Source organism: Lissotriton helveticus, chromosome 2_1 (assembly GCF_964261635.1).
Source record: "Lissotriton helveticus chromosome 2_1, aLisHel1.1, whole genome shotgun sequence".
Lineage (NCBI taxonomy): Eukaryota > Metazoa > Chordata > Amphibia > Caudata > Salamandridae > Lissotriton > Lissotriton helveticus.
In genome coordinates this window covers 1,559,828,452-1,559,900,540 of record NC_136059.1, presented here as the reverse complement: position 1 = coordinate 1,559,900,540, position 72,089 = coordinate 1,559,828,452, and positions in this window count along the sequence as shown.

The window sequence follows — 72,089 nt, the reverse complement described above, 5'->3', positions numbered from 1 at the left end:
CTTGCTTCTTTCTGCACCTCTGTTGTTTCTTTCAGCACTTCTCTTGCCTCTTTCTGCACTTCTTTTGTCTGTTTCTGTAACTCTCTTGTCTGTTTCATCACTTCTCTTGCTTCTTTCTGCACCTCTGTTGCCACTTTCTGTACCATTTTTGCCCCTTTCTGCACGTCTCTTGCCTCTTTCTACATTTCTGTTGCTTCTTTCTGCACTTCTATTTCCTCTTTCTGCACCTCTTATTACCTCTTTCTGCACCCGTCTTGCTTCTTTCTGCATCTCACTTGCCTCTTTCTGCACTATTCTTCCTTTTTTTCTGCACCGTTCTTGTTTCTGTCTGCAACTCTCTTGTCTGTTTTATCACTTCTCTTCTCTTTTTCTGCACTTCTCACTCTTTCTGCACCCCTCTTCCCTCTGTCTGCACCTCACTTGCCTCTTTATGTACCTCTCATACCTCTTTTGCCACCTGTCTTGCCTCTTTCTGCATTTTTCTTCCTCTTTTTGCACCTCTCATGGCTCTTTTTGCACCTGTCTTGCCTCTTTCTGCACTTCTCTTCCTTTTTCTGCACCTTTCTGGTTTCTTTCTGAAACTCTCTTGTCTGTTTCATCACTTCGCTTGCTTATTTCTGCACCTCTATTGCGTCTTTCAGCACTTCTCTTGCCTCTTTCTGCACTTCGTTTGCCTGTTTCTGCAACTCTCTTGTATCTTTCATCACTTCCCTTTCTTCTTTCTGCATCTCTGTTGCTTCTTTCTGTACCCCTCTTACCTCTTTCTACATCCCTCTTCGCTCTTTCTGCACCTCTATTGCCTGTTTCTGTACCTCTCTTGCCTCTGTGGGTACATTTCTTTCCTCTTTCTGCACCTCTTTTGGTTCTTTCTGCACTTCTGTTGCCTCTTTCTTCACTCTCTTGTCTCTTACTGCACCTCTGTTGCTTCTTTCTGTACTTCTCTTGCTTCTTTCTACACCTCTTGTGCTTCTTTCTGCACCCCTCTTGCCTCTTTCTGCATCGCTCTTCCCTCTTTCTGCACCTCTAGTGCCTGTTTCTGTAGCTCTCTTGCCTCTTTCTGCACCTCTCTTTCCTCTTTCTGCATCTCTGTTGGTTCTTTCTGTACTTCTCTTGCCTCTGTTTGAACCCCCTTCCCTCTTTCTGCAGCTCTGTTTCTTTTTTCTGTACTTTTCTTGCTTCGTTATACACATCTTGTGCTTCTTTCTACACACCCCTTGCCTCTATCTTCACCCCTCTTGCTTCCTTCTGCACCTCTCTTTCTTCTTTCTGCACCTCTCTTTCTTCTTTCTGCACCCCTGTTCCCTCTTTCTGCAGTTCTCTTGCCTATTTCTGCACCTCTGTTGCTTCAGTCTGCACTTCTCTTGCCTTTTCTGTACTCTTCTTGCCTCTTTCTACAACTCTGTTGGTTCTTTCTGCACCTCTGTTTGTTCTTTCTGCACTTCTCTGGCCTCTTTATGCACCCCTCGTGCCTCTTTCTGTACCTCTTTTGCTTCTTTTTGCACTTTTCTTGCCTCTTTCAGCACCCCTCTTGCCTCTGACTGCACCTCTGTTGTTTTCTTCTGAAGTTGTATTGCCTCTTTATGCACTTCTCTTGCCTTTTTTTTGCACTTCTATTGCCTCTTTCTGCACTTCTCTTGCCTCTTTCTGCACTTCTTTTGCCTCTTTCTACACTTCTCTTGCCTCTCTCTACATTTCTCTTGCTTCTTTCTGGAATTCTCTTGCCTCTTTCTGCAACCCTCTTGCCTCTTTCTGGATCTCTTTTGCTTCTTTCTGCACTTCTCTTGCTTCTTTCTGTACCCCTGTTGCCACTCATCTTCCCTCTTTCGGCACCTGTCTTGTATCTTTGTGCACCTCTGTTGTCATTTTGAGTACCTCTTTGCCTCTTTCTGCATTTCTCTTGCCTCTTTCTGTACCTCTGTTGCTTCTTTCTATGCATCTCTTGCCTCTTTCTGCATTTCTGTTCCTTCTTTCAGCACTTCTCTTGCCTTTCTGCACGTCTGTTACTTCTTTCTGTACCCTGTTCCCTTTTTTCTGTACCCTGTTCCCTCTTTCTATACCTCTCTTGTCTGTTTCTGCACCTGTCACATCTTTCTGCACCCCTGTTCCCTCTTTCTGCACCTCTTTTGCCTGTTTCTGTAACTCTCTTGCCACTTTCTGCAGTTCTCTTTCCTGTTTCTGCACCTCTCTTGCCTCTTCCTGCTCCTCTCTTGCCTATTTCTGCACTTCTCTTGTCTCTTGCTACACTTCTCTTGCCTCTTTCTGCACTTCTCTTGCTTCTTTCTGCACATTGCTTACTCTTTCTGCACCTCTCTTGTTTTTTCCTGTAATGGTCTTGCTTCTTTCTGTACTTCTCTCGCCTGTTTCTGTATTGAAATGGGAAGTGCAAGCTGTTAAGTTTAAAGGTATGCGTGCTCTCGTGACTGAGGTATATGTCTATTTGTACATGTATTCTCACGTGTTATGGATCTGAAGATGGCAGCTTAAAAAGCGGGTAGCTCCTCTTAGAGGTGGTCAAATCTTGTTAGTTCTGCTCTGTCATTGGGTTACACAGGCAGACATGTGTTATGTATTTAGGTTTTATAAAGCCCCTCAAATTAACTATTGAATATGCATGTCCCTGTATTAGTGGCAGAAATAAATACATGCACCTTCTTGTACACAAATTTACAGAGTATGCTGTTTGAAGCACGGATATTCAAGTTTTTGTATGGTTTTTTTAATGTAACATGTCACCAGGTAAAAGCAGAGACACTCATGCATAACATCACAAACTTGGTCAGACTTACAACAGTGATATGGTTAGGATTGCTGTTTTACATTTGGTAGGCCTAACATTCTGAACAGTCGATGAATAGTGAATCTTCAAGAAAAAAAGTGAGGTTTAAGACATCTTGGGAGAAGGATTAGTGATTAGGTTACTTTGTATAAGTCTGTGGAAAGGTACAGTCGAAGTAGCCCCATTTCAGCACCTCTGTTGCTTCTTTCTGCACTTCTCTTGCTTCTTTTTGCACCTTTCTACCCTTTTCTGCAATTGTCCACCTACGAAGGCATCTTTAGAAATTAGCATTTAAAAGCCTTAGAAATTCACTGAAAAAAACGAGGTTTCAGGGACATTATAGTTAGGAATTAGCAGATAAAAGACCTTTGAATTCACTGAAAAAAACATAGGTTTCAGGGACGTTATAGTTAGAAATTTGCATTTCAAAAACCTTAGAAATTCACTGAAAAAACCTCAGGTTTCAGGGACATTATAGTTAAGTGAGTGAGTGATTAAACGTGTCTTAGTGAATGCATGGGTGAATGACTAATCTATGTGAATATCTGTATCAGTCTGTCAGTTGGGATGTAAGTGGCTGTGTGAGTTGGTGAACAGCCATGTGAGTGTCTACATGGGTTAATGATTGGTTGTCTTAGTACCTGTATGATTGCCTGAGTGTCTGTGTGAGTTGGTGGGGGGTGTGAGACAACCTGCATGGATGTGTGAGTGGGTGATTCACTGGGTGTATAGGTTCATGAGTGCATGTGCAAAGGGCTGTATCGGTGAGTGAGTGTGCATATGACTGTGTTCTTGAGTGAGTGGATATCTCAGTGGTAACTACATATGTGAAAGGCAGTATATGTAAGTATTGGATTATATAAGTGACTATATGTGAGAGTAAGGATTGTGGGAGTGGTTGTATGGATGTGTGTATACTTGTGTCAGTGATTGTATAAGAGAGTAAGTATGTATTAGTATCTGCATGAATAATTGAGGTGGTGTGTGTATAACTCTATAGGTGAGTAAATGGCAATGGGTTTAGTTCTTTGCGTGATTGACTAGGTGTGTGAGTAATTCTATGGGTGAGTGGCAGTGTGTGAGTGTCTGTTTGGCTATATGATTGCATATATTAGTGGCTGTATAGATGAGTGACTACGTGAATGAGTGACTGTATGGGTGAATGAGTAGATGTGTGTACACATATGAATCAGTGAATGGGTACGTACTAACTGGTATTGGTGTGTCTATGGTTTCAAGAATGCTACTCTATATTTTATAGTGAATGCATCAAAGGTTATGTTATGGTGTGAAAAGGTGCATCAGATATTAAGTGGATGGTGTCATCAGGGATGTCATTTAAGATGTCATCAGTGATGTCATGAGTGATGTCAATGACCATGTCATGAGTGAAGTAATATGTGACGTCATCAGCAGTGCATTGAAGGGGCGCGATTTATAGTCAGCTCAACTAACTATAACAGCCAAATTTCTCTGGTTTTATACGAGTGAAATGTCCAACTAACTATAATGTCCCTGAAACCTGTGATTTTTCAGTGAATATATATATATATTCACTGAAAAAACCATAGGTTATAGACCATATATAGTTAGGAATTAGCATTTAAAAAACCTTATTTTACTCACACAAAACCATTGAAATTCCATATATAGTTAGTTGCACTAACTATATATCGCGCACCCGCAATCCACTGCTGATGATGTCACATATTACATCATTCATGACATGGTCAGTGACATCACTGATGACATCACTGATGACATCTCAAATGACATCACTGATGACATCATCCAGTGACTGTGTGTTTCTGAAAAGTTTAAATATGTTTTACATATTGAAGAATGAGTAGATGTAGAAGTGTCTGGATGAAGGATTTATTAGGTGAGTGACTGACTGTATGAGTGAGTGATTAAATGTGTCTCACTGAGTGCATGGGTTAGTAACTAAACTGCCTTAATTTGTGCATCATTATGTCTGTTGTTCTGTAAACTGCTGCATGTGTTGGTCAGTAGCTATATGAGTAACTATATGGGTTATTGATTGATTGCCCAAGTATTTGTATGGGAGACTGAGTGTGTGTGTGGCTGGCTGGGAGGTGTGTGACTCTGTGCAGATCAATGTGTACTTGTATCAATGATTGTATAAGAGAGTAAGAATGTGTTAGTATATGTTTCAAAATGTAAGGTGCTCTATGTTTAACTGTATAGATTAGAAAATGGAAGTGTGAATGATTATTTACAGGACTGACTAGGTGTGTGAATAACTCCATGGATGAGTGACAGAGTGTGAGAGTCTGTATAGGTGTATGAGTGCATATGATAGTGTTGTAAAGATGAGTGATTGTATGTATGAATGATTGTATGGGTAAATGAGTGAATGTGTGTGTAAACATAGGAATCACTGAGTGCGTATGTAGTAACTAGTATTGGTGTGTCAATGGTTTCAAAAATTATACTCTGTATTTAACACTGGGTGTAACAGAGGTTATATTAAAGTGTGAGGAGATGCATTGTATTGTCACATGAATGATATCATTAGTGATGTGGTCATTGATGTCAAATGAGATGTCATCAGTGATGTCATCAATGATGTCATTTGAGATGTCATCAGTGATGTCATTTGAGATGTTATCAGTGATGTCATTTGAGATGTCATCAGTGATGTCATCAGTGATGTCATTTGAGATGTCATCAGTGATGTCATCAGTGATGTCACTGACCATGTCATGAATGATGTAATATGTGACATCATCAGCAGTGGATTGCGGGTGCGCGATATATAGTTAGTGCAACTAACTATATATGGAATTTCAATGGTTTTGTGTGAGTAAAATAAGGTTTTTTAAATGCTAATTCCTAACTATATATGGTCTATAACCTATGGTTTTTTCAGTGAATATATTATATATATATATATATATATATATATATATATATATATATATATAACATTTCTATGGCAAAATGAAACCCCTTACTTTGTTCCTTTTCAAATTAAATGTATTAAGTGTTACCACTTTATTCCAATCAAGATGACTTCAGGTGTGCCATACTTTTGTCATAAGTAAGACTGTTAGCGTTCTAGTTGTTCTTTAAAACACTCTGGGACATTCTGTCACTGGGCTATAGTTGGGCTACATCTGGCTGATATTTGGGCTACATTTGTTTTTTTTGTCTCTGGCGGCCATCTTTGGGCTACATTGGGCTTCATTGGGCTTCATTGGGCTACATTGGGCTACATTTGGGCTCCAACATATATATATAGCCCAATGTAGCCCAATATATATTTTTCAAAGTTAATTTTCGTAAAAACCACTGGAGCATATATCTTGAGACATAGCAAAGGCACATCTGGCTACCAGTCCCTACAATTTTGCCAAGTTTCGTGGAAATCCATTCAGCCGTTCGAGCTAAAAGTGAGTCCAACCGCCCTATGGAAAACTCAATGTTAAAAACACGTTTTGGGACCCCCCTTTTTTCTCCGCCCCCGCTTGACGAAACCCCCCCAATTTTTCAGGGGCTGCTCAGAAACAAAATGTTCCATTTTCCAGAAAATTTCAGCCAATTCCGTCCTCAAACCCCAAAGTTATTCAACATAGAATTTTCAAAAATCCCATAGGAAAAAAATCCTAACTATATATACCTACTGGCGACCGCCAGTAGGTAATATATATATATATATTATATATATATATATATATATATATATATAACATTTCTATGGCAAAATGAAACCCCTTACTTTGTTCCTTTTCAAATTAAATGTATTAAGTGTTACCACTTTATTCCAATCAAGATGACTTCAGGTGTGCCATACTTTTGTCATAAGTAAGACTGTTAGCGTTCTAGTTGTTCTTTAAAACACTCTGGGACATTCTGTCACTGGGCTATAGTTGGGCTACATCTGGCTGATATTTGGGCTACATTTGTTTTTTTTGTCTCTGGCGGCCATCTTTGGGCTACATTGGGCTTCATTGGGCTTCATTGGGCTACATTGGGCTACATTTGGGCTCCAACATATATATATAGCCCAATGTAGCCCAATATATATTTTTCAAAGTTAATTTTCGTAAAAACCACTGGAGCATATATCTTGAGACATAGCAAAGGCACATCTGGCTACCAGTCCCTACAATTTTGCCAAGTTTCGTGGAAATCCATTCAGCCGTTCGAGCTAAAAGTGAGTCCAACCGCCCTATGGAAAACTCAATGTTAAAAACACGTTTTGGGACCCCCCTTTTTTCTCCGCCCCCGCTTGACGAAACCCCCCCAATTTTTCAGGGGCTGCTCAGAAACAAAATGTTCCATTTTCCAGAAAATTTCAGCCAATTCCGTCCTCAAACCCCAAAGTTATTCAACATAGAATTTTCAAAAATCCCATAGGAAAAAAATCCTAACTATATATACCTACTGGCGACCGCCAGTAGGTAATATATATATATATATTATATATATATATATATATATATATATAACATTTCTATGGCAAAATGAAACCCCTTACTTTGTTCCTTTTCAAATTAAATGTATTAAGTGTTACCACTTTATTCCAATCAAGATGACTTCAGGTGTGCCATACTTTTGTCATAAGTAAGACTGTTAGCGTTCTAGTTGTTCTTTAAAACACTCTGGGACATTCTGTCACTGGGCTATAGTTGGGCTACATCTGGCTGATATTTGGGCTACATTTGTTTTTTTTGTCTCTGGCGGCCATCTTTGGGCTACATTGGGCTTCATTGGGCTTCATTGGGCTACATTGGGCTACATTTGGGCTCCAACATATATATAGCCCAATGTAGCCCAATATATATTTTTCAAAGTTAATTTTCGTAAAAACCACTGGAGCATATATCTTGAGACATAGCAAAGGCACATCTGGCTACCAGTCCCTACAATTTTGCCAAGTTTCGTGGAAATCCATTCAGCCGTTCGAGCTAAAAGTGAGTCCAACCGCCCTATGGAAAACTCAATGTTAAAAACACGTTTTGGGACCCCCCTTTTTTCTCGGCCCCCGCTTGACGAAACCCCCCCAAATTTTCAGGGGCTGCTCAGAAACAAAATGTTCCATTTTCCAGAAAATTTCAGCCAATTCCGTCCTCAAACGCCAAAGTTATTCAACATAGAATTTTCAAAAATCCCATAGGAAAAAAATCCTAACTATATATACCTACTGGCGACCGCCAGTAGGTAATATATATATATATATATATATATATATATATATATATATATATATATATATATATATATACATATATATATATATACATATATATCAACCTTAGTGTTGTAATGCATATACTCTATTGATTTGTTTATATCTAACACATGTTAATAAAGCTAAATCACACATTGAATATAAATGTCGTATATAAGTACATATTCAGTATGTTTAAAGGGTGGAGCCTAAATTATGCTGTTCCACTGGGGGGATGTAAAATAACTGCATCTCCTGTGCCACTGCACCGGCTGCATCACTGATAGCTTGTGCCCCTCGTCTGGCCCAAAATGACATGGAAAATTGAGCTCATTTATGGAATTAGCAGAATGATATGCAAAATGTGTGCATTCCATCACTCTAACAGCACTATTAAGTAGCTAGTTGTTCAAGACAGTGCCATTCATGTAGTAAGCTATTCAAGAAGACTTTAAATGGTTGAAAAGTCTATCTTTCATGCACTAATTTTGAAGTCCTTTTCAGTGAAGGGAAAGTATGGTATGATAGTAGAGGCAGGCTTACACAGACTGAGGTTCTGTTGTCACAAATGGGTAAAAGAGTGTAAGCTGCTGCTTTTACATCAAGAATTGTGAGTGAAGCTGACATTTGGTTGCAGGAATATACAATACAATATTTTGCTTCACCTCTAGAATATCCCATTTCTTTTACATTATTGGAAAGCTTACAGACAAGCTTTTAAGAGTCCAACCATCGATGTATACTGCAGTTTTTCTCTTTGTTTCCGAAGACTGTAGCACACTGTCAGAATCATCGCTTGATCTCATTAGTAATTTCAACAAAGTTGTTATTTAAATCTAATCAATTAGGGAATAGCCTTTCATTAGTTCCCTTACTCCCAGGGCAGGTTAACGTTCTTGAATGTGCTGGGGACAGTGCAAAAACTGTCATAGGGAGCAGACCAAGTAAAAGGTGTGCTAGGGCGTAGACTGGAGCAGTGTGCTGTGTACATAATGCAGGCCCAGATGCATAAAAGAATGGTAGGACTCTTTATAAATGACATATAGGCCCAGCTCTATGAAGCCTTTGAACTTTCTTCACGTTGCCCAAGGAGATGCAAGGACAATGCAATGGCTTCAGTAATATTTACAAAGCCAAGCAAGGGATGATTTGTGCTGCCTCGTGTGGCTTTGTAAAGAATTGTAACGCAACTTAGCTGCTTGCGATGCTTTATGTTACATTTCAACTTGGGAGACATTTCTTGGGTGGAGCATAGGTGTTCCCATGCATCCACTCATGGATTTTGGCATATTCTCAGATGTACTAAAGCTAGTAAACTTGGGCTTGATTCAAAATGCTACGCCTTCCACAGTGAGGCATAATGAAGAGAAATATCTTTATGTATCTTTGTTATTTCCTCTTTCCACGTGTCCTGCATTCTACAGCACGCATAGAAAAAGGAAAATGCCTTGAATTATTGGTTTTCTGCCAGAAGGTGCCCCTTCCTGCAAAAAACACAATTATAGCTGTAACATAGACACCCTTGCACTATGGTGAAGGGTGCCTGCATTGAGCTAGGTAGCATACAGTGCACCAGCTCAAGGAGATAGCAAAAATGCTCCACATCTTTATAAATATGGAGCATTTCTGCCCTCTCCCTTTCATGCAATGCAGCAACGTTGCTTGCTGCCCTTCATTGGGTGAAAGATTAGTAAATATACCCCAAAATGTTTTGGAAGACATACATTTTCACGTTTTTTCTCTGATTAAACACTATACAGGACTCTTTTTAAGAACTTTCATGAGAAATGCTATAAGCATTGTTTCTTCACCCCCCCAAGTGTGAAATATTTCCAAACTGTTACTGCTTATGAAATAATGTGTGTCTTAATTGTCACCTTGATTTTAATATTGCACTTAATAATGTAGTTTTTGTTATCCTGAAGCCCTGTAAATACCAATTATAACAAAATTTCATGGTACTCAATTTATATGCCTCACCAAGGCTGAGGTGACCCTGCCCTGAATTTATCTTGTGAACCAAAGGCAGCGCCCAAGGTCAACAGTGAGTACTTAACTTGCTGATTCATGTGGAGTTGGGGGTTAGATGTCCTAAGAATTCACACAATGCAGCCCAGCTCAGCAAGATAACTTGCTGCTCTGCATTGCATGACAGGGAGAGCACAGAAACTGCCATATCTTTGGCACATTCCTGTCCTCTCCCTTAGCGGCGCAGTGAGTGCAGCCAAGTGCCAAAGCAGGCTCTCTTTCACCATGGTGCAAGGGTGCCTGCATTACAAACAGTATGGAGTTTGTTCAAGAAGAGATACCTTCCTGCTCAAAAACAATCCTCTGAGGCTTTTTCCTCTTTTTTTGCGTGCTGCAAGACAAAGAGAAATGAACATACCCACACTCCACCCATGGCCTTCTTGTTGCAGAGTCGCGTAAGGAAGCAACTTGCGCTGCCTTGCGTTAATCCAGATTAACTATGCCAACGTGGTTTTGCGTATCATAGTAAATCTGATATAAGCCCTAGCAAATTCCTACGTCACCTTGTGTGACACACTGGCAATGCAAGGGATTAGGAAATCTGGTTTGAGTGTTTTGAACTGGCGTAGCCAAAAGCTGCTAGGTATTCTATGCTCGAACGAGCTCTTAAGTGTATCTTTACCCTCTAGTGTGAAAAAGGCTAAGCTGCAATAGATTCACTGCAGAAACTTTAAAGCTCATATTTACCTCATCCCTCGGCATGACATCAATTTGATCTGCTATGAATGTTCTGCAGGAATTCTAAAGTCTATTTCAATCCTCTGAGGTGAATTAAGTATAAACATCTATAGAAAGCATAATGGTGTGAGTTAAACCTCAGGTGTGCAATAAATCCAAACTATTATGGATTTTCTGCAGCAATTGGGCAAGAGGCTGTTCTCAAAGCACAGAGAGAATTTAGTCTGTGGCACTACTGATTTTTGCAAACATTAAATTAGGAATTACATTTTTAAAGTATCCTTTAGTATAATTTTAGAACAGACTGTTTCCTAATTAAAATGCTTGTGTATTTTCTAACACCTGTAAACATTTCCTCATGCTCACATGTGATTTCCCCGAATGTGGAGGCCTTGAACGTAGTTTCTGAGGGTTACATTCCGATCCCTGTGCAAGCACAAGTTAATGAGACTTCCAAATTGTTTGATATTATGCTGTCTTCACCTGACAGAAATAGCACATAAAAAAGCAAAACATGCAGAATTTGGATCTCAAATATCAATTCTGCATGTTATACCTTAATCCGAGGAAAATCTTGAAATAGGAGGTATATAACATAACTTGTAAATACCTCTCTCTGGGGTAATGGTATTTAAGGAGTGTGTTAAACACCTCACCACATTGGCCCATTTGTTGTTAGGGCCTTAAAGGTAATGTTTATTGACTGATCCATGATAGCATCCTGCTGACCAGGTCTCCACAGGATAAGCATACCTTTTTCCTCTACCAGAAGAATGTTTCTGACCCAATGTAGGTAGTTACTAGGGAGTGATTTTAAAACTCCAGTCAGTGTTGCTGCAACCACCACAAGCTTTCACTTAACAATCACATGACAGCTGCCTAGGAACGGGAGAACTATTCACAAACGCATTATGGAGTATTTAAAGCAGTACTCCTGAGGTACCGTTTTACATATTCTTGCATACTTTTGTATAATGGCCCCAACACATCTAAAATAGGAATCTTCATGGTGTATTGATGTACAGTTAATACAATTAGAAAGAGCTATTTCCGCTTTTCACTTTTTCTATAGGAAATTGGACATTTTTTAACTGGTTCAAATAGGCATGGGAGAGTACGTAAAAGAGTAATCCTCCAGTACTACTTCCCATGCTCATACTTTTGTGGTTTGGCCACACTGTATTGACAATGATGATGACGGTGCAGGAAGGAAATAAACAAGGATGTCGGTTGAATTGACTCAAGGTATATTGGGTTGGCCTGAAGAGTGAGAATCAGCACAACCTTTGCCATGTTTGTGCTAACTGATAACATTAGCTGAAGTACAGTAATGTGTTGTCCATGCCCCATTTTATGCCAACTTCCCAGGCTGATTGAAAGCCATGTTGTCTCACAATGTAAATGTAAAATGTAAATGTAGTGTATTTTGTAAAGCACACAGCTGCCCCAACGGGGCATCCCGGCGCTGTATAACACTGTGGAACCCTTCCTGGCTCTCCCTGTGAGATGCCCCTTGTGGGCACCCCCAAGGTGAAGCCAGGCATCCCAGTGTTGTAGGGGCCGTTGTGGAGATTAAGCAAGCTATTGCCCAGAGTTGCAGCGTGGGACCCATGATTAGAGTAGGCGCTGAGGCGAGAATTATCGAGTCTGCGGACATTGAGCTCAAGACCCTGCCACGTCGGGACTTGAACCCTGGTCCCAGGCCTGATCTCTGCTTCAGAGTCTGCCGCTCTAACCAGTGAGCCACACTTCTCCACTCAATGCACCCAAAGGTATCAATTTCATGCCTCACTACAAGCTGGTAGTGCTTGCACCTCACTACCATTACGCTATGTGGTGGGGGCGATACATAGGTTGAGCATGGGTCTTCCATGTATACACTTATGTATTCTGAGGCATTCCTATATTTACCTTCACTGGTAGCCCTGGGAATGGGTCAGAACTGTATGCCTTCCCAGGGGAGGCGGAAATGCAGCACACTTAGAAAGAGGAATATGCCTCTAAAGGTTGTTTTGTTCAGGAAGGTGTCCCTTCCTACACAAAAGCAATCCTGCCTGCAATGCAGGTACCTTTGCTCATTGGCGCAAGGTGCCTGCGTAGGCACTAGACTACTGATTATACTCCAGGGCAGACACAGGACAGGAAAGCATGATATCTTAATAGATATGGCGCATTCCATCTCGATCCATGTCACGCAGCTCAGCAAGCTGTGTTGATGCACTGCGCTGCATGAAAGAATGATATATCTGACCCCAGAAATCTACATCAGGTAGCAAGCAGTTCACAGTAACTGTGCAGTGGCTTTTCCTACTCCAAGACTGGGGGCTCTTGACTTCTCTGACCATTCAAAGGGGCTTCAGATCCTCACCAACATTGTTGCGGTCCTAGATTCTACTCATAAATTTGGGTGCCTGCACCCCTATTAAGGCTGTGGTGTACGGTTCACATCAGGAATCGTGTGACACGGATGATTAATAGCATGAAATGGAGACCTTTTTTCCCGTGTTAATTTTTTTGTATTATGGGCACAGGGATTGTGCAGGGGTTTCCTTCAGTTACATGTGGTGTGCCCCTGAAAGCACACACTTCCTTGTAAATGACTGAATGACACTGTCTTTCTATTGCAGTCTCACTGGTACCGCTGGCATGCACTTGATATTACAAGTTGTGGCCTTCAGAGACCCCTGACAGCAAGTGACCACAGGTTTCATAACACATGCCCAGGATCTCAGATTCAACCATCACTGGGGCGGCAGCTTCAGGTCTATCATCCTACCTATCGCACACACATACGCTTTCAGGATATCCACACAGAAAATGTTCTGTCTTCCGAAATGAACTAACAAAGAAATAAACCCACCGTTCAGATTGGTCATTATTTTTGTGCTCTCTAGGAGCATGTTGCATTGTTCTCTGCTAGCCATGGCCCGTGCAGGTAAGAGCGGTCGGCCTGGGTTGGGGGGGTGGCATTTCGACCAGCGACGATGAGGGGAAGTTAATTCTTTATTTCATTTTCCCTTGTCGTCGTCTGTCGAAAGCCCCACCATCCCACAGGTTTTACCTGCATGGATCGCTGCTGTTCTATATGATGCTAAGTGACACTATGCTGCGCTATGTCATGTCATGCCCAGAGTCGGACTAGGACAAAAAAAACAGTCTGATCCACCGAAATTAGAGTTGCCCCATTAGTAAACCTGATAGCTCATTAAGTGGCCCACGTTTGCAAACTGTTGTAGTATAAAATTCCATATGCAGACAAGTTGTAGGTTCCAAGTAGTTCATTTATTAAGTTTCAGTTGTAAATGTAGAAAGATGGTAGTAGGATGGTAAATAAGATGGAAGTAAGACAGTAGAGTAGCCCCACCAGGAGCAGGTCCCCCTGATCAGCCCCTCATCCTCAAATGACACTCTCACCAAGCCCTCACACCAACATTCCATGACATCAGACAACATTCTTCCAGTCAATAAGGCTGAACAGATGGGAGAATATTGATGCAAAGAAAGAAGAGAGAAATTCACCTTACAACACAAACCATGCGAGTTTTTAATTTGCAAAGACACGCTGCATGGGAACGTTGCAAGGTTTGGGAGAATGCATGAATTTGTGTTTTCTACACGTAATGTTTGTGGTAATATCTGTGAAATCAACAGTGTCCTTAAAACAGGCCCACAAATCGATAAAAAGGACCCACAAATTGATCTGTCAGATGAGCCCATCAGGCACCGTTTGATTGCCCGTTTGTTTGCCCTATAGGCCAGTCAGACTCTGGTCATGTCTCATAAGATTTTAAGTAGACATGGCATTCGGTCATTAATTGCCACAGTTAAAAAATACTTGGGACTAGTGCTTTAATTAAAATAGATACTGAAAGATGGTAAAAAGAAGATAGAGGGAAAAGGGAAAGACATTTTTTTACATTAACAGCTAATTTTTCCTGAAATAGACAACAGTGACAATGAGTGTGTAAGGGGGATCAACTAGCACAGAGTTTTGAATTCCCAACACCTGGGAGACATAATTTACTAAGCCAACATGAAGGTCTCAGACCTCTTTTTTTCAGAGAAGACCGCTTCAGTTTTAATTGGCTAACTAAACTGTTCTAGGTCATCCTGTTAAAGGTCCCAGGGAAATTAAAAGAGTGATTAAACAGGTAACTTAATGTTTTTTCTGGTGTTGGTTTTGGGCTTCTTGGTTGGGGCTTACTTCACTCCTCTGTTTAGAGGTATCAGCCCAGTCTTTCACTATGGCATTAGGATCAGACTGTATTTGATAAAACGTTTGAATTACAAAGGAACTCAATGCAATAGACTATTGCAGGAGTTTGGCCTTGAAGAACTGAACTTTGTACCAGATACACAAACCTATTTTTCAGATGCAAACACTCTAAATCAGAACTTGAGACCACAAAATAGACTTGTATCATGTATGAATCCCATTTTAGGAGTTGGGAAACTTTTACTGACTTCTAAAATGGAATTGTGACCAGAAACAGATTATGTATTTGAAAGAGTGCTGTTTGGGGCATCCCTTCCAAATACTGAATCGGTATCCAATGTATCAAGGGTCTGCAATCCCAGGTTGGGGTGATAACACATTCACAAAGGAAAGTGGACCACGGCCAACTCTCAATAAAACTTGAAAAATAAACCTTTTTGTAAATAATCAGCCCTATTCACTTTAAGGAAAATTGGCTGCCTTTAAAAAACAAAAAGGTTTACTTTATTGAAACACAATCAGGGACATGGTAGTCTGCTGACGCTTGCAGGCCACCATCACTGGGATTTTGTCCAATAGAAGTGAATCATCATTTTTAGACCTACCTCATGAGTATTAATGAGGTATGTCTGATTGTGACCTACTCAGATTCAGAATTTAGGGAACTGACTTATTAGTACATAGGAAGCTTTGCAAAATTCCACACTAGTCACAAAAGTCCAAATGGCGACCAGTTTTTGTGACCACTGCATTAGTACATTTGTTTAGTTAAGTGCTTTCGGTTAAGACTACTGCTGCAGCCGTTTTCAACTAATTATTTTCTCCTTTATAGCTTTTAGCACATTCTTAAAAAGCTGCAGACCTTCCGTGTTATCTCTGGAAACTGATTCCCTAAGAAGTAATCGTTCATGCCTGTGCTGGAAATGAACCATCCTCAGATTTTTTTCCTATCTTCTTAAACTTGATTTACAATGGACAGATGATAAGGATATTCTCAATATTGTCACCTGGTTTTGCATAGCAGACGAATTCCTGCCTGATTGAGCTTTTTCTAGGTACTTCCCTTTTCACTTATATCAAACCAGTGGTTGAAGTGGTCCTGAGGGGTGGGACGTGCTCATACTTTTTTGATTTTAGAAAAACAGTTCCCCTACTTTTTGTGAAAAGACGACTGTCCCTGGACGGTTGATTCCAAAAGTTGAAATGCTTCAGCTGAAGCGTAAGGCAGGGAGTCTCCTGTGCCGTGAAACAGAAGGAGGGGCAGACGGATAAAAAAATCTTCTTGCCACTGTGCCAGCTTCCCTGAAAGAAATGTGAATGTGTGCAACTGGTCAATCTGCAAACGTAAAAGCTACTTGGAAGCCGGTATTGTCTTTAATCAATGGAATCACTTGAATGTCTCTGATGATACACAATTATTCTTTTTGAGGCTTATTGTAAGGGAGATACCAGCTAAGCTGTGAAGTATGTGCTTTTAACATATAGTTAATAAAACAAATTTGGACTACGTACAGTCTGGGTATTACTAAAATCTATATTTTGGAAGCTCTCTATTATCCTAAACCTTTTTGCATTTTGTAGCAGCCTATCTTGTACTATGTGTAATGCAAGTTTCAAATAATGACTTACATGTTTACAGTGCTTTCTCTCACAGACTGGGGCCTTGTAGCCCTAAACATACACAAGTCTCTATTTCCCACTGCACCAACCAGGATTCAGTCTGTGGCTCTCTGTTTACAGAAACAGACCTCTGCTGTGCATTAACTAATAGAGGTTTCATGATGTACTATAGTGCATTTCCCACTGATTAACATAGCTTGCATTAAATTTTCATTTAAGCTGTTTGTCATTTTATATGTAGTTACTTGAACGTAAAGAATCGAAAAAAGTTACTGAATATTTTGGTTTTTTTAACCATGCCTTTGACCACACCCACATGCTCACTCACCCAGGTCCCATTGCATGCAGCATCACAGTTCCCATACTTTTTGTAATGCACTATGACCACTGTATCAAACAAATTAATTCTGAACAAAGAAAAATGTATTTCGTCTTTAATTTGTAAAGTAGAAAATTATTTTTATTTCTGTTGTTTGACATTAAAGATCTCATTCCATAGTGCCCTTGTCATGCACAACAGTTAAGAATGTATTTTAACATCTGCCCGAGAAGAAGTCTGCTGATGCCTTCTGTTTATGCTCAGCTTTGTTTTTTGGTTCATTTGCTATGCCAGTCATTTCAGCCTATGTTGTACAGAAATTAGATGAAATGTAAGGGACTACCATTTCAGGACACATAAATGTGAGCTTGAGATGGCCGAGTAGAAGATCACAAGGAGTATGCAACAACAGAAACTGGCAAGAAGGTCATGAAATGTAAGCCCTGAAGAAACCCTAAGATCATTTGAGACGAATGCTGAAACATGTTGACAAGCCCCATAATGGAAGAGGAAAAGTTTGACGAGTTTTGCAGTTTTGTGAAGGTATGTCTCATCTAAAGTAATGATTACAGTACTATCCTTGTGCAAGTATAATGTTTTCTACCTCACAACTTTCAGTTTGACTGTAAACTTGGCATAATTTATTCCAATAATTCAGCTTCACCAATCAACAGGTTCTATGGGCTAGATGTAGGTATCTCTAATTTACCGACTCATAAATACCGAATTTTACCGATTCGGTATTTATGAATCGGTAAATTAGAAGGAGGGAGATGTAGGTAATTTTTTATTTTGAATTACTGAATCTGTAACATTCGGTATTTACCGATTCGGTAAATACCGAATCGGTATTGCCCATTGATTCCTATGGGCCTTGAAGCCCATAGGAATCAATGGGCAATACCGAATCCTGCAAGGGTGCAGGGGGTGTCACTTTGACACCCTCTAGCACCCCAAGTACAGGTTTGTGTGACATGTGGCACACATACATGCCCTAAGGGCATGTCTGTGTGTCACATTGCACAGGTGTGCATGCACAGATGTGCATGCACACCGGAATTCGGTATTTTACCACCCAATAGGATTGGGTGGTAAAATACAGACTCTTAAGGGCCTGTGGCACTCTTAGGAGTGTCAGCTACATATGGATTTACCAAATCGGTAAATATACCGATTCGGTATTTTACCGATTCTGTAAATTTACCGATTCGGTAAATTTACAGAATCGGTAAAATATAGGCCCCCTACATCAGAAAACCCTAATACCGGTCGGCCGTTACCGACCGGTATTGGGCTCCTACATCTGGCCCTATGTCTTTGCTTTTCTAAACCAGCATAATAAGCGAAACCCCAGCAACTAATAAATATGATTGCTAAAAGTCAGATAAAATCTCCTTTACAGTACTGCTGAACAAAAACAAGAGCGGTGAAACACACGCAAGGGAATTGTGAAGTATCAATGTGTATGCAAGGTTGTATCGAATAACAACTGTAATCCCCAAAAAATACTTCAACATGGAGTTGTACTTTCACATGGCGAGCTGGGCCTAGGTCCTAGCCTAGCTAGAGGCCATGCTTGAGGTGTCTGTCCATGAGCTTTAGGTGCAGGGCCTGTAGTGTCCTGGGGCGCCGGGTAGCGGTTCAGTCTACCCGCGCCACCCGGGGCACATCAGCGCTGGCGTATGACATCACGCGCAAGAAGGATAAATAAAGGAGGCGTGGCTGACGACAGCAGTCAGAGGCACGCGAAGTAATAGAGAAGTATCCCGTGCTTTATTTATGCGGCGGCGCGCGTTAATTAGCGTGAGCGCAATTAGCCACATTACACTGGCGACGAGGGCAACAAAGAGCCCATGCTGTGCTGTGAAGGCCTCCCTCGGCTGCTGACACGCCCCCAGTGTCCCGACCCTCGTAAGGCCCACGCTGCCACCACGTGCTAGGCCTCTGCACAGGAGAATACCCCCGGATCCACAAGGCTGGACAAAGGTGTCTCTCCACAATCCCAGCTGGTGCCTTTCAGGAGAGATGGAAGGGTGAAAATAAGCTCAAGCCCCCTGCCACGTAGAGCAGTGCCTCCACGTACTGAAGCCCCGTGGACCTGCACCACCAACTGGTCAGAGAGACCGGACCGACGTCCTGCAAGGAGGAGGGTGAGTGGGCACACGCCCAGGTGCCACGTGGCTCTGCAACTGAGCACAAATCTGTGCAGCCAGATAAGCAAACCGGGAGGAAGAAGGGGAAGAAATCCAGCCAGAGGGGAGCCCCCATGTCATTCTGGCGCTTGAAGCAGCATAAAATAGCACATCAGAGAGGCAGCAACGCACGTGCTGCGGTGAGGAGTTTTCAGCACACCCCAAAATGGCGTCAATTTCCGCCATCGAGCCATTTATAGTGGACGGGTCCCCGTCATCGCTAGCCCCACGATGGAAAGACTGGACAGATCGCCTCCAAATCTACTTCGAAGGGGCGGGCACCGCCAGAGAAAGATGCAGGGCCCTGCTTCTCCACCTGGGAGGTAAAGATATCCACAGAATCTACAAAACCCTTGTGGAAGCCACGCCAAAAACGTATTTCACACTCCTCAATGCTCTGAATGCGCACTTTGAGCCTATGGCGAGCAAAGACTACGAGAGATTCATATTTCGCCAAGCTAAGCAGGATGCGGAGGAGTCACTAGATGCATTCCACAGGAGGTTGAAAGAGCTAGCCAGCACGTGTGGATTCCGCGACGAACAAGAAGAAATCAGAGGCCAAATCATTCATGGGTGCTACTCTTCCAAACTCAGGGTTGCCATACTCCAAGAAGATGGCAAGCCACTAGCAGACATCCTCAAGCTTGGGCACTCAAAAGAACTGTCACAGGCCAGAGCCTCCCACATGGATTTAGCCCTTCACCAGCCCATCAAGACGGAACAGGTCAATGTGGCAGAGAAGGCGAACGTCGTAAAGCCAAAAACGCGCCAATACGCGAACAAGAAACCGCCGGACAAGCGAAAAGAGTGCGAGTACTGTGGAGGCCAGTCACACCGCATGCAAGACTGCCCAGCGAAAGGAAAAAAGTGCAGCGCATGTAGGTGGATGAACCACTTTGCGGTGGTCTGCAGATCCACGAAGGCCAAGAGGGAAGCGGCACATGTGGTGCAGGAAGATCGAGACAGCGAAGATATGGATGACGACACGGGTGATTACCCGGTTCATTACGTGTTCGCAATCGACCAACCACAAAGACAAAAGCGATGTCTCCCGAAGTGCCGCATCAAGATCCATCAACAAGAAGTAAGAGCCACTATAGATACAGGCGCATCCAATGAGTTGATGGCCGCCAATGTATACAACCAGCTAAGTATCCGGCCTCCCCTACGTGAAGCCCGCATCAGAGTGTTCGCGTACGGGCAGATAACACCTATTCCCCTAATAGGGTGTTTCAAGACAGAACTACAACACCAAGATCTGAAAGTACCCACCACAGTGTATGTCACCAAGGAGGGCAGTGGTATGCTAATCAGCGGGCAATCCGCGGAGGAACTGAGGCTGATATCATTCGCCATGGCCGTGCTAGAAGAGGAATTGGACTCAATAATGGAAGAATTTGGGGAAGTCTTCAAAGGCATCAGATGCCTGAAAGGGAAATAAGTCTCCCTCCGCATCGACCCATCGGTCCAACCAGTGGCACTGAGGCACAGGCGCATAGCATTCCATCTACGGAAAATAGTAGAGGAAGAGTTGGAGGCGTTGGAGAGACAAGGCATCATTGAAAAGGTCAGCGGGCCCACCCCTTGGGTGTCTCCGATCGTGGTAGCACGCAAGCCGAAGCAGGCCGGGCAAGTCCGCATCTGTGTGGATATGTGCCTCCCGAATGCAGCGGTGAAGAGAGAACGACATCTAACTCCCACCATAGATGACATCCTGGGGAAGCTGACCGGGGCCCGATGGTTTTCGAAGGTAGACCTCCGCTCCGGGTATCATCAACTACCACTCCACCCGGATTCCCGCTACATAACCACTTTCTTCACGCACGTAGGCCTCCGGCGATACTGACGCCTAAACTTCGGAATCTCTAGTGCCGCGGAGGTATTCCAAAATACCATCCGATAGGTGCTCAGCGGACTACCAGGAGTCCTAAATGTGAGCGATGATCTGTTAATTTATGCATCTTCAGTAGAAGAACATCACCAGAGACTGAGAGGAGTCCTTCAGAGAATCAAGCACTCGGGTCTAACCCTACACCGCGAAAAATGTCAGTTCTTGCAAAACAAGATCAGCTTCTTTGGATACACCTTCTCTGATCAAGGAATAGCACCAGATCCCGATAAGGTGAAGGACGTCCAAGAAGCCCCAGCCCCCTCTAACATCTCGGAGGTGAGAAGCTTCCTGGGTATGGTGAACTTTTGTGGCCGTTTCGTACCCGATTTATCGAACATCACCAAGCCCCTGAGAGAACTGACAAAATCCACCACCACGTGGCAATGGGGCCAGGAGCAGGAGCAGGCGTTCAAAGCCACGAAAGCCGCCCTGTCAGCAGACACTACACTGTCATACTTTGACCCCTTCAAGCCCACCAACGTCGCTGTGGATGCTAGCCCCTACGGGCTGGGAGCCGTACTTACCCAACTTCAAGGAAACGGAGAATGGGCACCCATCGCCTATGCCAGCCGCTCCCTAACGGACACCGAGCAGAGGTATTCTCAAATAGAGCGGGAGGCAATCGCAATTCACTGGGCTTGCCGGCACTTTCATGTCTATGTGTATGGCCATGCCTTCACGGTATCTACAGACCACAAGCCTCTCATACCCCTGTTCCAAGGATCAGTATCAAAACCGCCACCGAGAATTGAGAAGTGGATCCTTCAACTGCAAGGGTATGACTACAGGGTGGAGTACAAACCTGGATCGACGAATCCAGCAGACTACCTTTCAAGACACCCCCGAGCGGCAACCAGGGCACAGAAAGAAGATGCGGAGGATACCAAGGAATATGTTCGGATGGTGCTAGAAAGGTCCAGACCCCTACCGATAAGCCTGAAGACAATCATAGAAGCCACCCACAATGACGAGTGCCTCCAGCTGGCGGCCGACGCCGTCAGATCAAACAACTGGCACCCCATTCAAGCCACTTTGGGCAGAAGGACACAACAAGCCAGACTAACACTCGAGTCCCTCATGAGAGTGAAGGAAGAACTGTCCGTGGACAGTCAAGGATGCTTTCTACGGGGACCAAGACTAGTCATGCCAGCCAGCCTAACACAACGGGCAGTAGAACTGGCTCACAGAGGACACCAGGGGATGGTGAAGACCAAGAGACGGTTAAGAGCCAAGCTATGGTTTCCTGGAATGGACGCGATGGTAGAGCAGACAGTCAGGATGTGCTCCTGGTGCCAGGCTGCAGGACAGCCAGATCGGCCTCATCCAGTCATTACAGAAGACAACCCTCAGAGGCCGTGGGAGTGCGTGAGCGCAGACTTCGGGCACCTTCCTGATGGACGCTACGCGTTGGTGATAATCAACGACTTCACGAAATATCCTGAAGTAGAGATCATTGAAAATCAGACGGCCACGGAGGTGATCACCAAATTCGAGAAGACAATAGCCACACATGGTATCTTTGAGGTTGTCAAGACAGATAATGGCCCCCCTTTTCAAGGACAGGAATTTGCTGACTACATGAAGAGCTGGGGGATCCATCACCGAAAGGTGACCCCGCGCTGGCCCCAAGACAATGGGGAAGTAGAGAGATTCATGCGCACGCTAAACAAAGCGATACGCATTGCACATGCGGACGGATCGCCGATAGAGAGGGCCATTTATTTTTTTCTGCGAGAATACCAGTTGACCCCGCACCTCACTACGGAAGCAGCGCCTGGACCGGCGACAATGGGCCGAGTGATCAGCGACACCATCCCGAGTCACCCCACCTAGACCCCAGCCCAAAACGATGCAGAGAAGACACTAGCCAATCGGACTCACTCCAACGACCAAGCCAGTCGCAAGCGGGGAGCCAAAGAATCTGAAATACAAGCAAGAGACCAAGTCTACGTTAAGGACCGATATCCCGGGAGCAAGTTCCGGCTTCCGTTCGAACACAAGCCGTGGACTGTCCTCCGCTGAACCGGCACTATGGTGACGGCTCAAAGAGGCACTAAAACTGTCACTCGCAATATCTCCTTCTTCAAAAAGGTACACCCAGGTACGCCACCTCCCCACGGATCTGACCTCATCGGAGCGACGGACAGTCCTCACAGGAGTGATGATAGACTGGCGTCACCCGAACCGTACATCCACGAAGAAGAGGACCTGATGGACCAAAACCATTCATTGCCACCCCCGACTCCAGAGAGGAGCCTCTCAGACTCTCCGGCCGCGGGCCTGGAGAGTGGTCCATCTCAGGGGGCCACTCCGCCGATGCCTCTGTTCCGCGGGGAGCAGTCCAGGTACAGTTTGCGGAGAAATCCTGCCCCATCCTCCCAGCTGGCGGACTTCCTGGTATGATGATCCATGGGCACTGAACGAGAGACTGGTAATAGATCCACAGTTTTCCATTCTGTTTAAATGAACGTTTTGTTTAATAAAGGTTAGAAGGAATGTAGTGTCCTGGGGCGCCGGGTAGCGGTTCAGTCTACCCGTGCCGCCTGGGGCACGTCAGCGCTGGCGTATGACGTCACGCGCAAGAAGGATAAATAAAGGAGGCGTGGCTGACGACGGCAGTCAGAGGCACGCGAACTAATAGAGAAGTGTCCCGTGCTTTATTTATGCGGCGGCGCCGCGTTAATTAGCGCGAGCGCAATTAGCCACATTACAGGGACTGACCGTAGACCATCCCTTGTGCCCACCTCCTGCTGTGCACAGCTGAAGGCCATGTCTGGCTAGGGCTTGGGGCACATGAGCTGAATGCGGTATATAAAGAAACAACATTCATTGAAAAAAAGATTTTATTAGGAGAGGGTTTTTGGTTTATTCTGCTCATATGAAATCAACATATGCTAAAAAAAACACCTCATGGGAATATCTGAGGAATTTTTTACATAGTTTGATGCCTTATGAGCAGAAGAAACGATATATTTGCTTTACAAATATTTTTCTGTGATATGTTTGTTTATGTGGCTCTCTGCTTCTTTGTTTCCATACTTGATGCCTAATACCGTTTGGAATGCTGAGGTTCTTTGTATAGCGCTCTGATGCCTCTGGACCTTGTAGGCACTATACAAAACTGCTACATCAATGAAAAATAATACAAAAATAACACTCCACTGCGAGATTTATGCTGAAGCACTCTGAGTATGTCCCAGGGAAAGCTAGAAACTGTCTAGTTGTGCGTGAGAATGCATGTTTTGAGTTAGGAGTCCTGTTTTGAAGTTCTGTCTTCATAAGATTCCCCACGCTCTGAAGTCCACATAAGTTGCAATGAGGGAAAAAAACGCAGCTATGGTGCCTTTATTCATACTTTTGTGTGCAAAGAACATGGCAAATAATTAGAAACCGGCCTTAAAAGTCTAAATCGTATATAATTAAAGGAACCCTGGCGTAGACTGGTCATCAGAGACGGAATTAATTGGGAGTTAGAAAATAAAAATATCTGCTTTTGCAAAAGGTGCGGGGGACTGCTGACACCCACTAAGTTTTTGCTTACGCGATAGAATGCCGAGGCAAGAAGCATTGTTCCCTGGGAAACGCCTGCACGAGCCGCATTAATATTGGAAGAACGCTCTGCGCCGGGGAGCTGTAACAAGCGCTGGGAATCGGCCTTGCTCACACCGGATGCAGCAGTCCATGCATATGGATATTATGATTACGAGGGGAAAACTATAATGTCTGTCGCCGCGCACGCGGACGCACTCGAACCTCCGTGTAAGTTGTGAGAGGAAAGGGTGGTGGAAAAAGTTTGAAGGGAAACCTCCAAATACCCAAGCTTTAAGTGAACCGCAGTCGACGGTAGGGTGTGTTTTATATGGACGCTTTACCTTACCTCCAGTTACCTCTGATTTCAAGTCTAGGGTACACATGCATCAAGTCGTTTGCGATTGCAAACAGTGCGATTCGCAAAAATCGGCCGTTTGCGATCGCAAAATGGCCTTTTGCAAGACATGATAGTTTTTTAAATTTGCAATGTAGATAAGCACAATTTTTTGCGATTACCAAATTGAAAATGCAAATAGGGAATCGCAGTTTGCGATTGCCCAATGCATATGCAAGAAGCCTTTCCTAAGTGCGAACTGTGCATTTGGGAAACGCTAATTAGCATAAACTTGAAGTTGCTGCTAATATGTGCATACTTTGAAAAATTCACAAAACTGCATTTTTCAAAGTGGTACGTGGCGCATGTGTGTGCCTTACATGTGCCCCTGTTTTTTATTAGGGGCGCCTCAGGAGGGCCTTAGGCCCCCCAGGCACCCTTGCCTTTGCATTACCTATTTTGCAATTACCAATTAGGTAATCGCAATTTAGGCAATGCAAGACCGTTCCCTCCTATTGGCCTTGAGGCCTGTAGGAAAGAATGGAGTCGCAATAGCAAATAGCGACTCCCAAATTGCGTTTGTGTTCCTTAAGGAATCGCAATTAGAGAATCGATATTTGCAGCCCGTTTTGATGCATTGGATTTTGCAATTACCAAATAGCGATTTGTTGAAAATTGCTATTTAGTCACCGCAAAATGTAACTTTCATGCATGTGCTCCTAGCTTTTCTAGTTTTGCCGTCCATTCGAGATTCATTTTTCCTTGTTTTTTGGCGCCCTGTTTTGTGTGTTTTTTTGCTGGTTTGTCTATCGATAACAAAGAGTGTTTCAATAAATTGACTAAGATAATTTGCCTTTTCAACTTTCCACTGGGCCTGTCCATTCAGGCACCTGTTTCCCATTAGTGAGTTGTAAAAGATAGCCATAAATGGTTATGTTTAGCGGGAAACTCAAACCGCTGGACTCCAGTGGCATAAAACAAAATGATAGGGCCCCCTGCAGAATGTAATGAGGGCCCCCCAGTCTCCCATATCTCACAGGTATTCATTGACCATGGCCTGAATGAGGGCTCTTTAAGGGTTGAGGGGGCCCGTGAAGGAGTGGGGAACTCCCTGCGCCGCAGGGTCTGCAAGGGCCTGCGTTAGACTCATGCGAGCCTCTGTTACCTCTGCACCTGGGGCAGTTTACAGTTCAAGTCTGAATAAGGCCTGCTGAGGGATCTATCCTCCCAAATGTCAGTAAATTTAATACCTTAAAAAAGGTAACAGTAAAATCTGTTACTTACAGCTCTTGAAAACAAAATAAGTGATTCTTACTGAGTGATATTACAATTATTACTATCATGATAATTATGTTGACTGTATCACATTGCCTATTAATCTGCAGAATGGCACACTTTTCGTTTTTATCATTTTTCACCCTCGTAGCTTTCTTGATCTTGTCTCTGAAATGTTTAAAATACATCTTAGGTCTTAGAAGTAGAAAATCGTCTGAGGGTTTTGGTGGGAGTGGATGACATCTCACTGAAAATGTTCTCTAGGATAAATCGGGTGTGGGGTTGAATGATGTATGTTGTAGCTACACTGTAATGTGTCTGAGAATCTAGAGCTTTGAGGGATTCTGTTGTTTCTCCTGGTAAGAAAGATTGCTTTCAGAAGAAGGAATGGAATTTAAGCACCCCTTGGGACATAACACAGAAGAAAAAATTAAAGTACGACTGTGAATCACTTAGATGTATTGCCAGTATCTCCAATAGATTTGCTACTACTGATGAGTGATGAAATAAATGGATTGAGTTTAACAAGTGTTTTTAAATGTTATTTTAGTTATGTGGGCAACATCAAGAATTTCCTTGTGTGATACCAGAATGGTTAATTAGGTCCGTAGATATGATGAGATGATTTTGTCCAGTGGCTCCTAGCAGGATTGAGATTGTTGGATTAAATTGGATGTCAACCTAGAAGTATATTTTATATGAATCAGTGGTGTAACAAAACCTGACGGGCCCCCTGAAAAATACAGGGAGGGGGCCCGCAATGCTCCAGACCCAGTCAGGAGCTCTCAAGCCTGAGGCCCATTCACAGTGCAGGAGGGGGCCCAATGAAGCTCGGGGGCTATTGTTACACCACTGATATGAATCCCTTTGCAATGTTAGCCCACTTGGGCAAGACTGGTCGAAATAATAGGACTTAAAATATGAATGATTTATGTTTATTTACATTGACTCGTACCTAACCCATTAGAAGTGTATGCCGTACGTACATATTTGACCTACTTGGCCATGACTGCAGACAGACAAAGGAGAAAAAAAATGACATGTGTATGTAACATTGATATAACAGGGCATATTGTCCAGATATAGAGGAACAGTAATCAGAAAGTATTGCAAGTATGAAAATAAATGATGGTATTACATGTACAATAGGACTAATAGATGATTAGCCATGTTGATGTGTCTGAGCGAGTAAGGAGAATCACTTTTTATTTTGGATTTAATTCCAGTTTATTTGAGTGGTGCTTCACAAGAGAGGAAGAACATTTATAGCCAACACGTGTTTCGCCCCTTTACATTGGCCATCTGGCCTGGGGCTTCCTCAGGGCATTGTGGAATAAGCGACTGGGTTAGGAAAAGAGGAACGGTCCTGTCCCAAGTGGCTGCACACAGCAGAATGTAGGTATGGTATTCAGAGCTTCAGTATTCCTGTTGCGTTCGTCGGCATGAGCCATGCTACCATCTGCCAGCCCAACTGTAAAGTGTATTGCACAATTAGAAGCCAACAATTTAAATGTTATTTGTGTTAACACCGAGTGGGAAATAAAGGATTGGACAACTGAGCTGTGCTGCTGTCTTCTTTGCCCCGTCAGGAGTGTTGATTGGCCAAGCGGTGTTCTAAGGGGCTATTGTGAGAAGAAAGCATGGAAATTATATATATACACACACACACACACACACATAATAGTCCAATATGGCAAAGTGGAAGTCTGCTTTCAATTTCATTGATTGTATGCACAGTCACTTTAAATGCAATAAGTTTGCACTTAGTTTTGGATCTATAGAGAGGAGTTTTTGGGTCATCCCCTCGCTCATAATGGGATGCCAATCTTGTCTTGCTCATTTCCCTACAAATTATTTGAACGCTTTCCTACCTGTTCTTGTTTTTTACCTGCCCCTTGGAGAATAGCTCTGTACCATCATTTTGATTGGCTGGCTTGTATCCTTCCACATTGATAACACTGATGGATAGAGATTACTTTTTCATTTCCTCCTTGCACTCCATGGGAGTACATGGCTTTCCTCACTCTCTTTCAAGCATCCTGCTTTATTTTTTATTAGTTAACTTTTTTTTCTCCTTGTTACTGGGGTTCGGCAGCTGCACACTACTATCGGACAACTCGCTGTTCAACATTTCCACTCCACTGCATACTCTAAACATCATACTACTCCTCTCGTACTGTCAACTTTCAACATCACTCTCATGCCATCAACCTCCACATTTGTGCACATGGACAGTGGCCACCTTATGTGTGCACACAAGGCCATCATATTGTAAAAACCTTCCTAAAATGAAAACAAATGTTTTCACGATGGCCACCGTACTTGCAATTCATACATGGTGGCCATCTTTGAAAGATTTCTCTCTTGGAGCAATGCCATTACACTTTAATAGTATTCTCCAAGAACATTGCACAAACAACATTCCAAATGCTCTATCCCAGCTTAACTGTTCTGCTCCAACATAATATGTTCCTTTCCTTTGAACCATCAAAGATCAGCTTGTTTAATGCTGGGATGCCACTCCTGGTCACTGCGCCCTATACTGAAATCTAGCCTAGTCTTGAAAATATGAAGACAAAGACAACTAATAGATCGTTGGAATTTTTCCAACACCGTTCTGTGCCCATTCATTGCCCATAGGAGTTATTTGTCCAATCTAATTTGAGAACAGAATACATGTATCTACAGGGGAAGGTGAAATGTCTAATATTATTTGCTCCTTGACTCCTTTCTCGTCCCCCAAGTAATTCATATTAAGTTATACCAAAAAATATATATATTTTAGTAATTTTAATTGTATCAATAAATAATATACATCAATTCAACCTTTTGGGATGCATCTAAATGTGTTCGATAAAATATTTACAGTAGAGATGAGTCTTAACAATTTTCTAACATAAACTCATGATCACATTGAAGTTCAATTGGAAATTCTATGCCACCCCTGTGAAAGACTAATTGAAGTTTTGAGTCTTATTATTATCTTTTTTTTTTTTAATTGAGTATAGAAGTTTCGACATTAAAAAAACATTGAAGTCACCAAAAAGAAAATGAAGGCATCCAGCAACCACAGCATTTAGTTCACTTAATGTGTTGCTGCCTGTAAAATCCTGCCAAGCTACTGGTATCTAGAACTTCACTGAGTACCTTCAAGCCTTGGTCAGCAGCTTGTTTGCACCCAGATCACTTGCTCTTTATCCTCTTCAGCCAATGATGCCTTGATGCTATGGGGGTCTGACCACCAATAAGTCCACTTCTCTGATCCCCAGAACCAACAGCAATCATCCTTCATTTTATTCCTGGCACCCAATACCTTTATTATTGAGAGCGCTTTTCGCAACAGCAGTTCTGTGAGCTCTCAATTCCTATTCCACGTTTTCTACTCATTTCACCTTGACCGCCCCTACCTCCATGGTGCACTGAACCTACATTTTCAGTTTCATACAATGCTTAAAGTGCCAGTTATGACTGGGATGGAAAACTGCACAGTGTATCCCCGACCCCTCCAATTACCAATACTGTGGGCAATGATAAATGTGTGTGTGTGTGGAGGGGGGGTCAGAATTACTCCCCCTTACGAGTTTTGGGGGAATAACATGTAGGAATTTATGCTTTGAGCAGGTCAAGCATCCCAGTAAAAAACCCAAAGGAGCCACAGAGTTCCTGCAGACTTTGTAATCACAGGGGGGGAAGTGGGGGGAGGGGGAGTGGAGAATGATACCTACTTTTACCAATCCAATCCGGAATATTGGGGACTCTGTTGGAAGCCTTCTCTAGCGAACGCTGTTTGGAATTCAATTCTTCCATTCTGGCTAGAGGCTTGAAAGGCCTGGGCCAGAGGCCTGCCAACAAGCATCTTTTGTTAGAAGTCATTTGAGAGGCAACAAACACCTTTTGCACTTGAATATGGAATATTTTACTTCAAAAGGATCCCACCCATTCATCTAAATTGTGAACCTTCTACAAAAGATGATCTCGAACTTGTTCAGCTACACTAACAAAACATTTCACGGTTTTCCAGTGCAACAGAGATTACAAAAAAAAAGAATGCGTTAGATGAAACAGTGTTGAGTCTAGTACTTAATTTATAAAGAACCACAAAGCACTGAATCAATGTGCTGAGTTATCTTCACTTAAGCGGTGTATTTTTTTTATCCCAGGGCATATTTATTTCTGAATATTTAGGTACCTGACAAGTTGCTAGTGTCCCCAGCTGAAGACAACGGTACAACATTTCACAAATAATTCATTCATACGAGGGTTAGCCTTGGGTTTGTTCAGGTCGCAGTGGCTGCTGCTGCTGCTGTGGTGATTTATTAGAGGTTTTGCCATAATGCCTGAATGCCTGTCATTCTTCAGGCGGTACAATAAACTGAATGAGCATAAACATTTTTTAATTCGTCAGGAAAAAATAAGTGCAGCGGCCCCCACAGTTTGTTCTGACGAGCCTACGCTGCCTTTTCTTGATTGCAGCTCATCCCTTTTTCTTCCAACAAGCTTTTGGAGTTTGATTTTATTTTTGAAAAAAAGGAAGAAACAGCAATATAATGATATAACGAAACCTATTCTTTACCTCAGCATTCGATGTAATTTTTTTTAATTATTCCTGCTTTCTATCTGCGTCACAGTTTTTCTATCTTTCTATTTTACTTCTTTTTCCTCTATTCCTTTCTCTCTCTTGCTCTAGGTCGATGCCTGACGACGAAAGATACGTCTGGTACTCAACAATGAGTGGCAGTGACTACTGCATAAATTACGCACTTGGCTTAAAGGACAGGATGTAAACCCTTTTGCTTTTGCAGTGTACCCTTTTCCCCTCTTTTCTGATTTTCTACTAAACTTTTCATGAGTGTGGTTTGTACTGTATTTATTTCTGTCAATTGTGTTTTTTTTCTGTTCTGAAAGTCGAAACTGGAAACAGTACAGCTGGTGGAGAGCCTGACTAAAGAAGCTGAAACTGTCTCCACCTCAGTCCAATGGGGAAATCAAAGGTTTTCCTAAAAAAAACGAAAGCGATAGTTAAACACAAAAAGGAAACAAAAGTAGAAAAGAAGTGACAAACTAGGAAGGAATGCTTTTTTAATGAGAAACAGGCCTGACTGGCGCTTCAAAGAGAACTCCTCCTCAAAGGCCTGCAGGCCTTTGTACTGAGAGAACAATTCCGTGTGGTACAAGGCACCCATCCAGAACAAGAGCAGTTTTCCTTCCACCTGTCCCACTTCAGATTTTAATTTGGGAAAGAAAAAATGACTTTAAGGATCCTCTTACTTGCAGGTACTTTTAGTTATGAGAATGACGGCCATTTTGTTGTTGGTTGTCACAAAAAGGACGTCGTGTTTTGGATTATGTCCCATACACCAGCAGGGCTGTTTCGAAAGCCAACAGAAACGCGTGGGCACTTGCTAAAGCCCTCCAGCATGACTTGAAATCCCAGCAGCAGCCATGAGGCCGCCATTGTGTGGAGGTGGGACGCAATTATTTGCCTGTTAAATAAGCTTTCCAGACAGACATTCCCTATTCATATCGGCTAATCCACCACCAGAACTGGTAACAGTTTCAATGTCAGCTTAAGCGGTCCTCGCCGACTCAGCCGCTATACCACCCCTCCTGGACCAGCAGTTGGCGGTGGTCGTCAGGAGTAAAATATTCAATGTATCCTACATGTTTTATGTTAACTAAGTGCCTCCACTATGTGTTGATGCAATTGGAAAAACTCAAACTGTTGTTACAATGCTGTGTTACAATTGCATCAATTTTTGGGGCGATTTATTCTCAGGATTCAACAAATTAATTTTTTCAGTTTTTAATTTTTTTTAAATTGAGAACGCATGCAGCCTAGTGGCCGCTTGTCAGGCACTCTAAAGCTTTACCCAAAGAGAAACTACAAAAGGAATAGCAGAATTCAGAATTGGTCAACATCAATTAGAGGAGTGCGGATGCAACCGCCACCACCAGCGTCGAACTGGCTCACAGGGTGAACTGACAGTGCCAGAAGGGCTAGTATGACAGGTCAGTGTCTGGGCCAGTTTTTTGGGCTGTTTGTGTGCCTGTTTTATGGTCCGGTGGGCTGGTTTTTACAGTTGATTTCCCTGATATTACTACATGCAATTGGATGTATGAGTAGTGCAAAATGTATGTGAACATGCAACAAACCAGTTCAGGTTTTTCAGGCTGTGTACTGTGAATAGTACAATTTAAGGTAAAATGATTTTTTAAGGAAAAAAGATACATGTTGTTGCAAATATTAATTCCGCATTTCCACTGCCTGTGTGGAACAAACTTATGGGGAAATTTGACCAAAAATGACACAGAGTTCAGCGCAGCAACTAAAGTTTCTGCGTTGCGCGAGAGTGAGATAGTAGGACAGAGCCATACACACTGATATATAGGGCTGACCTGCTGTCTCCTAAGCATTGATGTACAATCAGGCTGGCACGATCACATACACAACTTTGCACCTTTGTGCAAAGCTGTATAGTGATGATTAGCATTGGTTTTTACTGGAATGGTACACCTGCAATACAAAATACTACGCTTGGACTAAATTTGAAGCTTTTCCTATTTTGTGTGTGTGCTGTGGAGTGCAGCACACATACAAAGCTGGAAACGTTTGAAGAAATAAAAACACTTCACCTGAATAGCCAATGTCAAAAAGTGCAGTATATCTGCTCTGCAAAATCCTGTCCACTTTTAGTTAACTGGGTTTTGCATAAAAACCATGGGTGTTTGCATGTTAATGACCATTTACCACCCATGGTATGCCCCCTTGATGCTAAGTAATGCAAAACAGCCCTAGGCTCAGCTATGCGTTACTTTCAAGTGACTTTCGAGCACCGTAAATTAAAAATAAACATTTTGAGCTAATTTGCATACGTTTTGTGACAGGAGCACAGTGCAAAATGTTTGTAAATATCCCCCCAAGTGTTAGAAAAGTGGGTACAGTTCGTCAACTATATAATTCTATTTTGATACATTAAAAATCTTACTTTACTTATGAGATGTATGATTTGTACCCAAATAATGATAAAATGCACACACTCATATAAGCAAGCTGAACTTTACATAGTTTACACTTACCATCCAATACCTAGTGAATCGTCCCATTGTCTTTTTGCAACTATGCATTTTTGAAACTTTCTTGCTTTGGCGTGATACTAATAGATAAAGACAGATCACTGTAGGTTTAAAGAAAGTAGCCTCTAAACGTTTTCTTTTTCCTTTTGCTCAAAAAGAAACAAAAGTATACATAACAGATCATTGTATTACTCTAAGTTTTCATTATATTGATACAAATAATTTTTCACTTTCTATGCATCACCCTTTCAAAAAAAGTAATAGTAATTACGGTTGTTGTTTTAGTAGAATAATTTCTTTCAATTTATGAGGGTCCAAATAGAGTTGATAGAAGTATAATGACTGGTCAAATTAATCGAGATATAGCCTGTTTGGATTGTTTTCCTCTCTATGTCATGTACACGTTAGTTATTTGTTTTTTTTAACAGATACATTTTATTGAGTAATGGTTCCAGGACCATTTATATGCCGATTCTTAAATACGTTCCCGCTTCCAACTTAAAAACATGCCATAAGTCTTCAAAATATCAAAACCATTTTTTACGTGCCCAAACTATTAGCAGGAGAGGGCTGCGTAGAGCAACTAAAGATCATGTAAATAATCCCTTATGTCTCGGAGGGTAGCCTGCTCAGAGGAAGCTAGTCTGACTACATAATTTATTCCTCCCTCCATAAGGGCCGCCCATGGGCAGACAAGATGCAAAGGACAACAAGCATTGACAAAGTAAATAGGTCTCGCCTCTACAAGAGCTATTGGGTTTGGCAATGTGTTTTTTTGCCATGTTGTACACCAGTGTGGCTGCTGATCAGTATGGCTAAAAGGCAGTGGAGTGCGTGGAGTGTCCTAGAGAGTGTCGTAGATTGGATTTGTTGGAGCAGAGTGTAGTAGAGTTGAGTAGAAGGGAGTAGAGTTTAGTGGTTCAGTGTCAGAGAGTGTTGTAAAGTGCAGTGTCATAGAATGCAGTGTCGTACAGTGGAGTGGCACAAAGTGAAGTGGGATGGATTGTGGGTTAAAGTGGATTTAGGTAGTGGGGTGGATTGGAGAGGGGTGGATTAGATTGGTTTGTGGTGGGGTGCATTGGATTGGGGTAGATTGGATTGGATTCAAGTAGGGTAGTTTGTAAATGGAGTGAATTAAATTGGAGTGGAGAGGGTGGATTAGACCGGACTGGACTGGACTGGAGGGTACTGGATAGGAGTGGGGCTGATGTTTTGGATTGGAGTGGGGCAGATTGGAGTGGGCATATTGTTTGGAGTGGAGTGGGGCAAATTAGAGTGGTACCGATTGGAGTGGTGCAGGTTGTATTGTATTGGAGTGGGTTAGATTGGAGTGGGGCAGATTGGAGGGGGACAGATTGTTTAGGATGGAGTGGAGCAGATTGTTTTGGATTGGAGTGGGGCAGTTCGTTTTAGATTGGATGGGCAGATTGGAGTGGGGCAGACTGTTTTGGGTTGGATTGGGGCAGATTGGAGTGGGGCAAATTGGAGTGGAGCAGATTGGAGTGGAGGAGATTAGAGTAGATTCGGAGTGGGGCAATTTGGAATGGATTGGAGTAGGGCAGATTGTTTTGGATGGAGTGGGACAGATTGGTTTGAATTGGAATGGGGTAGATTGTTTTGGATTAGAGTAGGGCAAATTAGAGTGGGGCAGATTGGAGTGGGGTGGGTTGGGTTGGGAGGATTGTGGTGTGGTGGATTGGAGTGGGGTGAGTGGTTTAGATTGGAGTAGGGTGGATTGATTTGGTCTGGGGTGGATTGGATTTAGCGGGAAGGATTGGATTGAGTGGGGCGGATTGGTGTGGGTGAGGTGGGGTGAACTGGCATAAATTGGAGTGGGGCAGATTTAACGGGGTGAATTGGGGTGTACTGCACGATTGTGAGATAAAGTATAATTTCAGAAATTACACATAAGAAAGACAAATGGTAAAGTGCAAAGTGAGAAAAGAAGACTTGGCAAAATAAAAGAAAGTACTATAGAAAATATATATCATTTTATTTGGCCTGCTGGGCACGTCTTTTCCAGTCACATGCCTTTTGTTGGCAGGGCACCAAAAGTTAAACAGAACATAATACTGCGAAAATTGTGTCAGGAGCAGCGGACAGACACTGATAAAATTAAATCAATCAGTGCATGGTCCCTGCTCCACACACAGGAACGGAAATCATGTTAGGTCTGCCATGACAAATTACGAGGCTGTAAAGAAGAGTGCCATGCAAGCCAAAAAATGGAAAGAAGAGGGCGGGCTCGAAGCCCTTTTTTTAACAACAGTGTTTCACACGTGAGATGCATGCACTAGTGCATGCTTTCGCAGGCTTGACCCTAAAAAGATGATGGGTTGAACAATAGTGGGTATACTGGATAGTTCCCCCTCATTAGGTGTGGGTGCATGTGGTGCCTACATAGCGCGGGACATGTAGAGAAAGTGCAATAGTCCACAACTGTGTGTGGGCGGGACAGGAGCCAGGCACAATGAGCAGTGGCGCTGGAACACTTTATTAGTGGGGGTGCTGACAATGTTATGTCATAAAATAATAGGGGTTATGAAAAATCAAAGCATTACACAAAGAACTCCTACACCAAAGAAGACATGCCCATTCAGCGTGATATGGTAGTGAAGCATTGTGTTTGTCTAGTCGCAAATATTGTACCACATTGTTCCAAGTATATGACCTAACCATGGGTGGTAGCGCAATGCCATTTAAAGACAGCACATTTTACCTTGAAATTGCCTCCCGAAAGGGCTACTAAATGTCTTTTAGGCAACTAGTTTGGCTACCAAAGGGCACAAAAATGGTAGCATTTGGTTTGCAGTGTGTCTTGATCCTATTTAAATCTTTATTTCCATCAGAATTACAAAACAAAATAAGCCTCATTTGTACCTTCCTTGCTGCTGATTTATTTGAAATATTTGTAAAATCCATTAACTAGTATTTTCATTTTTGTTATGCATTAGGAAACATTTAACGCTTCCTGTATCCCAGCAAGATTGTCATTTGGTTCACAAACTTCCTTGACTTTCCAATAAGGAAAAGAAGTAAGTAAACACCAAGCTCCACGTTAAGCAAGAATCACTTTGTCAAAAGACATTTCCTGACACTTGACCTCAGTCGTTGAACCTGCAGAAAACGGGACTCAATAAACACAAAATGTAAGCTTATTGATTGATCATTCTCCTTCTGAATTCCTATAAGGTTATTTTGGATGTGCTGTGGCACCCCAGCGCGCCTATAACAAAGGGGAGCACACCCCTCACCCCGCCACAGCCAGACATACCTGCTCCTCAATGGCCAGCCTCAGCTTCTGCACAGCCAGAACCTGAACTCAGCATTGTCGCTCCCATGCCATGCCACCCACAATCCAAGACCAATGACTGCAGGCAGAGAGTCCCTTCTGTAGCAAAGCACTGACAACCTGGAATATTTGCACTGAGAGGATGAACCGAGTTGCCTCTGGGAACCTTCTGCCCCCCACTCAGTGATACTCATTTTATCCATCACAGAAGGATGAAAAGCAACATTGCCAGGCATCCAGACCATGTAGCCAGCTAAATTTAAATACCTTATAACATGAGGCCTGGTATGCAAAAAGATAGTTTTTCTAGAATTATGTATTTATGTGCAAACATTTAGCTCGTGCAGCAATAATCACATATTAAGAAGCGTTCACCTGCGCCAGTGAAAGTATCCTGGGGTTGGCTTTGAAGTCCAGGAGGGACCACCATTTACAAAAACATCAGGGGTATTCTGCCATGCACTGCAATCACAACAACAAAACACAGAAAGGAGAGCGGTCATCAGGATCTAATTAAGGGAGAATGAAGAGTGACAGTGATATGACAGCGTGAGAGAGAAAAATGTTGGAGTAAGAAGGAATGCCATTTCAAGTTGCGGAGTGTCAATTCCCTGATGAAGGGCATGAGAGAAATGCCCGAAATGCATTGGATAACACACAATGACATTGCCTGAAATACATAGGAGTATTATCCAAATGGAAAATGTTACGAAGTTTGAAATAATGAAAGATATATAAGCGTATTAAATGAACTATACATTCAACTTACATTGAAGTGTGTTGAAGAATTTTTTCCCTCATGGGAAAGACAATCTAGTGTGTGCCTTAAAGGGATGAGATTGGACATCGTCCGATCTCACATCTATGTAGTGATATGACAGCAACATGAGAAGGGGTTTGCTGTCCAGAGATAAAGCAAAAAGTAGTACCTCAATCAGGCCGGAAGCTGAATCAGTCTGTACTTGGTCCCTGCTCCATGGCTAGCATCGTAAGTGACATTTTGGCTGCATTTGCCAATGACGAGGACTACAAAGAAGAGTGACGCTGAAGCAGGCAAATGGTAAGCATTCGGCGGTTTCCAAGCCCTTTTGTTGATACACCAGTGTCTCACAAGCGAGACGCATGTGCTAGTGCATGCTCTCGCAAGCTCAACCCTAAAAATAGGCAGCCCACAAGTGCACCAATCTACATCACCTCAGCTCCTCAGAAGTATCATCCACTTGTACCACCTCCCCCTTCCCATTGAATGGGAAAGTCCTGGCAGTCTCAATCTGGCTGAAGGAGTATCTATTTCCCTCATAGTGTGTTCATGCTTTGTGAAAGCTTCAGTAAATCATTTCCTCAGTCTCCTCTTGGTGTCACCTCACCCTTAATCTCTTTACTGTACATTATGCCCCTCTTCTAGGCTTTCGTGCACTCTCTGGTTTTTCATCCCCACCACGCGTGGGATCTGAGAATCAGAATATTTTCTAATGTCAATTCTAATGCCATAATAATAATAATAATAATAATAATAATAATAATAATAATAACTATAGGACTTGCCAGTCTCTATATCTCCTCCGGTTGTACCAACAAACCTCCATCAGGCTGGAGAGGGCTGGGCCTGCCACAGCCTCAGCTTTAAAAAGGAGACCATGGTGGGCAGTATTGCTCGATATTTCCCTGCCGGAGGCCCATTGGTCCTTTCCGCAACCCTCTAATGGAGGACCAATCCACCGATGCCTTGAAGATTTATGTATAACATCAAGACACTTAGATGTGGAAGTAAGACATTTAAATCTGTAGTTATATATGCCTATGTCACAACATTTTTGAACTTGATATTCTGGCTAAGATTTTTTTCTTAACATAATATTTAAAACTCATTATTATTATTATAGTTGTATACCTACTTTTCACAGAATTAAAATTCTCACCACACACCCTTTTAAAGCCATATCTCATTGTTGTCTGTACATGATTAAGGATCTGCTGTATCAGAGCTATATTGTTAGAATATACTACCAGGGTTAGCAGAGACCTCTGTTAGAGATGTTCATGCATTTGTGTTTTTGTGCATTATCAATAATGTGCAAATGTTGCTTTTACACTAATTCTACATGTATACACCGATATTATGCAGATTTCTTCAAAATCATTTTCCTATAGTATTATGGAATGTGTATTCCTGACCTTTGTTAACTAGGCCTCAAGTAAAGCCTATCCTCAATGTTATCAAAGAGGGATTCTGCTGTGACACCTGCTGACATCTGTCCTCGCAATTCATGCAGCACACAGTCAAGCTGAGATGTACTTGTTTATTTTCTCTGTGATTGTTTATGCTGCTCTCTGTGAACTTTCCCAGGCTCAGTCACAAACTATAACTATAACCTCAAGTTCCTTCCTCTGGTTCTCTCTGCCTTATTCGTTATTTTAACATGTTATCGTTCATGTATCTAGTTTATTCCCCATCTCTGGATAGCATTACCATAGAAGAGGTAGAATTATTATTCATGTAGTGGAATAGTGTTTAGGTGCTAAGGCAATGTGATGTTTATTAAGAATTGTACTCTGATTTGCTGAAGAAAGAACTATTTCCATCACACCACAGTGATTCTGCAGCTCTGTCAATTTCAAATGGATGCATAATGTATGAAACTCCTCAATCTTGGAGGTGAACCAGAACTTCTGAGAGAATTTCCCTATGCTACTAGGGATGCTGCCGATGTTTCTCTTGATTTTGCTGCTCATTTGACAATGTTCTGCATTATGTCCATCAATTGTGCATCTTCCAAATGAGGCAGTGATTAATCACTCAACCGATGTCTGTTCCTCTTTTGTGTTTGACTTTGAAAATAAGATCAAGAACACTAGGGACAAAATAGATCAATTGAACCTTCAACATCACAATATTTATACAGAAAGTATTATGAGTCTTCTTCTCATTTCACAGCAGCAATACCTGTTTATTTTAAACCAGTTAATAGTCAATGGTAATTAAGGAGAACACAGAGAACTATTTTAACAAACCATGGCACATTTGTTTTTCATGTATATCTAAGTGTACCATATGTGGCTTCAAAGGGATGGCATTCCTTTGAGTTCAAAAGCTTTAAAAGTAATACTGGACGTAGACTTCCAATTGATCGTGATCTGTTGAAAGGCAACCGCTAATAATAAGTCAACAATTCGAACATTAAGATCATTGCGGTCCCAACAAGGAGAAAGGCTACCCAGGAAAATATGAGCATTTGAAAACGGAATATTAGTGGAAAAAATGACATTGATTTGAGCCCAGACTTGTAACCAGAAGGCATGAACATTCTTGCAAAGAAACAACATGTGAAACAAGGTAGCATTTGGGGAGGTACATGACCAACAGGTGTCTGGTGTGGTGGGGAAACGTTTGTGAAGGGTGGAAGGAGTGTGTAATAGACGGTTATAAATGAAAAATAGGGATTGCATTAGGGAAGCAGCCCTGGATGATTTACGAATCTTTGACCAGATCCTATCCCAAAGGGAAGTTGGCCAGGATAGGGAAAGATCAGTCTCCCACTGCTCCTCAACTTTGCTTTTAAATCTGGGAAGAGTGTGTGTATGAAGCTGTTTATAAAGAACAGAAGCTTTTGGAAAGGTTAGTAAAGTAGAATGGAGGTGAGTAATAGGATCAGGAGTAGGTGTAGGAGGAGGAGTGCCAGGAAGTTTATTATACACGTCCATGACTGACGCTTTTAGGAGAAGATATTGGGGAAGAGAAGAGAGGGGTAAGTGAAAGGCGAGATGAAGAGTGGAAAAGGGTAGGAAGGTGGATTGTGAAAACAATTGGGAGACCCAAAGTAGCCCCTTGGATCTCCAACACTTCCATAGAATGGGTTTACCCCGGATCAAAAGGTACTTATTATGCCATATAGTGGAGGTGAGGAAGTCAGCAATACAAGTAGGGGGCGGAGGGTGAGAGGAGAGGAGGAGTTTAAGGGTAAACTTATGAATAGGGGTAAGAATTGAGGCAGGCTTACGGGAAAAGGAGATGCATTCAGCGAAAGAGAAAGGTGAGAGAAAAAGGCGCTCTACCTTTGTCCACAAAGGGCAGGGAGAATCAGGGTCCTGTAACCAGAAGGATGACTGACGTAGCAGAAAAGCCTTGTGATAAGCGGAGAAATTTGGAAAGTTAACCCCACCTTCGGAGGCAGGACGAGTGAGCCTAGCTAAAGACATTCTGGGTTTGCTTTTATGCCAAAGAAAGGAAGATAAAACTGAATTTATTTTTTTAATGAATTTAGCCGGAATGGGAACGGGAATATTGGATAAGGTGTAAAGAATAACAGGGGAGAGCATCATCTTGATAGTATCAAGGCGACCCCACCAGGACAGGTAAAGAGGATGCCACCTAGCTGTGAGATCAGATATTTTCTGGATGCATTTGGTTAAACAAAGGGAGACAGTATCATGGATTGAGGGGGTAATATGTAAACCTAGGTATTTCATATTGGAAGGACTCCAGGTGAAGTTTGAGGCAACTAAATCATTCTTAAAAGTAAACTTTGTCAAAGGTAAAATTTCGCATTTATCGTTATTAAGTTTATAACCAGAGATTGAGGAATAGTGTTGTACTTCCGCTAAGAAAGCAGGAATGGAAACAGTAGGATTCGAAATAAATAATAAAATGTCGTCCGCGTAAGCAGCTAGTTTTACGGAAAGGTCTTTAGTACGAAAACCAGTAATATTAGGGTTTTGACGGAGTTTGGATAAAAAAGGTTCTAGGGCCAGGTTGAAGAGGAAGGGTGAGAGAGGACAACCTTGACGGACACCTCTACCAAGATCAAAATAAGGAGAAATTTGGCCGTTTGCGAAAACAGCAGCACGTGGATGAGAATATAACAACGAGACTAGGGAGATAAATTTAGGACCGAACCCAAACCAATTAAGAGTGTGAAAAAGGTATGGCCATTCGACCCTGTCGAATGCCTTTTCAGCATCTAAGGCTATGGCTGCAAGAGGGGATTGGAGATGGGAAGATTTTGTTAAGATGTTGAATAAGAGCCTTGTGTTATCTGTAATGTAACGGCCTTTAACAAAGCCTGATTGTTCATCTCCAAGTAGGTCAGGGAGCAAATGATCTAATCTCATTGCTAATAATTTAGCGAAGATTTTGTAATCTATATTAACTAGGGAAATAGGTCTATAATTTTTACAATATTGGACGTCTTTTCCAGGTTTGGGAATTAGACAGATATGGGCGTCTGAAAAAGTACCGGAAGAAGTACCTAATTCAGTAAAAGAGTGTATAAGGCAGTGGAGTTTTGGAATACGAAGCTTCGAAAAGTGAAGATAAAACTCAACAGTGAACCCGTCAGGGCCAGGGGCTTTGTTTAGTTTTAAACGATGAAGGGCGGCAAGCAATTCTGTCTGTGAGGCGTCAGATTCTAAGGAGGAAAGGTCAAGAGGGAAGGAAGTAGGGGTTTGAATGGTGGAGAAAAAATGAGCAAGAGTCTGAGGAGAAGACAATGTGTCGGAAGTGTATAAGGATTCATAGAAATGTGAAAAAGTAGCAAGAATGTCAGCATCTTTGTGTTGTAAATGGGCAGTATCATCATAAATTGATTCAATATTAACTTTATTTTGTTTAACCTTTAAGTAATTAGCAAGAATCTTCCCGGCTTTGTTCCTACCACCATAAAACTTGGCACTAGATTTAAGCAGATACAAAGAAGCATCTTCAGTAGACTTTTCATTAAATTTAATTTTGGCAGCAATCAGAGATGTCAGACTATCTGAGGAATGTGAAGTGAAATAGGCGTGTTCCAATCGTTTAATGTCATGGAGAAGGGTTTTGGTAAATTGGCGGGCAGATTTACGTTTTTTAGCAACAAAATTAATAATAAAATCACGAGCAGCTGCTTTAAAGGTATCCCAGAGAGTATGTTTCGAAATGGGTGGGATATCATTAAAAAGGAAAAACTCATCAAAAAAGGCAGAAAAAGAAGCAGAAAAGTTGGGATCCAGAAGGAGGGCATTATTGAAACGCCACCGTTTAGGACCATCAGTTTTGGGTAAAACTTCAAGACTAACCAGTACAGGAGCATGATCAGAAAGTAAAATCGGGCCAATTTCTGCCGCCTGTAGGGTTTGAGTAAGTGCGTGGGAGACAAAAATATAATCAAGACGTGATTGGGACCGATGGTGGGGGGAATAAAAAGTGAATTCTTGTAAAGTTGGGTTACATAAACGCCAGGAATCAACAAGCTTATGTTGTGAAATAGCTTGGGTGAACAATTTGTGCGATTTTGTAGGAATATAAGTGGCATCAGATTTCCTGTCCAGAAAAGGATCAAAAGGGTGATTGCAATCTCCCGCAAGGATGAAGTTATCATCCATGAATTGGGTGATGCGGGGAGAAAGGTCAGCCCAAAAATGGGGTTCACCAGCCGTGGGACCATAAACATTAAGGAGAGAGATTGGAACACCTCTAAGTGATAGTCTGACATGAATCCATCTGCCATTAGTATCCGATTCTTGAGATACGACCGTTATAGGAAGGGACCTACGACACAAAATGGCAACACCATTACGTTTCCCATCGCCCTGTGAGAAAAAGACGTTACCCACCCAACCTCTTTTAAGTTTGTCAGATTCTTTGTCCGAAAGGTGAGTTTCTTGAAGAAATGCAATGTCAATATTTAATTTAGCTAAGTGAGATAAAATTCGCTGACGCTTAATTGGGGAGTTAATACCCTTAACATTCCATGAGACCAAATTTAAAGACATAGTGTACACATGAAAGCCATAAATTGGTCAATCAATGATTCAAAGAAGTAATGAGAAATAGAAGAAAAGAAGGTAGAGACAAATGAATGAACGAGGAAAAAGAGATGAAGAAAGATGAAAGGAAACTGAGGAAGATGGAAGAAATATACTTGAAGATTGAGATCATAAAGAGGAAAGAGATCAAAGAGTGACGAGTAAAGAGTGAGAAATAGAAAGGGAGCGCGAAAGGATGGAGACAGGAGTAAGAAACAGAAATGAAAGAAAGGAAGGAAAGATGAAATATAACCTGAGGAGAAAGAAACCATCATCGCAAAGCAAAACAGGAATTCATTGATGAAGGAAGGGGAAGTGAAGAGGAACAAAAAACAAGAACGGTACAAAAAACATAAAGAAAACATACCTACTAAGGGGAAGTACGAGAAGAAATTGAGGGGGGGAGGAGCCAGGTAGGTAAGACAACACAACTGAGGGCAGCCGGGCAAGGAACCTGGGAGACGTCATTGTACGATGAGGAGTTCCTGTGGGAACAAAGACAAGGTGAAACGGAGACGATAATACAAAGAGCAATAACAATAAATGAAGATAAGGGAACGAAACTTAATAAAATACATCATAATATGAAAAAGGAGTAGAATGAACAAGCAAGCAGAAAATTGCAAAAAGGGGAAAACAGATTAGTAGAACGTAAGAGGAGAACAAGAACTTGCTAACATAACCAAAAAGTCAGCCAAAAACATGAGGCGAACAACAGCACATCAGTGAGAGAGCTGGAATCTTCAAACAGGCGTGTGATGCGAGAAGTCAGCCAGGAGAGGAGGACGAAGGACCAGAGGTATACATGGTAGAAGTACGATGTGCATTAATGAAGCTCTGCAATCTCACAGGATCCTCATAGGTGGTAGTCTTGTTATTGTAGGTGACCTTAAACAGACATGGATGATACAGGCCATATCGGGCACCCATGGCACGAAGGACCTCTCTCATGTCGAGGAAAGCTTTTCTACGATTAGCAGTTGCTTTGGCATAGTCCTGGGCGAAGAACAATGGAGAATCAAGCCAAGACAGTTTGGGAAGAGCCTTGGCAGCCGCTAAAACTTTCAGGAGGTCAGTGTACTCTAGGAAATAAAGGATAACACCTCTTGGCCTTTGTGACATGGAGAGGGATGTAGGCAGACGGCCTAGACGATGCGCACGTTGGATGTTGAGAGATGTATCCTGTGGTAGATGTAGCAGTTTGGGAAGGAAGGACTTGAAAAAGGCAGGCGGGTCGGACCCTTCGAGACCTTCCGCCAGGCCGTAAATGCGAAGATTATTACGCCTGCCTCTGTTTTCTAACTCCTCCACCTGCTTTTGAAGAGCTCCTACCTGTGAAGACAAGTGTGTAACTTTAGTTTGAGATTCTTGAAAAGATGCGACAGATTGCTCCACCGTAGAGACTCTCATTTCAATTTGAGACCAATTGTCTGTGAGAACTTGGAGTTTGGTATTAGTCTCCTCCATAAAAGGGCGTAAAGTTCCAATTTCCTCAAGGAAAGGACGAAAAGACCGGATTTCCTCCAATAATAGCTCCATGGATACAGGTGACGATGATTTAGGTGGGGACGGAGGGTGTTTTTTTAGCCGTTTAGCAGTTACTTTTCCTGAGGAAGTAGGAGAGGGCGTTTCCATGGATGCCTCCGAGCCTGAAAGAGGAAGAGAGTCTTCTAGTTGGGATAGAGCCGAAAAAACTTTAGAGTTCTTAACAAAAGCCACTTTTGTAGTTGCCTTAGATGAAAAGCGAGACATGTGTTGTTGTTTTCCCATGTAAAGGAGCCAAGAGCGAAGAATGGAGGACAATTGGTGGTAGCAAGTAAAAGCACTAGACACAACCTCAGTTAAGAGGGCGCAAGGCTGATGGAAATAAAGATGGAGCTCAGACAAATATAACCCATGCGCGTGTTTTAACGAGAAAAGTCAATGAAGATACAAGTGCGTACATGGAGCGCGCAATGCAGGAGGATGGGTACTTGCACTGAATTGTGTCACATAAAAAAATTAAATTCAGGTCTGAAGCTCATGAAAAAATGAAGTACAAATGGGACTCAGCAGGAGTGAAGAGAACTTCCAAACCGCACATTTGATAAGTAGTACACATCACCAGTTCGCCAATAAAGTTAGTGGTAGACAGGAATGAAGCATCTGCAACGTTGAAAGAATTCCCATGTAAACATACTGACTGGTGGGGACAATAAGCAATCTACTGTCCCTACTGGTATTAAAACGAAAAATGAAGAGAAAAAGTCGTTTCAATAAGTAGCCAGAAAGATAATGAGTCCATGAAAGGTCAAGCCGTGAGGTGAAATGATAGCGTGATAAGAATACCGCTATACATGCAGAAAGACTCCGGAGCGCTCAAAATGGCGGCCACGCTGTGTGAGGAGATATTAAGCTGCAGGCGTATGGCTTAGAGCAGGCGAGACATGAAGCGCGGTCCCTGAGAGGGAGTTAGAAGCGGTCTGAAGGCATAGCGGTAATAATGCTCATTCTGGGCAGGGAACACAGACGCCTTCACCAGGGGACTGCTCCGTGACTGGAGCCGCAAAATGGCGGCCACGAACACCGGAGCGTCCCTAAAAGCGTAACTGTAAATACCTCTGCCGCCAACGCCGGGAAAAAGTCCTCAAGGGTGCCGCTGCATTGCGGAGGCGTTCCGACGGTAAGAGATGACCACAAAGCAGGAACTGTGTGCTTAGAAAAGGAATTCTCCCGGTGTCCTGCCGGAGCCTCACTCAGGCGCTGCCATTACCCACGGCGCCAAGCCACGCCCCCCATGAGTCTTCTTCTAATCAAGCTCATTCCTTGATGTACTGTAACAATTCTGTCCCATTGGACAAAACAAAAATCCTGGCAAGTTTTATTAAAGGAACTGAATGTCGTAGAGAGGTATGCCTCCCAAAATATGTGAAATTGTTAAGTCCAATCATCGCCACACTTATGGGCAAACTTATTAATAATTCATTCAACTATGACAATGTCACCTCAGAACTCAAAGCAGTCATAGCTCTGCTTATTATTCTCTTCTCCTAGGCATGTCAGTTCTTTTATCTGGATGGGTTTTAAATGGCATCACTTATTAATCAATAATAGCAACTAAAAGAATCACATAGACAGCTAAAGATACAGGAAGGTAGAGGGAGTATTAGTTAGACATACATCCTTAGCCAAGTTGTCTTCCAAGGTAAGTATGTGTTCAGATATTGCATCCATTATCCATGCATTTCCTGATGCTAAGATACAGGATCTGTGCCACTTTTGGGCTGTGGGTCTTGGCACAGGGTTTTGCTAGTACGTTTGTCACCCTACAAAATAGCATTTCATCTGTTAAGAAACTGCATAATGTTCACAGCATGTCTGCAATACAGTGTTTTTACCCTTTAAATCAAGAAATCCTCAGCTCCGGCCCTAGGGAGCGTATTCATGGGAACACGTGTTTGTCATTCCCATTGTTAGAGGACTGCGTTGGAGATAAGCCAGCTGTGATGTCTTGGAGTGAGGGGATGTAAGGTTCTTTACTGGTGCATGTGTTGTCAGAGGACTGTATTGGAGGTAAGCCAGCTGTCTTGGAGTGGGGGGATGGAAGGTTCTTTACAGGTGCATGTGTTGTCAGAGGACTGTGTTGGAGGTAAGCCAGCTGAGCTGTTTGGAGTGGGGGGATGTAAGGTTCTTTACTGGTGCATGTGTTGTCAGAGGACTGTGTTGGAGGTAAGCCAGCTGAGCTGTCTTGGAGTGGGGGGGGGGGTGTAAGGTTCTTTACAGGTGCATGTGTTGTCAGAGGACTGTGTTGGAGGTAAGCCAACTGTGCTGTCTTGGAGTGGGGGGATGTAAGGTTCTTTGCTGGTGCGGGGATTCCAGGGTGGAACCTTGGGAAAGGAATGTTGTGTGTGGTGGTTGAAATGAGACATATCCTAGGAGGCTGTGCCTGAGGACCCTTATAAATAAAGCTCCTGTGTTTATCTTTTCTTCTTGCTTAAGAGCATCATTTCACTAGTGACAAGTTTTCACAACCTCAACACATAGATGAAGAATGCACTTTGAAGTTGGCAACAGTAGCTATGCATTTCTGCAAGGGGATAAGCTGTGTGACCAGGGAGTTGGAGTTGCAGAATTAATCATTGTGGCAGTCAAGTGTGATACATTTCTTTGGCCTCTGTGTGGATGGTGGCAGCCAGGTGTGGTGTTGAGCCTGTCTACTCAGGCTGTGGGTGCTGCTGAGGAGACATCAAGAGGCCTACCTACCTGCCGAACACATTGGAAGTGCATTTCAAGTACAAAGACGCATCAACCCTGTTAGACGGGGACCCTGAGGGTCGGCCGGATACCGAGGGAGAGATCCCCGAGGGGGACCGTCTCCGGCGATCGTACAGACAAGTTACCTCCCTCCCCACAAACAGGCACCACACCAAGTCGAGTTCAAGGCTTTATATAAGGTTCTTAAGGCAAGGATATCAGCGATACAGGATATCTTGGACCCGGGGGTCCTCTCACTTCTAGTCTCTGTAGGGAAAGGGGGTAGCGGGACAGTCTTGGTACCGGATCGGTACAGGTAGTGGTAAAAAGGCGAGCTCACAATCCTCGAGCTGGAGTGTCTGTGGATCGGGCCGCGGCAGCGCCAGCAGGCCAAGGTGATAGTCTCATAAAGCAGAGGGCCGCGGCAGCGCCAGCAGGCCAAGACGATGGTTTCACGAGGCAGAGGGCCGCGGCAGCGCCAGCAGGCCAAGACGATGGTTTCACGAGGCAGAGGGCCGCGGCAGCGCCAGCAGGCCAAGACGATGGTTTCACGAGGCAGAGGGCCGCGGCAGCGCCAGCAGGCCAAGACGATGGTTTCACGAGGCAGAGGGCCGCGGCAGCGCCAGCAGGCCAGTCACGGATGAGTTCTTCTTGGGTCTCTCGACTCCAGGATACAACTCCCTTCCTGGTCTGGTCCTGCCCCAGTTATAGGTCTGGTCCCCTTTGATGTCCGGACCCTCGCGCCTGGGGGCCGGGAGGTCGGGGATGAGGGAGTCCAGACACCCAGCAGGGGGGTGGAGCCAGCGCCCAGGCGGCCTGGGGTGATCGACACCTGGCGGGGGGAGAGCCGTTGACGATTCCTTCTCCCATTGACTCGCCAAGTGGTCACTCTGCCTCCTGGGAGGATGGTGGGGCCTCGATGTCGGGGCTGGCCGGGCCCGGGGTTAGGGTCGAGTTGAGGCCACGCGGCCTCGTGCTGCAGTGTCCCAAGATGGCGGCCGGGTCGATGTCGTGGGGTAGATGGTGACCCGGGCCAGCTGGGTCCGGAGCTGGTGTCTTGTAGTGGAGGGATTGCAGGGTACTTCGGGTGGTCGTTTGTGGGCTCTGGCTGGGGATGCAGGGAGAGCCAGGGTCCTGGTCCCATTGCGGGGAGGGGGGACAGCTCGAACATGCGGCCTGTCCAACATGCGTCCCCCCCAGCTGAAGGCGGGGAGAGTCAGCCATCTTCCTGGGGACTCTCCTCGCTGAGGCGGAAAAAGCGTGACAGGCCGTCGGCGTTGGCGTGGTCCTGGCCTGGACGATGTTCCACCGTGAAGTCCATCCCCTGCAGGGAGATGGACCAGCGCAACAGCTTCGGGTTCTCCCCCCGCATTTGCATCAGCCATTGCAGGGGTCGGTGGTCTGTTTGCACCCGGAAGTGGGTGCCGAAGAGGTATGGCCGGAGCTTCTTGAGTGCCCAGACTACGGCGAAGGCCTCCCTCTCAATGGTGCTCCAGCGCTGTTCTCGGGGCAAGAGGCGTCTGCTGATGAAGACCACCGGATGGTCGACCCCTTCGGCGTTGAGTTGGGAGAGGACGGCCCCCACACCATGATCGGAGGCGTCCGTCTGCACAATGAATTCCCGGCTGTAGTTGGGAGCCTGGAGCACGGGGGCCGTGCACATGGCAGTCTTTAGCTTCTCGAAGGCTGATTGGCAGTCCGGGGTCCAGTTGACGGTTTTGGGGCTCTTTTTGGAGGTGAGCTCTGTGAGGGGCCCCACGATGCTGTCATAGTCCTTCACGAACCGCCGGTAGTATCCGGTGAGCCCCAGGAAGGCCCGGACCTCCGTTTGGCTCGTAGGGGGTTGCCAGGCCTGGATGGCAGCAATCTTGAGTTGGAGAGGGGCCACCAGCCCGCTTCCCACTTGGTGTCCCAGGTAGGTCACGGACCCTTGGCCAACCTGGCACTTGCTGGCCTTGATGGTGAGCCCGGCTTGCTGGAGGGCGTGTAGAACCTCCCGCAGGTGGCGGAGGTGGTCGGTCCACTGGTGGCTGTACACCGCAATGTCGTCCAGGTAGGCGGCGCTGAAGTCTTCCAGGCCCGCCAGTACCTGGTTTACCAGCCGTTGGAACGTTGCCGGGGCGTTTTTCATGCCGAAGGGCATGACTTTAAAGTGGTAGTGCCCGTCTGGGGTAGAGAAGGCGGATCGTTCTTGGGCCCTAGGGGTGAGGCCGATCTGCCAGTAGCCCGCTGTTAGGTCGAAGATGCTCAGGTAGCGGGCGGCCCCCATCCGGTCAATTAGCTCGTCTGCCCGGGGGATGGGATGAGCGTCGGTCCGGGTAACTGCATTCAGCCCTCGATAGTCCACGCAGAACCGGAGCTCAGGGGCAACGCCCGGGGCAGCTGCCTTGGGAACCAGGACGACTGGGCTCGCCCAGGGACTGTCTGAGGGTTCGATCACTCCTAGGGTCAGCATCTTGGACACCTCGGTCTGGATGCAGGCTCGTACCCGGTCTGGTACGCGGTATGCTCGGTGTCGAATAGGAGGGCTGTCCCCGGTGTCCACATCGTGGAGGCACCAGGGGGTGACTCCGGGGGTGAGGGAGAACAGGGAGGCGAACTGCCTCAGGAGCGTTTGGCAGTCTTGGCGTTGCTCCGGGGACAGGGCCTCGGAGAGCTGGACCCCTTCCACTGAGCCATCCTGCTCGAGGGCCCTCAGTAAGTCCGGAAGGGGTTCGGAGTCTTCTTCTGTCCCAGTATCGGTAGCCATCAGGAGGCTGAGTTCGGATCGCACAAAATGGGGTTTGAGCCTGTTGGCATGGAGGACCCGTAGGGGGTTCCGGGCAGTCTCCATGTCGATTAAATAGGTGACGGGCCCCTTGCGTTCGATTACCTTGAAGGGCCCGGACCATCTGTCTTGGAGGGCACAGGGCTCAACCGGGGACATCACCCAGACCTGTTGTCCAGGTTCGAACTCAATGGAGGACGTGTGCTGATCGTACCACCTCTTCATGTCCTCCTGACTGGCCTCGAGGTTGGCTTTGGCGGTGTCTCGGAACCGCCGGGTCTGGTTGCGGAGAGCCAGGAGATACCGGTAGATGTCCGGGGGAGTTTTCTGGGGAGGCTGCTCCCAACCTTCCTTGACTAGGCTGAGGGGGCCCCGGACGGGGTGTCCGTACAGTAGTTCAAAGGGGCTGAAGCCGAGGGACTTCTGCGGGACCTCCCGATAGGCAAACAGGAGGCATGGCAGCAGTACGTCCCACTGGCGTCGAAGGGGTTCTTCTAGACCCATAATCATCCCCTTGAGGGTGCGGTTGAATCTCTCGACCAGTCCGTTTCCTTGCGGGTGATAGGGGGTCGTGAATTTGTAGGTGACCCCGCATTGCTGCCAGAGGGACTTCATATATCTGGAGATAAAGTTCGTGCCCCTGTCACTGACGACCTCCCGGGGGAACCCCACCCGGGAGAAGATCCCCATCAGGGCCCGGCCCACCACGGGGGCCGTCACAGTCCGAAGAGGGATGGCCTCGGGATAGCGGGTGGCGTGGTCTACAAGGACCAGGATGAACCGGTGTCCTTGGGCTGTTCGAGGGTCGAGGGGCCCCACAATGTCTATTCCCACTCGTTCAAACGGGGTGGTGACGACAGGAAAGGGTTGTAATGGTGCTTTGATTTTTCGGCCACTTTTTCCGCTGGCCTGGCAGGTGGGGCAGGCCTTGCAGTGGTTGGTGACATCCTTCCGCATGTGGGGCCAGAAAAAATGGGTCACCAGGCGGTCGTAGGTTTTATCCTGCCCCAGGTGTCCGGCAAGGGGGACATCGTGGGCTAAGTTCAGGAGAAAGTCTCGGAAGCGAAGGGGCACCACCAGCACCCGACTGGCCCCTAGTTCTGCAATTTTCTGCTCGCTGTAGAGCAGGTCTTGGTCCCAGTAGATCCAGTGGGCCCCCGAGGTATCCCCGGTGCTCTGGGCCAGGGCTTGCTGCCGGAGTCCTTCGAGAGAAGGACAGGTTTTTTGCTCGGCCCGGAATTGTTCCTGCGTGGGGCCTCCCTCCTGCCGCCATTGTGCCAGGTCAGGGACGTCCCGAAGCTGGTCGGGTCCTTCTTCGGTTTGGGTCAAGGGAATGGCTTCTGGGGCGGCCTCCTCTGGGATGAGCGCGGGAGGAGGTTCTGGCCACTCGGGCTCTTCTGGGCTGGGGACCGCGCGGGCGGTCATGGACCGGGTCGTGACGCAGACCCATTCGGGGAGGCCAAGCATCCCCAGGTGCTCCCTCCGTTCGACAGCTGCCCAGGGAGAGCTTTCAAGGTCGTTTCCTAGGAGGCAGTCCACGGGGGCATCATCGCGGACAGTTACTTTTAACATCCCTGTTACTCCTCCCCACTCGAAGGGGACGTAGGCCATGTGGCATAGGCTTTCGGAGTTGTCGGCTGATCGAACAGGGCAAAGAATGTTCGGCAAGATTTGGTCTGGAGTGACGAGGTGGCGTCGGACCGCCGTTACACTGGCCCCGGTGTCGCGGAGGGCTTCCGCCCGGCGGCCATTGATGTTGACCCATTGACCGTACTTCTGTGTGTTGGCGGGAAGGGGGGCCCGCGGAATCATGTCTCTCTCCCCTAAGCAGACCAGTGCCATGGCGGCGGGTGCCCATTCAGAGGGATCGGTCTCGTACTCCTCTTGGTCTTCCGGGATTATTTCTTCCCCTAGGGCCGCCGCTGCAACTTGGCGGGGAGTAGTGTTCGGATTCTTTGGGCAGTTGGGATCACTGGCGTAGTGGCCGGGTCGCTGGCACCTGTGGCACGTAATGTTGGCCCGGAAACCGGCCCGGACGGCAGGGCTTCCCCGGCCAACCGGGGTCGAGGGGTTTCTGGGGGGTGACGAGGGGCCGGGGTCTCTCCCCCGACCCTGACTCCCTCCTCCCCCTCGGGGGCGATACGGTCTGGATAATTCGCTGGGTGCGTTCCGGCCAACTCGGGTGCTTTCCCACCGGTCGGCTTCGACGGCGAGTTGTCGAGGGTCGGTTAGCTTACTGTCCAGGAGGTGTTGCCGGAGCTCCACGAAGCAGTTGTTCGACAGGTGTTCCCATACGATAAGGTCAAAGAGTTGTTCGTAGGTGGTTACTTTGTTGCCCTTGATCCACCCCTCGAAGGCTCGGCTAAAAAAGTTCACGTACTCCACCCAAGTTGTACCCGGAATCCGTTTGCAGTCGCGGAACCGTTGGCGGTACATCTCAGGTGTGAGCCCGTATCGAGTGAGGAGGGCGGCCTTCATGTGGTCGTAGGAGGTCATCAGCTGGTCCGGGAGTTGCAGCAGGGCGTCCCGCCCTTCGTTGACAAACCTCCCCCATAATCCGGCTCCCCAATCGCTTCGGGGAATCCGGTGGGAGGTCATTGCCACCTCATAGGCTTTAAACCACTGCTGTATATCATCGTTCTTGTGGTATTCCCGGATGACATCTTTGGGGATGTGAACCTTGGGTTCGGTCGAGGCAGACGGGGTCGGTCGTTCGGGGAGCCCGAGGTCTTTATTCTGTTTCTGGATCTCCAGTGCTTTGAGATTGCGCTCATGTTCGTACTCTAGTCTCTTTTCCTCTAGCTCCCTCTGTCTTTGCTTGTCTTCCCGCTCTTCCCTGAGCCGTAAGTGTTCCAGGGTTATTTTTTGTTCTGCCAGCTTGAGTTCCCCATCCAAGCGAAGTCGGGCAAGTTCTAATTCGTGGAGTCTGGTTTTTTCTCTTTCTCGGATCTCTTCCAGGGAGAGATCCGCTCTTTCTTTAGTTGGTGCGGGGCTCGTCTCGGTTGTTTGTGTTCGGGGTACGGCCGTACCCGTTTCCGCCCAAGCTTCTAGGGCTCGTTTGAAGTCTTCCTTTGTGCTAAGACCTGTGGTTGGAAGTCCAAGTTCTATGCAATATTGCTTCAGTTCCCGGTGGTTGTAGTCTTCCAATTTTTCCATCTGAAATTTTTCCGTTGTTCCGCTCTCTATTGACATGGTTGTTGTGTGTGGTGGGGCGAGTGACTTTCTGTACGATTATGCGTAGGTTCGGATCCCGTCGCTGGCCACCAATGTTAGACGGGGACCCTGAGGGTCGGCCGGATACCGAGGGAGAGATCCCCGAGGGGGACCGTCTCCGGCGATCGTACAGACAAGTTACCTCCCTCCCCACAAACAGGCACCACACCAAGTCGAGTTCAAGGCTTTATATAAGGTTCTTAAGGCAAGGATATCAGCGATACAGGATATCTTAGACCCGGGGGTCCTCTCACTTCTAGTCTCTGTAGGGAAAGGGGGTAGCGGGACAGTCTTGGTACCGGATCGGTACAGGTAGTGGTAAAAAGGCGAGCTCACAATCCTCGAGCTGGAGTGTCTGTGGATCGGGCCGCGGCAGCGCCAGCAGGCCAAGGTGATAGTCTCATAAAGCAGAGGGCCGCGGCAGCGCCAGCAGGCCAAGACGATGGTTTCACGAGGCAGAGGGCCGCGGCAGCGCCAGCAGGCCAAGACGATGGTTTCACGAGGCAGAGGGCCGCGGCAGCGCCAGCAGGCCAAGACGATGGTTTCACGAGGCAGAGGGCCGCGGCAGCGCCAGCAGGCCAAGACGATGGTTTCACGAGGCAGAGGGCCGCGGCAGCGCCAGCAGGCCAAGACGATGGTTTCACGAGGCAGAGGGCCGCGGCAGCGCCAGCAGGCCAGTCACGGATGAGTTCTTCTTGGGTCTCTCGACTCCAGGATACAACTCCCTTCCTGGTCTGGTCCTGCCCCAGTTATAGGTCTGGTCCCCTTTGATGTCCGGACCCTCGCGCCTGGGGGCCGGGAGGTCGGGGATGAGGGAGTCCAGACACCCAGCAGGGGGGTGGAGCCAGCGCCCAGGCGGCCTGGGGTGATCGACACCTGGCGGGGGGAGAGCCGTTGACGATTCCTTCTCCCATTGACTCGCCAAGTGGTCACTCTGCCTCCTGGGAGGATGGTGGGGCCTCGATGTCGGGGCTGGCCGGGCCCGGGGTTAGGGTCGAGTTGAGGCCACGCGGCCTCGTGCTGCAGTGTCCCAAGATGGCGGCCGGGTCGATGTCGTGGGGTAGATGGTGACCCGGGCCAGCTGGGTCCGGAGCTGGTGTCTTGTAGTGGAGGGATTGCAGGGTACTTCGGGTGGTCGTTTGTGGGCTCTGGCTGGGGATGCAGGGAGAGCCAGGGTCCTGGTCCCATTGCGGGGAGGGGGGACAGCTCGAACATGCGGCCTGTCCAACAAACCCGTAGACTAGAGGTTGGCAAGGGTGAAGTTAAACTGCAGTCAAGCGCAGCCTGCTTTAGAGATGAAAGAAGGAACAGTGTGGGTCATGGACAGGTCATGGAGCATAGAGGCCATTTTGGAAGCTGTTGACCGAATTAGGGACAGAGGCATTTGTAGTCACAGTATGACAAAACGGGTGTCAGAAGGAGGATCTTTTGCAGTTGAGGTGTAGCAAGGCACAAGAATATATTTGTTCACTCTGCATAGAGGACTGGTGGATACAGTTCTTGCTTCTGTTTTGTGATTGATCTTGAAACTAATTTAGGTCCTGAAGGCAGGCAGTGTGGTGCTTCAGCTTGTCCTTCACATGGTGACAGGAACACCTGGATGGCAACCAGTCATTTATGCAGTGACAGACATCTGGGACAGCATACCGAAGGAGTTAGGGATTTGGCCAGGCTTTGAAAGGCATCTATTGAGATATATGTGGTACATTTTCACTAAACATGATTGGCTATGGGCGATTCAAGTGCCTGGGCCCCTGTACCTTTTGAATATTTTTTTTTGGTTTGGGAAGGAGGTAATAAGGAGGTGTAACATAGTATACAAAGAGGCCAACATTGCAGAATGTTTCACCTCTACTCTTTTTCTTAGCTCAGCCAGGGGAACCACCAGAGAAGTTTTTTTAAATGGAACAAGATTTTCTTAAACTATACAAATGGATGTTTGACCAGTTTGGCTATGGAGTGGAAACTATCTTTGTTGGTGCACTGTTTGGGAGAAGAAGATCAGGAAAGTCTGAAGAACTTACCTGAACTTGACCAGAAAAAGTTTAAGAGACTTAATGAACTATAAATTTGCATAAAGAAATCAGATCTGCCTTTTACACTCAGAAAAAGATTTACAATGGAGAGGTTCCACAATCGTAAATGCTTACAAGGGGATAGTGAATCATTGAATAATAGGTTAGCAGTTTAAGAAAGCTGATGGCAAGATGTAAATTTGGGAGGTTGACAGAAAAACATATCAATGTTCAGTTAATGTTAGATCACAAAGATGGAAGACTATGTGAAGAACTTTAGCACAAAGACAATCAGTCTTTACTGAGGGTATTTTGACTGCTAAAAGAATGGAACATGTGATTGCATGAAGCAATGGCGAAGAGAGAAAGTCCCAAGTGGTGAACGAGAGACAGAGTTTCGTGTATAAAATGAGGAAAGTAACATTTAGGAGGATGTTCTATCATTGTAGGCTGGAGGAAATCTTAGCAAGCTATAGGGATTGTCCTGGTGAAAGGGACATTACATGAATTGCTGTTGCATGCTTGACTGTGGCATTTCCAAGTACTACGAGAGTCAAGTAAGTGTGTGAGGAAGTGGTCATTGTAAAAGTGAGGGCAATCCTAGTGATTTGAAATGATTTAATGGGTAAAGGCAAAAATTATTTTTGATTTTCTCAAGAATTGCAATTATATCACAAATGTCTTCTGAGAGTATGTTTGACATCTGGGTAACTCTCTCACCTATGGATCGAAGGGCGGAAAGCTATGGATTAATATGGATCGAAATGCTAGGTTTTTTAGACAGCACTATTGCTAATAAGGATAGGGTTGTAGAAGGAAAGATATATGTTTCTGTTAAGAGAGATTACATTCTTGGTTGGCCTCAATATAGGGAGTTGGAAATGTACCTTGATCTCAATGCTCATCCACAGGTTCAGGTACGTGAGGTGAGTCAAGGGTGCCTGGAAGTGTCAAAGATATTCCTCGTTCTTTTTTGTAAATGTTGGGGTGTCAAAAATCATGAGTTCACAAAATAAGGCTAAAGGAACATGCCATTCCAGTATTATCCAAGGTCTGGAGGTTGCTGATTTGGATACAAGCTCACATAAAGGATGTGCTGGAGACACTAAGAATTATAAGACCCCATCCATCAGAAGCCATGCTTTCAATATGCGCTTCTTCTGGCAGCATCAACTCTGAGTTTTATATTTCACCAGAGTACCAATGTGGCCAAACAGGGGGAAGGGAAATTAGGGTGGGAACTGCAGGGTAGGAGACCTGGAAATAAAAAGGTTAGTCAACAATTCTTAGTACTACCTTTTCAAAGATTTTTTATTATGATTCACACAACAAAACACTGGTTGCTTCCACAAAGAGAGCAAAGTCCAGAATTAGGGTTCCTTATGTTAAATAACACAAAGTTCTTGATATTCCTGAATCAAAAGCTGTAACAGTTATTTTCAAGGTTCATTGCAAGTTCCCGAAAAGTTCTGTAAATCCAAAAGCAAATCTCAGCTGAGGAGAGCTAGGAGTTAGTTCCCGATGTGTCTCTCATGCTATGGCTAGTTGATCTCCCTTCACCAACCCAGTGCAGGCCTAAATGTGCTCCTCTCACCACTCGGAGTCATCACCTTACTGGAGTGCTGCTTTTCCCAATTGGACATAATAATTTCTGCTTGAGTGCCAGAAGGTGGTACCTCATCTGAGCATCTGAAGAAAGTCAGCGGAGACTGAAACCATGCAGAGCGAGAAAGCGAGGGGTAAGGCAATACCTGCACCCTTGATCTATGCAAAGACTGGAACAGCTCTCTCGAATCGAGAAAACATTGTGGGTGTTTGGCTCCTTTATTTGGCAACTTCTTTTAAATTCAAACACAGATATCAAGCACGGCTGAAAGGACACACCCTCTTTAAATAGAGGTGCCATCCCAGAAGGTAGCACCCTCAAGCATGTCCCAGATTTGACAACTGCTTCCAAACAGAAACAACAAATGAGTCAGAGCAAACAAATGAGTCATGGGGGTCAGCAGGTCACTTGAGCACGTTTGATATGGTATGTGCTGTCAGAGGGAAACAACAAATGAGTCATCAGCATCAGCATCAGCACAAGCACATGATGCACATAGTGAAGTCCAATACTTGCATGAGTGTTAAAGCAAACAAAACAATAAATACAGTGCAGTAATACAAGATATCTAATTGTTTAAGCACTTGAACATTAGTGGTGCGTACGTGCTAATGATAGGTACTTTTAATTCTTGTGGGAAGGAGTTCATGACAAGTCTGGGTGTTATTGCACAAGCCTAGACATAAAAATGATTGGCCCCTGAGGTGGTAGCCAGAAAACCCAATGAGAAGTAGCATTTGTCAAGTGACCTTAGACCTTAGAGCACTAAATTGGACTGTTGCTGTGGATAGGCACAACCTTCCCAACAAGATTTTTACTACTTTAGACTTGGTGTTTGTCTATCACCAGGTTCACCAACCTGAAGTGTCACAGGAGTTCACAGAGTTTATCACCCCATGGGGGTTTTCAAGTTCTGACACGTGTTCTAGAGAATGGTGGATTCGATCATGAAGGGCATAGAAGGCGTGATGAGTTGGGGTTAGCAAGATGATGTTTTGGTGTTTGGCAGTAACTGGATTGACCATAATGGACGGTTAAGTAATGCTCTTGAGAGATGTTTGGTTGTGGATCTTACCCTGCGCGCATAGAAGTACAAGTTTTGAAAATTGGAAATTGAACATTTAGGACATCAGGTTTTACCTGAGGGTGTGCGACCTGAGATGGAAAAGATGGATGCAATCAAGATTCTGGTAGATGGTAGAGTTTTATAGTTATTTTATGCAAGGGTTAGCAGAGAAGACAAGTTGTATGAGAAGATTGCTGAAGAAAGGGGTGTAATTTAATTGGTCAACAGATTGTGAGACAAATTTGAAAATGTCAAGGATTATCTGCAGTGGGGTTCCAGTCTACATGCTTACATTTCAGAGATACTGTGATGGTTAAGGACACAAGTGTCAACGGAGTAGAGGCTGTACTGGTGCAAAAAAGCAGAAAAAGTTGAGGAAACAATTGCATTTACCTCCAGAGGCCTATGCAAGACTGGAAGTAACTATATGGTCATAGAAATTAGGTTCTAGCTGTATTGTGAGTATGGAAGATATTTGCGATTTTGTTGTAGGGTGCAGCATTCACTGTAAGAACATACCACAAATGTGTGCGCGAAATTCTCACGACAAAGGAAATGGGTGATGTCTCCTCCATGATCAGACACTGGGTGGTTCATCTTCAAGAGGTCATCTTTGCTGTGGATATTATCCCCAGGTCCAGGAATTTTCCAGCTGACCATTTGTCGAAGTTAGTCCAAAAATTAAAGGTAAATGATGAAAATCAGAATGAGGAGGTAGATTCAAGAATGAGTGTTTGCAGTATTACAGATGAGGTAATATGTGAGGAGGTGTGAAGACAAGAATTGGGAAAGGGTTTTTGTTTGTAAGAAGTGCTGAGGAATGCAAGAGGTGGTTGGACAGCCAAGGAGGACAAGAATTCAGGTGTGGTCTCATTGTGTGAAGGAAGAATCGAGCGATGGCTGATTGTCCACATAGTTTAAAGGGAAAAGTGATTCAGTTGGGTTCATTGCTCTTTTGGGAATTGTGAAGATGGTGGAATGTATTAGACAATATTTTTAGTGACCGATATTAGATCTCATGTTGGAGAGAGTGGTGCATAATTGTGTTGAATGTTGCAATAGCGACAAAGTCTTGAAGCATTACAACTCACCCTTGTGGAAATGGCTTCGTCCAAATATACTTTGGGAAAAGGTAGCCATGATTTTGGTGGACCTTTGCATGGAGACACAGTACACTGTATCTCTGTACTGGTGGATTTGTTCTTAAGATGGCCTGAAGTCACGTGTAAGTTGAAAACAAGTTCTAAGAGTGTGATTCGCTTTTTGCAGAAGAAAACATTCTAAATCACTTCTGTTTGACAATGGAGTTCTATTTTGTTCAAAGGAGGTGAAGTAGTATTTTGTAGAATGTCGGATCCCTCACAAAAATATGCCTAATATCATCCTGAGACAAATGGGATAGTGCACAATTTATTAAGATATTGAAGGACAGTGTCCAATTAGCTCCTGTGAATGGGAAACCCTGGAAAGAGGAGTTTAAAAGGAGAATAACACAATGTGTCCCCATTCAACTACTGGGCATTGTTTTTTTGAGTTGTTTAAGGGTAAGAAGTCCTGGGTTTTGGTTGTCTCCCCCTTGGATGTCCTGTCTAAAGTTGATGTAATGGGGTGTCAGGAGATAAGAAAGAGTACATACAATACTTAACGTGTGTCCAACACTTCCTCAATCAGTATCAGTGATTGGGTAAAGATACTTGCTCCTGTAGGGTGTGCTCCATGGTCGAAGTCAAAGACAACAATATCTGAAATCTGAGCTGGGTGTCCCTGTTACCACATTCTGTAAAGGAGAAAGAGTCTGGGTGTGTTGAAGGTGTTGGGAATACCATAGAAAGTAATCAGAATGAAAGAATGGTGCCCTATATTGAGGAGAAGCTCTGCAGCAAAAGCTCCTGAGTGAGAAACATGCCTGAACATCTAAGAGACTCTGGGGATTATTTACAAGCCCTTTGCACCATCGATGTGTCACTTTTAATATGGGAAAAAGTGACGTATGAGAAGCGCGAGGTGTGTAGGGTAGCTCATTTGGATCAAGTTGCAGAACGTGTGTTTGTGGTGGGTTTTATTCCGAATTCTTCAAATGTAGTCCTCTTCTAATCTAAGTTTCTGATCAGGAAATGATCTCTCTCATATTCTTTTGGGGTGGTAAATACTGCTTACTGTGTTGTAAAATTTGCAATTAATAATCTCAGTCGAGGGAAACAACTTCGCTAGAAAAGGGGAAAAGTGTGGGATTGTAAGATTCTTGGCTGATGTTGGGATTCTAGAGTGGAATCTTGGGAAAGGAGTTTTTTGTGTGGTGATTGGGTTGAGGCAGTTATATCCTGGTAGGCTTTGGCTGAGGTCATTTATAAATAAGGCTCCTGTGTTTATCTTTACCAATTGCTTTGGAGTATCATTTCACCAACACAAGTTGGTAGGAAATCATTTTGTTGGCTGACATCTGTTTTACATTGAGGGTTTCAGTTTATATCAGTGGGTTACGTGCAAGACTTTTCTTAATTGGTAGGCCTGTATCCGGCATTTTCTCTGGGTTCCCATGTGGGAATTCGTACCCCTCTTTCTTTATTTAGTTACTTCACTAGTGATGTTCAAAGAAACTCACAGAGAGCTACTAAAATTACTAATGTTGTAATAGTGACCACATCAGGCAAGATTACATCAGTGGTAACTATATGTGAGATTACTAGCAGTGATCACATTAGTGCATCAGGTATTGTTGCTCAGCGGGTGAAGAGCAGCAGGTAATCCTACTTGTGCTGCTGTAACGCATCAAAGACGTACTGCTATTTGTAAAGGCGAAAACACTTATTGAAATCTTGCAAGAGAATCTGGAAATCGCTGAGCTAAGGAAAAGTGCAACAACCCAGATTCCCTCGATAAATGTGAAACATATGGTACAAGCGAGCAAAAGTCTTACCATTTAACAGCTGTCAACATCAACATCATTGGAAGCTCTGCCATGTGAGGACTTCTCTAATGATACTATGAACACAACACAGCAGTGAGACCAGAATCTGCTGGAGCAAGAGGATCTCGAAGAGATGCTACAAACAAAACAGAAAGGGGAGGAGACCGCTGTACAGTGGGATATCAAAACAATGCTGAACCTCATCCTGGAAGAAATTAGAGAATTAAAGATGACCCAAGCTAGTGAAATAGCATCTCTTCATCAGCAATTATCTAAGACTGAAGAAGCAATGGGCAGCATGCCAGCAAGAATACAGGCGGCAGAGTCTCACATCTTGAGGGTCAGATGAGCTCTATGCCGCAAAAGGCTACTATAGCAAATTAACAAAGGATATCACTTGAAAATAAAATTGATGAGCTAGAAAATCATTCATGTCACTCAAATATGCGATTAGTAGGAGTACCAGAAGAGTGAAATAGATTGCAAAGGATACAATGGATTGAGACATTTATAAAGAAAAATATATTATTGCCAGAGTACTCAGGAGATCTTACAATCACACAGGTACACCGAGTACCAGCGCAATCATTCCCAAATTCAAACTTACCTCTTCTTGATAAGTTTTGGGGATATTTGTGTGAAAGAAAGGATTTTAACAAGGGAAACAATTCTCCACTGAGGAAAATACCTTCATGTTACATCTTTTCAGATATGTCAGCTGTGGCAGCATGGCGCAGAAAGGAATTTGTGAAGCTACGTCAACTTTTTAAGACACAGGGTGTACAGGCGGCGATAGCCCAACAGTCCAAATTAAGTGTCCTGATTAAAGAAAAATGTCAAATGATTTCCAGCCTAGACGAAGCCCAAGAGATGCTACAATCTATCACAAAGTAACTGAACTGGGACAGAGGGACATGGCAGATGACACAGATTAATTTATCTTTTTTTCTTATCAGGGGTGGGGCGTATGCGTAGTCAATTGGGTGCAATACCATGGCACCCCAAAAGGGTAGGCAACATCTTGAGAGGGGTATGGTGGGCAAATCCTCTCTCAATGGGGAATATCAAGGTGGCTGCTGTAAGGGGGCACGTTCTAGGGTGCTTGGGGGGGGTGGTAGACGGTGGAGGGGTGGGGTTCTTTCTCTAAAAAAGAAAATAAGCAGAATTCTACCTAATAGCAGAATGCAGTAAAGGCATCTTTTAACATTCTTTGGGAAAAACAATTTATATAAAAGATATGGGATTTAAAACTACAGTATTATCTTGAAATGTCAATGGCATATCCAACAAAGGAAAATATGGAGGTCTGATTAGGTGGTTAACATCTTTATCCCCACGTGTTATAATGTTGCAAGAAACTCATTTGAAATCTAACACACCAAAACTTTTTATCCCAAAATACTATCATGCGGCCTATTTTGTGTCAGCTGGACTCTCAGAGAGGGTTTAGCAATATATTTGGGGAAGGGGATAGATTGGGAGGACACACTAGTTAGGCGGGACCCCAATGGCAGATGAATCTGGGTAACAACTCAAATCAATGCCAAGGCATTCAACTTAGTGAGTTATTATGCTCCTGTAACTGATGACTCTAAAGCAATCCTCCAGATAAGCGAGCTGGCCATGACAGCAATAGGACCCATAGTTGATTGGCGGAGATTTTAACTTTATACAGGATCTGGCCAAAGATACTTCAAATAAAAGAAAGAAGCAATTAAAGCCTCATACAAAGAAAGTGATTGATTTACTGAAGAGGGAGTATCCTTTGGTTGAACCTTGGTGCAGAGGCAATATGGAATCTTCTCATTACACCTGCTATTCGCACTGATTTAAATCAGCTGCACGCATAGACTTTTTTTAATCTCTTGATCACTTAAGTGTTTGGGTTCCGAAATAAGGGCTAATGCCTTTTCTGACCATTCTTTGCTTAGTGTTGATATCGAAATTGAGGACAGCATAAGAGAGAGGCCCAGGTGGTAGATGGATCGCTCTCTGCTTTTCAACCAGCAATAGGTTTCAGAGATAAGCAAATCTATAGAAAACTTGTTTTGTAACCAACAAAGGTACTCAATCTCTTTTTTTGGTTCGAGGAGCCTTTAAGGCCACTATTCATGGACAAATGATATCCTCTACAGCTGCACAATTGAAAAAGTGGCAGGCAGATATAACTCAATTACAGTCCACAGTCGACAAATTATTACAGCTGAGCAATGGACGGCTGGAGTCACATAATGTTAGTAGGCAATTAGACAAAGTGAAACATGAGGTAAGAGAGTTTTTTTGTATTAGAGGAAATCCAAAGGTCATGGCTATATCAGCACCGGGTATATGAGGAAAGCCAGTTGGTAGGGAAGTTTCTTGATCATTCAACTAGAACTAAGCAGGAAACAGCAATAATCAGGGAACTGGTGGAACCACAGACAGGTCTGGTGGTTTCGGAAAAGGATAGGATAGCCAAAATCTTTTTACAACATTATAACGACATATGTGGCAGAATATGCAGTCTCAAATTAGTCCATATCCTCTGGACATATTATTAGAAGCACTCAAGGCTGCACCCACCCCCTAAAAGAGCTGTTGTATGATATAATAATCATCATTGTGTGCAATCGTCCCTCATAATATCGGACCCAGAAAGATATATACAAGTAGTAGTATTCTCCAACTCCCACATGCTATACATGCAATGACAGGCAAAACAAGGCAACCAGGATAGACTATATACCTGAGTATCTTATATGGGGAGAGCCAGTTGAAAGAGGTGGGGGTGGGATAGTTTAGTTGTTCTAAAATTACACAAGCTTGTATATATAGCCTTTTCCTTCTAGGTATCAATACGAGACTACGCACGTACACCAAACTGTAGAAGCTATATAATACCTCATAACAGCTACAGATGGACAGCTACAATGTACGAGATTATTTCAAATATACTGTACATTGAATGTGAATATACTTTCTGTATCGGAAAAAAAGAGGACAAAATCAATAAAGTGTGTTAAAAAAAATAATAATTTAAAAATGAGTCTATATCCTCTTACTCTCACTCCCTAAATCTCCCACAACTAACTATTCCACAAATTGAAGAGTTAGATGCGGATATAACAGCAGCAGAAATACAAATTTTCCTCTCTTCAAAGTCAAGTGGCAAGGCTTCTGGTAACAATGGCATCCCAATAGAATTTTGCAAAATCTTTATTGATGAGCTGACACCCTTTCTGGTTGAGATTTTTAATGCTATAAAAAGGGGGGAGAGATTCCATCTGATTTTAAAGAGTCAACTGTAGTGAGCTTTGTAAAGGAAGGCATGAACCAAAGAGATGTCAATGCATACAGACCGATAAGCGTATTAAATGCTGATTATAAAATCTTAATGAAAATATAGGCAAGGCGTGTGTCACATATAGCCCAGAACTTGAAACATATGGATCAGACTGGATTTATTGCCAACAGAATGATGTAATTGAACACAACTTTTTTAATACAAGCCCTTATTTACTTTAACATTAATCAGACATCTGATGATGGTGGACACCGAAAAGGCATTTGATTTAGTTAATTGGAATGCTCTTTTGTGGCCCTTACAAAGTTTGGCTTCCCTTCACAGTTTGCCAACATGCTTTATAGAGTATACCATGGTGCACAGGCAAAGGTTCTTATTAATTCAAACTTAGCAGGAGTGGTTACAATAAATAGAGGGACATGGCAGGGATTCCATCTTTCACCAGTATTGTTTACTTTTCTTACTGAACCTTTAGCTATCAGTATTAGGACCAATGGCGATATAGAGCCACCAATTCTGGGAATGTCTAAATTAAAGCTATTTGCGGATGATATGGTACTTTATTTTAGGCCAGAAGGACACAATCTTGAAGAACAAATGGCAGAATGTGATTGTTTTCAAGCAATAGGGGGGATACAAAATGAACCACACCAAGACAGAAATACTTGTTTTTAATGACCTGTATAGCACATTCCCTTTAAATCAACAACAATAGGCATCTCGTAACCAACCAATTCGTTATCTAGGGGTAAGAGTAACAAATCCATACGAATAACTTTTTAGATTGAATTACAAACCAATGTTGAGCAAAATCAAGGAATCATTGGATAGATAGACATTTTCCCCCTTACATTGATAGGACGTGTAGCATTGATTAAGATGTCTATTTTACCTTTGGTGATTTTACTTTTTTCTAATATCCCGATTAAAATTAACAGGGCATATTTTAAGGAACAAGACACACTTCTTAGGCATTTTATTTGGAATAAAAAGGTTTCTAGAGTTAAATTTCCAATACTCCAATTGGATATGAGCCAGGGTGGATTGGCGCTACCCAACATGTATTCCTATTACAAAGCAGCCCTTTTAGATAGAACAGTGCGGATCTTAGGTGCTGTAGGAACTCAGGACAATTTTTATTTGAAAAGATGGTACAGGAGGAGGGGTCTCAGATACTGGCTTTTTTAAAGACTGCAAAATTCCCCCAAAAAACAATATACAAGGTCCTTCAGGAATACTCTACCCGACTTCAGACATGTTATGCCACAAGTGGAAAATCCATGGGCTATAAATATTGCCGCTAGATGAATGCCAGGCCCTGGGGTTACAAATTCCTAAAAATCTTATGAGATACTGGTATATGAACATATTTAAAGAAATCCTGGCAATTTATAATAAAGATTTAGAAATTTACGATAGGACTCTCTTCTCTACATACAGGCACTTTATAGGATATAATCATATAGTAATGACTGCTAAATTACTCACCTTTGCACTTTAAGTATCACATATGCAATGTCTGCACTAATGCACTCTTGCACTTTCTCCATGTGCGTAGGATTAGCTGCCGTATTGAAATTATGGATGTAAAAGATTGTATTGGGTTGCGATATGACTCTCTCACTTACACACAAGCACTTTATTGTTTTAAGTATCACATATCCAATGTTTGCACTTATGCACTGTCGCACTTTCTAGATATACCTAGGATTAGCTGCTCTATGGAAATTTTAATGATCTAAAAGATTGTTTTAGATTGCGTAACTGAAATATATGTTCCTATAACGCTTAATAGGTGTGAAGTTGCCAAGATACTAAGTGTAAGGAAGACCGATATAGCTACTGTATTCTAAACCCAACTGGTTTATGCTATTGTGTATATGAATTCTGCTATTTTTATGGAAATATTGGGATAAGTCTCTCGTTTAAGCTGAAACAACAATGATGAATTTGATATATTTGTTTTATCTGCTTATTTGAATAAATACAAAATAAAAATAAAAATATAGTGTTGCCCTAACTAATGTTAAAAAGGCTTTGCCAATATGGAATGCCTCCAGATGATTAAAATGCACAACAACTATAGCTACTGCCGCTGACACCAAGGCTATACCATTTGTAAAAATATCTCCAATGCCACATGAGGTATAACTCAAAAGTCAGCTTTAAATATATTTTGCAAATTCAGCCATTTTTCATTGGCTTATGAGTTCTGAAAATAAACACATTTGTGTCTCAAATACACACACTCAATTTTGCATTATGTACATTAATTCACTCAAGGAAAAGCTTCCAATTTAGTAGGCTGAACGGTACTCAGGAGAGCTACTTACCGGTAGCTGGAGAGCTACCAGTAGCTCACAAGCTACTCCTTGGAGAAGCCTGCACTAGCGTTTTTATTTATGTCGAATTTGTCGAAAAATAGTTTGGTTCCTCTGATTATTACAAGCACATTAATAACCCTTACCCTTTCTCAAAGATGGTGACTTTAAGAATGCTTCAAAGTCTTTCCTGGAGAAGAGTAATGCCACAACAGACTTTTTTCCCTAACAGTCCGGCCCCGCCCCCTGGCCCACTTCTCGAGGAGTTTGTGGCAATGGTAGGCTAGTCAGTCACAATAGGCACTGCTCCAAGGCGCTTGTGAGATCTGACCTCTGTGTCCCTCGGATAAGCCACAATTTCCCCTTTGATCTTTTGCTGCTGAAGTAGGGATGCAAGATTGTTGTTGTTGTAAGGCCCACATTGCTCACTCGCTTGATACCAACCAAAATTCATTACTTTACAGACGGTTGCAATCCTGGCCCCTCAAAGGGACAAAGCAAAAGGCTGTAACAAAGGGATGATCTTTTGTGTGAGCCCAGTCAGATGCTGGTCACGCCTCCCCTGTTCAGAGGGCACCGTGGCATGTTTAGGTTAAATTGTCGACCCCTGTTAAGAGCAATGTCAATGGAAAGTCATGAAAACAGAGCCAAATGTTTGAACACTGTGTACCACCAGCACCCCACTTGTTGCAGGAATATATCACAAGCGTAGTAGAGTTAGCACTCAGGAAAGAATGCTTGTAAGGGTGTGCGTGTGTGGTTTGCCTCTGTCCCAGGTGAACTTCGGCTTTCAGCTAAGTCATGTGCCCTGCGTGACTTCAAGAGATCCATAGAAGGTGTTTTTTTAGGGGTCTCTACAGAATTTACCCAAATCACTGTGGTTGTTTCACTAAGGCCTCATACTATTGGTGGGATGTATGTCTCTGCTTTTAGAAACGTTCGGAAACTTAGGACTGGACAAAAAAGGAAAAAGATTTTTAAAAAAGGGCTAATGCATCAAAAATGCATCTGCAACATTCTTGCTTTTATTTTATTTGGGAATCGAGTAAATCATTTTTGCTCCAAACTAAATTTCTGCACCAGTGCCAAACGTAATCAAAAAATGATTTCACGCTATTTTTGACGTGTATAATAAGAGAAAATAAATGATCTCTGTTTATGTATATGAAAAACGGAATTACATTTTAGGCAAAAACACTTTGTTTCAATTTTTATAAAAGTAATAAAAATTCAAAAACCGTTGCCGCTGTTTTTTAAGATAATTCATAGGCTAGCAATTCTTTGCTAAAATGTCTATTATACATACCATGATTTATAAGCAATTAGTTTACGGTGAACATTTAGCAAATATTCAGCAATCACGTGCGTGAATTCTTTTACTGATGCACAGATCTTTCTGTAACTTGGAGTGGGGCAATATGTGTTTGTTGCAATCCCAGTTACACAAGCAGCAACATAATGCAAAATTGGTACATTAGTTTAGCCCAGAATGATTTGCAAAGTTATTTTCGGGGCCCCTATTAAAGACACTATTCGCTGGTAAAAAACAGTAAATAGCAGTGCAATCCCATTTACACCATTTTTGCTGCTTGTGCAATATGGAATGGAACAAATGACATTTGCCTAAAACTAACATTTAGCACCAGGGCAAAGCTCAGTGAAAACTGATCACACACTATTATTTTTTTAGTTTTTAAAAATAGATAATCGAGAAGAATTAAAATTCTGTCCATTTTTCAAATTTGAGACAGTCTACCTTGGGATAAAACCAGTTATCCCGCTTCTTGTTACATAAACGACACAAATAGTAAAAAATATATTCACTCTTCATTTTATTTAAAAATAGAAAATGTTCATGGACTGGAGTTCAGCATATATAATGATATGTAGGCTAAATATGTTATGTGTGTTTAGTAATTGTTCCAATTTTAATTCCTCAAGGTCCCCCCCCCCCTGCAAAAATATGCTTGCAATAAATACATTTGACACTTTCCCTATTACACAAGCACAACTGTGATTTGCCATGTTTTATACTAGTGCAACATTTTTGTAGTGTGGGGGCCCAAGGATTAAGATTTATTCTTGCAGTTTGCAAAAATTGCGAGTAATGGTCAAACATTCGCTTTTAAAGATTTCTATTGTATGTGCTTAATTTCGTTGGTATCTAAGTTTTAGTTTTTGCTGCATCACCGGAAGTAACGAGAAGCACTGCTCGCGAGCCTGGTTGAGAGCTCCTTGTGAGGCGAGTAAATAGTCTGTTGTGGCCGCACAAAGGGCTGAAAGGAGGAGAAAACAAAAGTGACCGGCTTGCCTTTTAACGGCAATGCCTCCTTTTCTTTTCACGCCGGCCTGTCGACAAGATTCGGGCTTTTCCAACTGCGATGTTTTAGGACGTTGTTCATGTCAAAATGGCAGAAGGCGCCAGCCTGTAAACAAGCCGCCCATAAGTCTCATGAACAGCACGAGCTGGTTTTGTTTGGAGCGATATTCTAGAAATTCTGCTAGGGATTCCAGAAAAAAAGTAAGATTTATTGCTATATGCTTCGGTGGGGGCAGCCGCTGCATAAGAAGACTTTTCATAGGTTGTTTTTGTTTGCGGTACCGCGCATATCACAGTAATGCTAAGAATGCGCTGTTGTGAAAAACATATGTAAACCGAAAGTGCATTATTTTGCTGTTTGTGTACTAGTGATCGGAGAATACCAATGATACCCAATCCATGTTACCTAATGGGTTAACACTACAACAAACGAGCCTTGGTATATAGCGCCTTTTTTGCTTATAATTCCTTTTACCGGTGTCGAGAGATTTTTATTAAGATAGCTTGTCCCGTTAAGAAACCTTAAAAACCACTGGGCACCATAATTATGCACAGTCTGTGCTGCTTATGTAATAAAAATGAAACAAAGCAATTGTACCCAAAGCATAGTCCCAACTTTCACTTTTGAAAAGTTGAGTACATTTATTTTAAGTACTCCACTCGAGTGAGTGAGGGGTGAGTGAGGGGCCGAGGTGAGGAGAAGGAGCGAACAAAGAGCAGAGTGAAGAACTATTCAGAAGGGGTAGACATGGTTAGACAAGCAGTGGCAAAACCAATCGGCCTCGCCTTTGCAATAACTATTGGCTTTGGCAATGTGTTTTAGCCATGTTGTACACCTGGGTGGCTTCTGTTCAGTATGGCTAAAAGTGCGTGTAGTAGGGTGGGATCGGGTGGGGTCGGGTGGGAAGATTGGGGTGAGGTAGATTGGAGTGTACTAGATTGGGATGGGTGGATGGGGTAGAATGTGGTGAGGTAGGTTGGGGAAGATTGGGGTGGGGTAAATTAGGGTACATTGCGGTGGGCAGACTGGGGTGGGGTAGATTGGGGTGGACAGATTGGGATGGGGAGATTGGAGTGTGCAGATGGGGTGGGATATAACAGGGCAGATTGGGGTACATTGGGATGCAGTAGATTGGGGTGGGTAGATTGGAGTGGGAAAGATTGGAGTAGGTTGAGTGGGGTAGATTGGAGTGGGGTCAGTAGGAGTGGGGTACATTGAGGTGGGGTAGATTTGAGTGGGGTAGATTGAGTTGGGTAGATTGCGGTACTTTGGAGTGGGGTATGTTGAGGTAGATTAGAGTGGGGTAGATTGAGTACATTGGAATAGGATAGATTGGGCTAGATAGGGATAGAATGGAGTGGGGTAGATTGTGATGGAGTCGATTTGAGTGGGGTGGAGTGTGGTAGACTGGAGTGTGGGGGAGTTGGGTGGATTCGAGTGGGGTAGGTTGAGGTAAATTAGAGTGGGGCAGATTGTGTTTAATTGGAGTGGGGTAGATTGAGTGAGATAGATTGAGGTGGGATAGTTTGAGGTGAGGCTGACTGGGGTAGATTGCAGTGGGGTCGATTGGAGCAGGGAACTTTGGCATGGGGCCGTTTGGGGTAGATTTGAATGGGGTACTTTGGAGTGAGGTAGATTAGGGTAGATTGGGGTGGGGTAGATTGGAGTAGGTAGATTAGAGTGGGACAGATTGAGGTAGGTTAGGTGTGGTAGATGGAAGTGGCGTAGATTGGAGTAGATTGGGGTGAGGTAGATTGGGGTTGGGTTAATTGGCAGATGGAGTGGGGTAGTTTGGGGTGGGGTATGTTGGGACAGATTGGGGCAGATTGGGTTGGGGTAGATTGGAGTGTGGTAGATTAGTGTGAAGCAAATTGGGGTAGGATGGGTGGGGTGCATTGGAATGGGGGTACATAGGAGTGGGGTAGATTGGAGTGGCATAGATTGGAGTGGGGTAGCGAAAGGCAGATTGGAGTGGGGTAGGGATGGTTCCATTGGAGTGGGGTAGATTGTGGTGGATTAGAGAGGGGTTGATGGGGGCAGGCTCGAGTGGGTTAGATTGAGTGGGGTAGATTGGGGTAGATTGTGTGGGATGGATCAGGGTAGATTGGGGTAGATTATAGTGGGGTAGAGTGGGAGCAGGTTGGGGTAAATATGGTGGAGCAGTTTGGAGTGGAGTAGATTAGAGTGGGGTATATTGAGGTAGACTGGAGTGGTGTAGGTTGAGGTAGATTGAAGTTGGGGGACATTGGGTAGATTGGAATACATTGGAGAGGTGTAGATTGGTGTAGTTTGAAGTGGTGTAGATTTTAGTGGGGTAAATTGAAATGGGGTAATTGTGGGTATATTAATTTGGGGTAGATTGGAGGAAATTGGAGTGTGGTAGATGAGGGTGGGCACATTGGGGCAAGTTGGGTATATTGTGGTAGGATGGATGTGATGCATTTGAGTGGTGTACCTTGGAGTCGGGTAGATTGTGGTAGATTGGAGAGGGGTAGATTGGCCCAGATTGGGTCAGATTGGGGTAGATGGGAGAGGGGTAGTTTGAGGTCGATTGGAGTGGGGTAGACTGGGGTGCATTGGAATGGGGTAGATTGGGTGCAGTAGATTGGAGTGGGGTAAGGAGAGATAGATTGGAGTGGGGTAGGGAGGGGTGCATTGGTGTGGTGTAGACTGGGGTGGGTTGAAGTGGGATAGATAGGGCACAGTAGGGTGTGTTAGTTTGGATGGCGTAGATTGGAGTAGGGTAGATTGGGGTAAATTGAGTGGGGTAGATTGTGTGGGGTAGATTGGAATGGGGTAGAGTGGGGGTTGGTTGGAGTAGTTTGGGGTAGAGTAGTTTGGAATGGGATAGATTTGAGTGGGGTAGATTGGAGTGCAGTATATGGGGTAGATTGGAGTGGTGTTGGTAAGGTAGAGTGAAGTGAGGTACATTGGGTGCATTGGAGTGGTGTAGATAGGTGAAGATTGAAGTGGTGTAGATTGGAGTGGGTTATATTGTTTTGGGGTAGATTGTTTTCGGTAGATTGGGGTAAATTTGAGTATGGTAGGTTATGGTGGGCCAAATTTGGTCTATTTGGGGAAGAATGGGTGGGGTACATTGGAGCGAGGGAGATTGTGGTAGATTGAAGTGGTGTAGATTGGGGCATATGGAGG